At 45.1% G+C, this 72,089-nt stretch overlaps 1 pseudogene; it reads right to left on the bottom strand.

The window, feature by feature from the left end:
• Positions 1 to 30,441: 30,441 nt before the first annotated feature.
• On the bottom strand, positions 30,442 to 30,583 carry LOC125549697 (annotated as a pseudogene).
• Positions 30,584 to 72,089: the final 41,506 nt, after the last annotated feature.

Here is a 72,089-nt window from a genome sequence, read left to right on the forward strand (position 1 = left end):
CTCCGATTCCGGCGTTCTTTATATCGTTTTCAAGCGATTTCATCTCATCTTTCCAGTGGCACCCTTGGAATTCCTTTAAGGCCAGGTTCATGCATTTCCTGTCATATCTTGCATTTTGCATCCCGCATCGCATCCCGCATAGCATATCTTCATTTCATCATATTGCTTGGTCTTGCACGTGGTTGATTGTATCCTTGTTGCTTGTTTGTCTTGTTTGGGTAGAGCCAGGAGACGAGTTCTCTACCGAGGAGCCCGTTGAGTTTGCTTGTGAGGATCCAGTCAACTCTGACAACTGTGCAGGCAAGATGATCACACCCTCGAAATCACTACTATCTTTGCTATGCTAGCTTGCTCGCTCTTTACTATGCCAATGCTACGATGCCTACCTTTTGCTTGACAGCCTCCTAGTTTCCATGTTGAAACTCTAACCCACCATGTCCTAGCAAACCGTTGATTGGCTATGTTACCGCTTTGCTCAACCCCTCTTATAGCGTTGCTAGTTGCAGGTGAAGATTGGAGGCCGTTCCTTGTAGGAACACCTTTTATTTACTTGTTGGGATATCATTATATTGCCATGTTATCTTAATGCATCCATATACTTGGTGAAGGGTGGAAGGCTCGGCCTCTCGCCTAGTGTTTTGTTCCACTCTTGCCGCCCTAGTTTCCGTCATATCGGTGTTATGTTCCCGGATTTTTGCGTTCCTTACGCGGTTGGGTTATAATGGGAACCCCTTGATATTTCGCCTTGATTAAAGCTTGTCCAGCAATGCCCAACATTGGTTTTACCATTCACCACCTAGCCTTTTTCTTTCCCTTGGGTTCTGCAGACTCAAGGGTCATCTTATTTTACCCCCCGGGCGAGTGCTCCTCTTAGTGTTGGTCCGACCGAGTAGACTGCGGGGCCACCTCGGGGCAACTTGAGGGTTGGTTTTACTCATAGGATGTCTCATCTGAGTGTGCCCCGAGAAAGAGATATGTGCAGCTCCTATCGGGATTTGTCGGCACATTCGGGCGGTGTTGCTGGTCTTGTTTTAACCTGTCGAATTGTCTTGTTGTACCGGGTTGGCGAGTCTGATCGGTGTGTCTCGGGTGGAGGTCTATTCCTTCGTTGACCATGAGAGCTTGTCATGGGCTAAGTTGGGACTCCCCTGCAGGGATTGAACTTTCAAAAGCCGTGCCCGCGGTTATGGGCAGATGGGAATTTGTTAATGTCCGGTTGTAGATAACTTGAACCCTAACTAATTAAAATGAATCAACTGAGTGTGTTACCGTGATGGCCTCTTCTCGGCGGAGTCCGGGAAGTGGACACGGTGTTGGAGTTATGCTTGCGCAGGTTGTTCCTCTAGATTCTCGCTCGCGCCTTGCCTCCTCTTCTCGCTCTCTTTTGCGAATAAGTTAGCCACCATATATGCTAGTCGCTTGCTGCAGCTCCACATATAGTTGCCTTACCCTTCCTATAAGCTTAAATAGTCTTGATCGCGAGGGTGCGAGATTGCTGAGTCCCTGTGGCTCACAGATACTATAATTCCAGATGCAGGTCCAGGTGATTTCGCTCCAGGTGACGAGTACGAGCTCAAGTGGGAGTTCGACGAGGAATCTCAGCGTTATTATGTTTCCTTTCCCGATGATCAGTAGTGGTGCCTAGTTGGGGTTTGATTCGGGGCCTTGTCGCATGTTGGGTTTTGCTTCTATTTTGGCGCCGTAGTCGGGCCATGGGTGTTTGTATGATGGATGTTATTTATGTACTTTGATGTGACGTGGCGAGTGTAAGCCAACTATGTATCTTCCCCTTTTATTATATATTACATGGGATGTTGTAATGATTGCCTGACTTGCGACATTGCTTTCAATGCGGTTATGTCTCTAAGTCGTGCCTCGACACGTGGGAGCTATAGCCGCATCGAGGGCGTTACAAGTTGGTAATCAGAGCCTTCCCCGACCTTAGGAGCCCCATTGCTTGATCGTTTTAGCAGCCGAGTTGTGTCTAGAAAAATGTTTTGAGTCTTTAGGAATTATATATCGGAGAGTTTAGGAATTCTTTTTACTTCCCAGTCTCCTCATCGCTCTGGTAAGACATCCTGACGTAGAGTTTTAACTCTTCTCTTCTCAAATTTCACTAATTTTTTTTAGGATCACGCGAGTATCTTGGAATCGTTCCGATGGCTTATGATGAGAACATTGACTTGGTGCCTCCTGTCAGGGGTTTAGTGGAAGTGTCCCGGGGAGTTGAGCTCTAAGGTGTTGTCATCATAATTTTATCGTTGCAATTCTGGAATACTTGAGATATGTTCGCCGACATCGAAAATCTCTTTTATGCAGTTCGTTGGTGAGATAACCTCGACGCCACCCAGTACTGAGGCGGGAGTTCGGGAGTATCGCCATAACTTGTATAACGGATGCTTTCCGAAGGTTGAGGTAGATGGTTTCCGAAGTTTTCTTGGTTATGTGTTGAAGGATGGATACAGCTGGATGTAGGATTTTCTAGTTTGGGTGAGATATTATGCTTCCCCTGTATCCCCAACACCTGATTGCATAACCGGAAAATTTCAGGAGTTTATAAGTGGGAATTCAAGTAGCTCTTAGGATATCTTTCCGACAGATGTATGATATGAAATTGGGGTTCGACGTCTAGTGGTCCGCCTATTCACGATCGGTTTTACAGTGGTCTCGTTGTGTCTTAAAGAGTCCTTGGCTATGCCGACTCGGGGACGCTTCGTATGTCATGTGCACTGCCTTGTACATGATGGTGCTGTACGATCGAGCCCGTGTAGGCCCCACCACGAAAACTTCGGATGGAATCTCTATCATATGTTTGTTCCGGCTTATTCTGCAAGCCAATCTTTGTTTTGCTTTGAGTTGTGGTATTCGAGTTGCTTCGAAGTCAAATGTTGATTCCATACCTTTCCTAAGCGGTGTTCTCATACTCCGTTGTGAATACCAATCCTTCATGATAGTCGAGATTGTCTTGCCAATTTCTTTTCACCGGCGTGTTTCTCTTCAAGTGGATCCGATCATTTCAACAACCGCAAGATCAAGTTTCAGTTCTTCTCAACGGTGTTTTTTTCATCCGTCTCCAAGTTGCCTTTGTTTTCCCTCCCTCCCACCCTTTTCTTCAAGGAACCAGATTTCTTATTCAAGTATCATTTTGATGTTGTGAAGTCTCTCCATTCTTTTACGTCAATGTTCTTATCCGTTGTTTCTCAGGAAGATGCCAACGAAGCTTCAAGTTCGTCACCCTTCACTCATTTTTCTTCTCCGGTGGTTTAAATTCAAGCTTTTGGTGTTGATCATATCCCTTTTTCCTCATTTCAAATACCTTCTCATACTAGTGCACCTCATTATAATTCACTTCTCGCTATTCATTTGTTCGGGAGTGCTGAAGATATCTCAGAAGGCTCGTCTTGTCTTTCAAGATCAGTTCAACCTATTTCGAGGTTCTTATCTCACTCTAGCCATTTAAATCTTACCGGTGCATTCTCTCTTTTAAATCGTTCTACGGTGTTTCTTTTGAGTGGGACCTAACCCACAGGTCTTTTCCCAGGATGTTACCTGACTCTTCTTATTTTCCCGGAGTTATTCTCAAATTCTTTTCGAAGTTTGACGTAAGAATGAATTTTTTTCATCAGTCAGATGTGTTTCTCCAAGATCTTTCAATTTCTTTTCATCGTTGGCTCAACTTTTCCATTCTTCATTCCGGAGTGTCTCAATAATTCATGGTGGTGTCTCTCATCGTCTTTCATAACACTTGAAGACCGAAGAAGAATTTTCCTCCATATCTTGCTCCATTCTCTTCAAGATTCATGATTCTAGCTTGTTGCCATCCTCTCATAGTTGTTTTTGGATTGTGAGAATTCTTTTCAACTATCCGGAGCAAATTCAAGAGCCTTCTCAGTTTGTTATCCGGAGTCCATCAATTCAGGTTTATTCATTCTCAGCTGTTAGTTATCATTCTCCAATCTTACCGGTGCATCATTCAAGTTTTCTCTAACCAGCTCGCGATCTCTTCGTTCTCATGTATCTAAATTCTCTCAAGCATCTTCGTTTATTTACTAATTCTTCCCGGTGTCTTCCTTATCTTTTCTTTGTTCATTTTTAATTCTTACGGTGGTTCGCTCAAGATTCTTCTTCCTTCATTTATCATATCAATTTATTCGTTGTTTCAATTCTTACGGTGGTTCATTGAAGATCTTCCCAAGTTTATGTTATATCTCTCTTAATCTTTCCTACGAGAATAAGTAATATGTCAAATCTGTTCATTGTCATCAATTTAATTGGTGAAGGATAAGCATAATGTAATTCTTATTCTTGTTTCATCCAAGTGATTAATTCCTTATTCCGGAGCCTCATCAAAATTCTTGGTTTCAATTGTTTCATCTTTTCTTTTCCGGAGTTCCAAGCTCTCTCAATTTATTTCATCGCGAAGATCCATCTAATCATTGCAAGGATTCACCTTGTGTTTTCAACTTCTCTTTCTTCTCGTTATCCTTTCGTTAACGGAGTTCTTCATGGAGGCTCTACATGAGGGTTCATAAAGGATTTAATTCCTTCTCGAAGTTTTCATTGAGATTCTTTTCAGAGGACCTCAAGCATTCTCCATCTTGCTATCCAGAGTGCAATTCTTTCTTCCATATTATTGGAGGTGGTATTATGTCATTCTTGATAATTTGAGTTCATGTTTTCATGATTCACATGTTGTCAAGAATGAGATATTTTAAATCCATCAACCTCTTCGTTGGAGTTATCTTGGGTTATTTTCCACCTAAAGTTTTCCCTAAGGATTGTTGCTATAAATGGTGATAATATATGATCCAAGTTCTTCATCTATCCTCCCGGTGAAATAACTTTCTCGTCTCCTTGTTCTTACCAATCCAATTCTTTTTCCAGTGAGTGGCAGGTTGTCACATCATAACTTGAGATGTATTCCATAAGACCATACCAAATTTATTCTTTTCATTGTTGATTTTCCAACAACTCCGTTCTAGCTTTTGTTGTAAGCGTGCTCTCTCAAAGATATTGTTTCCCTTTGTTCATTCCACTCCACTCTTTTATTTCATTCCGAAGGCTTTGTATTGTTGCTATATTCACTCATCATCTCGTTTTGTCAAATATCTTGTTCTTTTCGTGCTTGTCCATTTAACCGGAGTATCGTGCCCTCTTTTCAAGTTCTCTCATCTTATCAAGTTTTGCCTCACTTTTCAACCGGAGTGCCGTTTCAAATCGTTCTTACCCCTAGTACCATTCTTTCAATAGTTCCGGAGCGAGTATATTTGATCTCATCAAGCATCCTCTCATCTTGCCAAGTTCTTATTCAATTCCTTTTCCTTTCAATCGGAGTGCTTCCCGAAGTTGTTCTTCCTTGTTTCTCTTTTCTAACGGAGTTTTTTTTCAACTTCGCTCATCTCCGTTGTATTCTTCTCTCGAAATGGCTTAACCTTTCAAGGCTCTTTGGTCTCACTCGTTTGTCGAAGAAGCAACTTAGTTTTGCCTCTTCTCTTCCTCTTCTTTTTCCCTCCGGTGCCATCCCTAGGATCTCGGGTCGAGATCCTCTCGTAGTGGTGGAGTGTTGTGACGCCCCGAGACCGATGTGCCAGGTGTCTTCTAGTTATTCGCCGTCGTTGCCATGTCATTTGCTTGCGTGTTGCATCTTGTCATGTCATCATGTGCATTGCATCATCATATGTTCAAAACTTGCATCTGTCCGCGTTCCCCAGTTTCGTCCGTTGTTCGTTCTAAGCCCAGACACACTCGCACGCGCCCGCGGCATGTCCAAAATATTATTTTATAAGTGGCCAGGAAATGTTCTCGAAATGGGATGAAAGTTGGCGTGTGGTGTTGTTTTGTTGTCAGTAGACCGCCCGCCAAGTTTCATCGCGTTCGGAGTTCGTTTGATAGCCTAACCGTTAAACTATAGCGGCATTATAGCCGGTCTAACGTCGGACGTTTTCGGTCTCCGAAAACAGTCGCCGGGCCTCCCTCTCTCTTCTCTTCTCTCAGCTCGAGCCCTTCTGCACAGCCCACAAGTTCCAACCGACCCCTCACGCGCGCTTCCGAAAATTGTCCCGGACCCGACCCGAGCAGTCATCACCGTCGTGTCCGGATCATCCCCTAACATCTACAAAACATCTTCGTTTTGTTCATTGAACTCCCTAGCCTCTTTTCTCGACCGCCCGATTACGATCGTACGGATCGAATACCCCTAAACCTAGCCTACTTACTATATAAATAGAGCAACCCTAAAATCTAGGGGAGTTGTCCCATCAGTCCCATCCCGCCGCCGCCACCCGGTCTCGATCCTCCTCGGGATCTCCTTCTCCTATTTTTCCTCCACCCACCAATCCAGCCTCGTCTCGCCTCCCGCGTCTGCTGCACATCGAACCAGAGGAGCCCGAGGCATCCCGCAGCCGCCGCCTCCTGTCCGATGCGTTTTCTTCCTCCCTGCCCCGCTCGAACCCAAAGGAGAGGAGCTCCTCGAGTCCCTCGTCGCCGGCCGGTCTCGTTGGAGACCACCTGCAGCAGGACCTGCGCCCCTGCCTCTTCCTTCCTCGTCCTTCTCTCCTCTCTCTCTCACTGAGGGAGTCCTGGATTAGGGGGTGTTCGGGTAGCCGGACTATACCTTCAGCCGGACTCCTGGACTATGAAGATACAAGATTGAAGACTTCGTCCCATGTCCGGATGGGACTTTCCTTGGCGTGGAAGGCAAGCTTGGCGATGCGGATATTCAAGATCTCCTACCATTGTAACCGACTCTGTGTAACCCTAACCCTATCCGGTCTCTATATAAACCGGAGGGTTGTAGTCCGTAGGCAATCAACTCCATACACAACAATCATACCGTAGGCTAGCTTCTAGGGTTTAGCCTCCTTGATCTCGTGGTAGATCTACTCTTGTACTACCCATATCATCAATATTAATCAAGCAGGAGTAGAGTATTACCTCCATCGAGAGGGCCCGAACCTGGGTAAAACAAAGTGTCCCCTGTCTCCGGTTACCATCCGGCCTAGACGCACAGTTTGGGACCCCCTACCCAAGATCCGCCGGTTTTGACACCGATATTGGTGCTTTCATTGAGAGTTCCTCTGTGTCGTCACCTTTAGGCCCGATGGCTCCTTTGATCATCAACAACGATGCGGTCCAGGGTGAGATTTTTCTCCCCGGACAGATCTTCGTCTTTGGCGGCTTCGCACTGCGGGCCAATTCACCAGGCCACCTGGAGCAGATCGAAAGCTACGCCTATGGCCATCAAGTCAGGTTTGGAAGCCTAAACTACATGGCAGACATCTGCGGAGATTTGATCTTCGACGGATTCGATCCACAGCCAAGCGCGCCGCACTGTCTCGTGGGGCATGATCTAGCTCTGCTGCCGAACAGTACCCTGGAGGCTGCAAACGCACCGGCTCTGACCCTTAATTCGGAGCCAGCTGCGCCAATCGAGGGTGAGCGGTTGGACGTCACCTCGGGGGCTGTAATCTCAAAGGCGATCGAGCCAAACGCCAGCCCCACACTCTGGACGGCCCGTGACTCTGAGGAGCCGGATTCCTCTCCGAGCTCCGAGCCCCCCGCGCCCCTGCCGATCGAATCCGATTGGGCGCCGATCATGGAGTTCACCGCCGCGGACATCTTTCAGCACTCGCCCTTCGGCGACATCCTGAATTCTCTAAAGTCTCTCTCGTTATCAGGAGAGCCCTGGCCGGACTACGGTCAGCAAGGTTGGGATACGAACGATGAAGAAATTCAAAGCCCACCCACCACCCACTTTGTAGCCACTGTCGACGACTTAACCGACACGCTTGACTTCGACTCCAAAGACATCGATGGCATGGACGACGATGCAGGAGACGAACAAGAACCAGCACCTGTAGGGCGCTGGAAGGCCACCTCGTCATATGACATATATATGGTGGATACTCCAAAAGATGGAGATGGCGATGGAACAGTGGGGCATGACGCCCCCAAGAAACAGCAAAAGCGCCGGCGTCAGCGGCGCCGCTCTAAATCCCACCAAAGCAAAAACGGTGATTCCGACACGGGAGATAATACTACCCCGGATAGCGCCGAAGAACACCTACCTCAGCAAAATTCGGCACAGGAAGATGGAGAAACCAGCCCTCATGAGAGAGTGGCAGACCGAGAGGTCGAGGATGACAACTATACGCCTCCCTCCAAAGACGAGGTTAGCCTCGATGATGATGAATTCATCATACCATCAGACCCCGCCGAACAAGAGCGTTTTAAATGCAGGCTTTTAGCCATGGCAAGCAGCCTCAAGAAAAAGCAGCAACAACTTAGAGCTGTCCAAGAATTGCTAGCTGACAGATGGACTGAAGACCTTGCGGCCGAAGAGTATGAACTCGAACGCCCCTCCAAGAGTTACCCGTAGCGCAGGCCTCTACCCCGATCAGAGGAGGAAGCACCTACATCACCAGGGCACGACATGGCAGACCGGCCACCTCGCGGCCGCAACAGAGAGGTCTGTCGGCCCTCGACCCAAGCCATGCCCCGACGCCGCTCAACTAAGGCATAGGAAAATGTGCCCGACCTGCGAGACATACTGGAGGATAAGGCCAGAAAAACAAGATCGATCTACGGATCGCGCAGGCGCCCTACGGCATGTGACAATGATCTTCACTCCGGATACAACAAATCCGGCCGGGCCGAACACAACAGACATAGCTCTTCCGATCTGCGTCGTGATATAGCCCAGTACAGAGGCGCCGCACACCCGCTATGCTTCACGAACAAAGTAATGGATCATAATATCCCAGAGGGTTTCAAACCCGTAAACATCGAATCATACGATGGCACAACAGACCCGGCGGTATGGATCGAGGATTACCTCCTTCACATCCACATGGCACGCGGCGATGATCTACACGCCATCAAATACCTCCCGCTCAAACTTAAAGGACCGGCTCGGCATTGGTTTAACAGCCTGCCAGCAGACTCAATCGGTTCTTGGGAGGACCTGGAAGCCGCATTCCTCGACAACTTCCAGGGCACTTACGTGCGACCACCGGATGCCGATGACTTAAGCCACATACTTCAGCAGCCAGAAGGATCGGCCAGACAATTCTGGACACGGTTCCTAACAAAGAAAAACCAGATAGTCGACTGTCCGGACGCAGAGGCCCAGCCTTCAAGCATAACATCCGCGACGAGTGGCTTGCCCGGCACCTGGGACAGGAGAAGCCGAAATCCATGGAAGCCCTCACGACACTCATGACCCGCTTTTGCGCGGGAGAAGACAGCTGGCTAGCTCGCAGTAACAACTTATCAAAGAACCCTGATAATTCGGATACCAAGGACAAAAGTGGCAGGACACGTCGGAATAAGCAAAAACGCCGCGTTAACAGCGACAGCAATGAAGACACGGCAGTCGATGCCGGATTCAAAGGCTATAAATCCGGTCAGCGGAAAAAGCCATTCAAAAAGAATACCCAGGGCCCGTCCAGTTTGGACTGAATACTCGATCGCTCGTGCCAGATACATGGCACCCCCGAAAGGCCAGCCAATCACACTAATAGGGATTGTTGGGTGTTCAAGCAGGCAGGCAAGTTAAGGGCCGAAAACAGAGACAAGGGGCTGCACAGCGACGACGAGGAACCCAAGCCGCCAAACAACAATGGACAGAAGGGCTTTCCCCCACAAGTGCGGACGGTGAACATGATATACGCAACCCACATTCCCAAACGGGAGCGGAAGCGTGCGCTACGGGACGTATACGCGATGGAGCCAGTCGCCCCAAAGTTCAACCCATGGTCCTCCTGCCCGATCACTTTTGATCGAAGGGACCATCCCACTAGCATCCGTCATGGCGGCTTCGCCGCATTGGTTCTCGACCCAATCATCGACGGATTTCACCTCACAAGAGTCCTCATGGACGGCGACAGTAGCCTGAACCTGCTTTATCAGGATACAGTGCGGAAAATGGGCATAGATCCCTCAAGGATTAAGCCCACAAGAACGACCTTTAAAGGCATCATACCAGGTGTAGAAGCCAACTGTACAGGCTCAGTAACACTTGACGTGGTCTTCGGATCCCCGGACAATTTCCGAAGCGAAGAGTTAATCTTCAATATAGTCCCGTTTCGCAGCGGCTATCACGCCCTGCTTGGATGAACCGCATTCGCAAAGTTCAATGCAGTGCCGCACTACGCATATCTCAAGCTCAAGATGCCAGGCCCTCGAGGAGTAATTACGGTCAACGGAAACACCGAATGCTCCCTCCGTACGGAGGAGCATATGGCGGCTCTCGCAGCGGAGGTACAAAGTAGCCTTCTCAGGCAATTCTCCAGTCCGGCCATTAAAAAGCCAGACACTGCCAAGCGCGCCCGGAGTAACCCACAGCAGGACCGCCTGACACACTCTGAGCAAGCATAGCAATGCGGCCCCAACCCCAGCTCTCGCGACATAGCGAAACCAGTACCTCGCGTACATAACTACGCCCTTGAAATACCATGGGCACAGGGGAAGGGGAACAATAACGGCACGCCCAAAAATACGGCTTAAAACGTACCAGGGGCTGCCAGATTCTTTTTTTGATTTTTTCTTACTTTCAGGACTCCATACTTTGGACGACCTGTTCGGCAATTCGACTGCCGCACAAACGATGCAAGATCCAGGGAGGCAGACAAGCCATGCCGCACTATGGAACTCCCAGGTGGTCTCTGTTACGAGCAGTATACCTGTTTTAATTTTAATTCCGCGGCCTGCCCCTGGTCAGGACATACTAAATAGTCCAATATCTTTTGCTTACCGCACTATTTGTATCGTTCGGCTTTGATAAATAGCCTCTGTATAAACAATGCATAGCTTTTCTCTATTTTCTGCATTACTCTCTTTTATATATGTTCATTAAAAACATGTTGCTCCCGTACGCTGTGGTACGGCAAGTACGCCAGGGGCTTCCGTACCCTTCAATATGGCGTGAGAAGTCCGTACACTTTCACAAGTGCGGCACCCCGAACTTATAGCATTATATGCATCGGCTCCGAATCATGATTTGGGTCAATAGTTGGGTTTGCCCGGCTCCTATGTTTTGGTGCCTTATGTTCCGCTCTATCGGCTAAGGTAGCACTAGGAGAACCACTGCGATTGTGCCCCGGTTGAGCTGGGCTAAGCACCTCACTGGAGAAAGCTAAAACTGACTGTCATGATGTGGCGAGAGACCGGTCGCTGTTCAAGAGGTTTTTCGAGTCCCTAAAGGCTTATGCCGCTTCGAGCGAGGAGCTGGATAACCCCGGCCAAGGCGTGGATAGTGCCCCGAACTCGGTCTTCCGAACTAGGGGCTTTGCTGAAATTTAAAATTATAAAGTTCTATGGCTAAGTGAGAGTGTTCAAGCATTATAGTCCGATTGCCTGGTTCGTCGTGCTGAGCGCCTCCCTCGAAGGTCCCAACCATGGGAAAAAGAGCGCTCAGGTTTATCACCGAACACCCCAGCACTAGTGGCATGGGGGCAGAAGCCGACGACTGGCCATATCTCAATTTTTGATAAACGGCCGCACAGAAAATAATATTTTAAATTCAATAAGCATTGCTTAGCGCATATGAACAAGTTTTCAGCGCACAGGATAAAAACGAGCGAGTTTATTCAAAAATTACATCCTTGGTGCATTCGTCCGCCACAAGGCGGGCACCTGCAAGAACATCCTTATAATAGTTCTCGGGCTTGCGATGCTCCTTCCCCGGCGGCGGCCCATCCCTCACAAGCTTCTCACCGTCCAGCTTACCCCAGTGCACCTTCGCACGGGCAAGGGCCCTACGGGCTCCTTCGATGCAGACGGACTGCTTGAAGACCTCGAGCCTTGGACAGGCCTCCACCAACCGCCGCACCAGCCCGAAGTAGCTCCCTGGCAGGGCCTCTCCGGGCCACAGCCGAACTATGAAGCCCTTCATGGCCTGTTCGGCCGCCTTATGGAGCTCGACCAGCTGTTTCAGCTGGTCGCTCAAGGGCACAGGGTGTCCGGCCTCAGCATACTGAGACCAGAACACCTTCTCCGTCGAGCTGCCCTCTTCAGCTCGGTAGAATGCGGCGGCGTCGGATACGCTGCGGGGAAGATCTGTGAATGCCCCTGGAGAACTCCGGATTTGGGTAAGTAACAAGTAGTTTACTTTTATATTTCTGCTTTGCATAAAGAATGCCTTACCCGCTGCTATCTTCTTCACCTCCTCCAACTCTTGGAGGGCCTTTTGGGCTTCGGCCTTGGCAAACTCGGCAGTCTCAAGGGCTGCCGCGAGCTCGGATGCTTGGGTCTTTGACTCAAGCTCCAAACTCTCATGTTTTTTCATGAGAGCCTGAAGCTCTTGCTGCACCTCGCCGACCTGAGCCCCAAGTTTCTCTCGCTCGGTGCGCTCCGCGGCCGTTTTCTTTTCGGCCTCGGACAACGCCTGCTTGAAGGTCGCCACCTCAGTCGTGGCCCCTACAATAAGCAGTACAATCCTGTTATTTTTTGCAATCACGCCTCTCTATAGGCACTTTTTCTGTAAGGTATTTCTTACCTTCATTCTCCTCGAGCTGCCGCTTGGCAAGGCCGAGCTCTTGCTCGGTCTGCTCGAGGTCCTCCTTCAGGACACCCACCTCCGCAGTCAGTGCGGCGGTGGATAGCAGCGAAGCCTGCATACGCATATTGACTCTTTTTGTTAGACTCCTGCGAAATTTACTAGATCCTCTATTCGGCTTTTCTTTCCGAACGCCAAACAGAGCATCAGGGGCTACTGTCTATGCGGTAATATTTTTACATATTTTTACTTACCTCGAAGCCTGTTAGAAGGCTAGCACAAGCTTTAGTCAGTCCGCTTTTGGCGGACTGAACCTTCTGGATCACCGTACTCATAATAGTACGGTGCTCCTCGTCGATGGAGGCGCCTTCAAGCACCTCCAGTAGATTGTCCGACGCCTCCGGTTCGACGGAGGCGGTCGGCTCAGAAGGCTTGCTCCTCTTGGAAGGAGTTCGCCTTCCGCGGTCCGGAATCATTGAAGACTCCGGCACGGCGTCCGGCTCAAAGCCGGACTTGGAGCCCTGGGGGGTCTTGTCCCCTTTACTCCTGGAGTCCGGGAGGTCGCCTTGTGGCTCCTCCAGGACCACCTCCTCCTGCCCCGGAGCTTGTTGCGACGCCACTTCGGCGTCATCCGCAGTGCGGGGGAGACAACGGGCGGAACTGAGTTCATGTCCGATGAATCCAGGGAGCCGCTCGACGACTCATTGAGTTCGGCCCGGGGCGGGCTGCATGATTATATTCGACATTAGGGAAAGCTGTGCAACAAAAGGAATATCATGAGTTACTCTGATATCCGAACACTTACGATTTCGCCGGACGCCTGGCTCTGTCCGGCCACTCCTCTTCGTCCTCATCGACGTCGGGGGCGTAGTCCGGCGGAGGGGTCCTCCCCTTCTTGGACCCTTCGGCCTTCCCCCTTGGGGCGGCCTTCCTTTTATTTCCTCCCTCCGCCGGGGGGGAGCTTTCTTCTTCCTCCTCCTCGTTTTCATGGGAGGAGGGCGTCTCGGACTCATCAGATGACAAGTCCGACAACACCACGTTGCGGTACTCTTTCGAGTCCCCGTGGTCTTCTTCTTCTTGGCCTTCTTTTCCGGCACCACATAAGGCGCCGGAGCCAGCAACTTCACTAGTAGAGCTGGGGCTGGGTCTTCGGGCAGCGGGGCCGGACAGTTAATCGGTCCGGATATCGCCCGCCACGCCTGTCAAAGGTAAGGGAGCTTAGATCCCGCATAGAGTCAAACTATGAAAAAACTTAACATCCTGTAAAAGGTGAAAATAGCTTACCTCGCTGGCGTGACGCTGCGAGCTGTATCCGCGGTCCTCGGAAGCGGATGTGGGAGCCTCGACGCCTTTGGTTAGCACCTTCCAGACGTCTTCATACGTCGTGTCGAAGAGCCTATTAAGGGTTTGGTGCTGCACCAGGACGAACTCCCATAGATTAAAATCCCGTTGTTGGCACAGGAGGATCCGGCGGACGAGCATAACCTGGATTACATTAACAAGCCAGATTGGCTTGTTCACCAGGGACTGGATGCATGTTTGCAATCCGGCCACCTCTTTTTTGTCACCCCACGATAGGCCCATCTCTTTCGAGGACATAAGCCGCGTGGGGGGTCCGGATCGGAACTCGGGGGCTGCGATCCATTTCGGATCTCGCGGCTCGATGATGTAAAACCACCACGATTGCCACCCCTTCAGGGTCTCCACGAAGGAACCCTCGAGCCATAGGACGTTGGCCATCTTGCCCGCCATGGCGCCTCCACACTCCACCTGGCTGCCGCACACCACCTTGGGCTTGACGTTGAAGGTCTTGAGCCAGAGGCCGAAATGAGGGCGGACGCGGAGGAAAGCCTCGCACACGACGATAAACGCCGAGATGTTGAGGATGAAGTTCGGGGCCAGATCGTGGAAGTCCAGGCCGTAGTAGAACATGAGCCCCCGAACAAATGGGTGGAGTAGAAAACCCAGTCCGCGGAGGAAGTGGGGAAGAAATACTACCCTCTCATGGGGCCTTGGGGTGGGGAGAAGCTGCCCCTCCTCGGGAAGCCGGTGCGCGATGTCTTTGGACAAGTATCCGGCCTTCCTTAGCTTTTTGACATGCCCTCCATGACGGAGGATACCATCCACTTGCCTCCCGCTCCAGACATTGCTGGAGAAGGTTGAGGTGGGAAGTGCGGGCTTGGGCGCTGGAGCTCGAGTGCGCAGGAGATGGATAGGCAAAGGAGGAAGAAGGCGTAGGTAACTAGGTGGATCCCTATCCCCTTATATGGGCGGATGCGGTTGTGCATCCCCACCAGCCTAGTAAAACTCGCTTGCCTCCAAGCGCCGTGATAAATGGCGTGGTTGGGGTTACCCACGTCCGTATTGATGAGAATCCCGTAAAGGGGGTACACGATCTCTGCTTTGACAAGACATACCAAGGAAACCGCCTCGCCAAACATGCTGAGGTGGAAAAGTAAAAATGATTCGAGTAAAGGACTTGGCCGTGGTGTGATAGCGCACTGCGGAATACGTCAGCGGATTTGATTTGTGTTATGTTATTCTCTCTATGGCAATATGTGGAAGCTTATTTTGCAGAACCGGACACTACTCTTGGTGTTTACAATCTTCTACGAAGGACTTGGAGGAGGAACCCGCCTTGCAATGCCGAAGACAATTTGCGCGCCGGACTCGTCGTCATTGAAGCCTGGTTCAGGGGCTACTGAGGGAGTCCTGGATTAGGGGGTGTTCGGGTAGCCGGACTATACCTTCAGCCGGACTCCTGGACTATGAAGATACAAGATTGAAGACTTCGTCCCGTGTCCGGATGGGACTTTCCTTGGCGTGGAAGGCAAGCTTGGCGATGCGGATATTCAAAATCTCCTACCATTGTAACCGACTCTGTGTAACCCTAACCCTATCCGGTGTCTATATAAACCGGAGGGTTGTAGTCCGTAGGCAATCAACTCCATACACAACAATCATACCGTAGGCTAGCTTCTAGGGTTTAGCCTCCTTGATCTCGTGGTAGATCTACTCTTGTACTACCCATGTCATCAATATTAATCAAGCAGGAGTAGGGTATTACCTCCATCGAGAGGGTCCGGACCTGGGTAAAACAAAGTGTCCCCTGTCTCCTGTTACCATCCGGCCTAGACGCACAGTTCGGGACCCCCTACCCGAGATCCGCTAGTTTTGACACCGACACTCACCATGTTCTCCCTCTCTCTCTACAGTGTCACTGCAGGAACCATACAACGCCGCCAGCCATGGATGCTGCCAAGCTCCCCTGCCACTGTTGCCGTTCCCCTGACATGGCGCCTCGGCCCCTCTGCTCCCGCACGTGAGGCTCGAGCTCCTCTTGCTCTCCCTCACAGGAACGATGCCAGGATTTCCTGAAGCTTCGCACCCGCGCCGTTGGAGCTCCACTGCACCGGAGTCGCCTCCCACCGCCGGGAATGGATCTGCCCCGCTCGGATCTGTTCGGATCCGGCCAACCTCGCTGCCTCCCGCCGGCCACCGTCCCAGGTTTCTGCAGCCGCGCCGCCGTCAGCCTTCGACGTCCCTGCTTCACCATGTTCAACCCCGTGATCTCTGCTTCCTTCTGCACCGAGCCCAAGCCAGAGAACGAGCAGTCCGTTCGATCCCCACTCCCCTGCCTCGCGTTGACCGCTCCTACAGCGTGCCAGGCCGCTGCCCAGCAGCGCCCCAAGCCCTCTGGTGAGAAGCCCAGATCCAGCGCCCCACCTTGCACAATGGGCCGGCCAGTTTCAGCCCATGGTCGTTTTTTTTTCAGTTCTGGGGTTTTTCCTATTTATCCAGAGATGTCAGTTTTACAGAAAACCCCTTAGCCAACATGCATATAATAACTCACAAACGATGCATCATATTAAAACAATTTATATATGAAATATGCTTAGTTTTTCATCTAGTTTCATAATATGTCTTTTTCATCCATGTTTAAAATGCTTAAAGTGATGTTTGCTTTAATTTGCTCCTATGCCATGCTAAAATGTTTTAATTCATAACTAAATAACCGTAACTCCGAATTTAATAAACTTTATATGTAAATGGGGTGGGAAAATGCCGAGTTTAACATGGTGGCTTTACTTTGCATGTTTAACAACTCTAAAATATTGTTTAGGGCAGAACAGTACCAAATCTATAATATGCTCATGAGGATTTATCCGGACTTGTTGTTTTGTTGTTCCGGCCTCATTTAAACTTGCCTAGATAGATAGTTTCATCATGCTTCCCCTCTTGCCATTGTTTAACAACATTTAATATTGTTGGGTACATAAACGAGATCGAACTAAATAACTTGAATGTGGTGTTTCATCAATATGCAACGGAGTTGCATATTGAGCTCCACTTAATTTGTAGGGTTGTTTGTGCACTTTGCCATGCCATGCTTCATTAAACCGGACATGCATCATACTTGTTTGTGCATCATGCCATGATTATGTGGTGGTTGTTTACTATGTTGTTTGCTCTTTTTCAGTGTTTGCTTCTTCGGGTTGGTTCCGATAACGTCGCGTTTGTGAGGAACCGTTCGACTACGTCCGTTTGTCTTCTTCATGGACTCGTTCTTCTTCCTTGCGGGATTTCAGCCAAGATGACCATACCCTCGAAATCACTTCTATCTTTGATTGCTAGTTGCTCGCTCTTTTGCTATGCCTATGCTGCGATACCTACCACTTGCTTATCATGCCTCCCATATTGTTGAACCAAGCCTCTAATCCACCTTGTCCTAGCAAACCATTATTTGGCTATGTTACTGCTTTGCTCAGCCCCTCTTATAGCGTTGTTAGTTGCAGGTGAAGATTGAAGTTTGTTCCTTGTTGGAACATGGCAATGTTGTTCCTTGTTGGAACATGTTTACTTGTTGCATCTATATACTTGGTAAAGGGTGGAAGGCTCGGCCTTATGCCTGGTGTTTTGTTCCACTCTTGTCGCCCTAGTTTCCGTCATATCGGTGTTATGTTCCCGGATTTTGCGTTCCTTACGCGGTTGGGCTATTATGGGAACCCCTTGACAGTTCGCCTTGAATAAAAGTCCTCCAGCAATGCCCAACATTGGTTTTACCATTTGCCACCTAGCTTTTTCTTTTCCCTTGGGAGTCGCGCTCCTGAGGGTCATCGTTATTTTACCCCCCCCGGGCCAGTGCTCCTCTGAGTGTTGGTCCAAACTAGAGTCCTGTGCAGCGCCCCCTCGGGGAAACTCGAGGTTTGGTTTTAGTTGTATGGAGAGCTCATCTGAGTGTGCCCTGAGAACGAGATATGTGCAGCTCCTATCGGGATTTGTCGGCACATTCGGGCGGTGTTGCTGGTTTAGTTTTACCATTGCCGAAATGTCTTGTAGAACCGGGATGCCGAGTCTGATCGGAATGTCTCGGGAGAAGGTTTATCCTTCGTTGACCGTGAGAGGTTGTGATGGGCTAAGTTGGGACACCCCTGCAGGGATTTGAACTTTCGAAAGCCATGCCCGCGGTTATGGGCAGATGGGAATTTGTTAATGTCCGATTGTAGAAAACCTGAAGTTGACCTTAATTTAAAATACATCAACCGCATGTGTAACCGTGATGGTCTCGGGAAGTGAACACGGTGTTGGAGTAATGTTTGACGTAGGTTGTTCTAGGATCACTTCTTGATCATAGTTGCTCGTTCGTGCTTTGCCTTCTCTTCTCGCTCTCATTTGCATATGTTAGCCACCATATATGCTAGTCGCTTGCTGCAGCTCCACCTCATACCTTTTACCCTTCCTATAAGCTTAAATAGTCTTGATCGCGAGGGTGCGAGATTGCTAAGTCCCCGTGGCTCACAGATTACTTCCAAAACCAGCTTGCAGGTGCCGATGAGACCGTGCAGATGACGCAGCCAAGCTCAGGAGGAGCTCAATGAAGATCTTGTCCTTTGTGTTGTTTCGTTCTAGTTGATCAGTAGTGGAGCCCAGTTGGGGTCGATCGGGGACCTTGTCGCATTTGGGGTTCTTCTTTTTATTTTGGTTCCGTAGTCGGACCTTGATTGTATTTGGATGTTGTAATGCTTTATTCATGTAATTGTGTGAAGTGGCGATTGTAAGCCAACTATGTATCTCTTTCCCTTATATATTACATGGGTTGTGTGAAGATTGCCTCACTTGCGACATTGCTTTCAATGTGGTTATGCCTCTAAGTCATGTTTCGACACGTGGGAGATATAGCCGCATCGAGGGCGTTCCATCTATCCTTTATGCATCTTATTTTGCTTAGTACGGCGGTAGCATTATAAGATGATCCCTCACTAAATTTCTAGGTATAAGCGTTCTCCCTGAGTATGCACCGTTGCGACAGTTCGTCGTGCCGAAACACCATGTGATGATCGGGTGTGATAAGCTCTACGTTCACATACAACGGGTGCAATCCAGTTTTGCACTCGCAGAATACTCGAGTTAAACTTGACGAGCCTAGCATATGCACATATGGCCTCAGAACACTGAGACCAAAAGGTCGAACGTGAATCATATAGAAGATATGATCAACATAATGATGTTCACCATTGAAAACTACTCCATCTCACGTGATGACCGGACATGGTTTAATTGATATGGATCACGTGATCACTTAGATGATTAGAGGGATGTCTATCTAAGTGGGAGTTCTTAAGTAATATGACTAATTGAACTTAAATTTATCATGGACTTAGTCCTGATAGTATTTGCATATCTATGTTGTAGATCAATTGCTCGCGTATAGCTTTCCCGTTTTATTTATGATATATTCCTAGAGAAAACTATGTTGAAAGATGTTAGTAGAAATGACGCGGATTGGGTCCGTGATCTGAGGATTATCCTCATTGCTGCACAGAAGAATTATGTCCTTGATGCACTGCTAGGTGACGGACCTATTGCAGGAGCAGATGCAGATGTTATGAACATTTGGCAAGTGAGATATGATAACTACTTGATAGTTCAGTGTGACATGCTTTACCGCTTAGAACCGGGACTTCAATGACGTTTTGAACGTCATGGAGCATATGAGATGTTCTAGGAGTTGAAGTTAATATTTCAAGCAAATGCCCGGATTGAGAGATATGAAGTCTCCAATAAGTTCTACAGCTGCAAAATGGAGGAGAATAGTTCTGTCAGTGAACATATACTCAGAATGTCTGGGTACCACAACCACTTGACTCAGTTGGGAGTTAATCTTCCTGATGATAGTGTCATTGACATAGTTCTTCAATCACTGCCACCAAGCTACAAGAGCTTCCTGATGAACTATAATATGCACGGGATGGTTAAGACGATTCTCGAGCTCTTCGCAATGCTAAAGGCTGCAGAGGTAGAAATCAAGAAGGAGCATTAAGTGTTGATGGTCAACAAGACCACCAGTTTCAAGGAAAAGGGTAAATGAAAGAAGGGGAACTTCAATAAGAATGGCAAGCAAGTTGCTGCTCAAGTGAAGAAGCCCAAGTCTGGACCTAAGCCTAAGACTGAGTGCTTCTACTGCAAAGGGACTGGTCACTGGAAGTGGAACTTCCCTAGATACTTGGCGGATAAGAAAGATGGCAAAGTGAACAAAGGTTTATTTGATATACATGTTATTGATGTGTGCTTTACTAGTGTTTATAGCAACCCCTCAGTATTTGATACTGGTTTACTTGCTAAGAGTAGTAACTCGAAACGGGAGTTGCAAAATAAACAGAGACTAGTTAAGCACGAGGTGATGATGTGAGTTGGAAGTGATTCAAAGGTTGATAAGATCACCATCGCACACTCCCTTTACCTTCAGGATTAGTGTTGAACCTAAAATAAATGTTATTTGGTGTTTGCGTTGAGCATAAATATGATTGGATCATGTTTATTGCAATACTGTTATTCATTTAAGTCAAAGAATAATTGTTGTTTTATTTACATGAATAAAACCTTCTATGGTCATACACTCGATATAAATGGTTTATTGAATCTCGATCGTAGTGATACACATATTCATAATATATGATGCCAAAAGATGCATAGTTGATAATGATAGTGCAACATACTTGTGGCACTGCCATTTAGGTCATATTGGTGTAAAGCGCATGAAGAAACTCCATGCGGATGGACTTTTGGAATCACTTGATTATGAATCATTTGATGCTTGCGAACCATGCCTCATGAGCAAGATGACTAAGACTCCATTCTCCAGAACAATGGAGCGAGCAACTAACTTATTGAAAATAATACATACCGATGTATGCGGTCCGATGAGTGTTGAGGCTCACGATGGGTATCATTATTTTCTTACCTTCACCGATGATTTGAGCAGATATGAGTATATCTACTTAATGAAACACAAGTCTGAAAAGTTTGAAAAGTTCAAAGAATTTCAGAGAGAAGTGGAGAATCATCATAACAAGAAAATAATGTTTCTACGATCTAATCACGGAGATGAAATATTTGAATTACGAGTTTGGCCTTCAGTTGAAACAATGTCGAATAGTTTCGCAACTCACGCCACGTGGAACACCACAGCGTAATGGTGTGTCCGGACGTCATAACTGTACTTTATTAGATATGGTGCGACCTATGATGTTTCTTACTGATTTACCACTATTGTTTGGGGTTATGCATTAGAGAAAGTTGCATTCATGTTAAATAGGGCACCGTCTAAAAATCCATTGAGATCACCGTATGAACTGTGGTTTAGCAAGAAACCTAAGTTGTCATTTCTTAAAGTTTGGGGTTGCGATGCTTATGTGAAAAAGTTTCAGCCTGATAAGCTCAAACCCAAATCGGAGAAGTGCGTCTTCATAGGATACCCAAAAGAAACTGTTGGGTACACCTTCTATCACAGATCCGAAGGCAAGATCTTTGTTGCTAAAAATGGATCCTTTGTAGAGAAGGAGTTTCTCTCGAAAGAAGTGAGTGGGAGGAAAGTATAACTTGATGAGGTAATTGTACCTTCTCCCGAATTGGAAAGTAGTTCATCACAGAAATCAGTTCCAGTGATGCCTACACCAATTAGTGAGGAAGTTAATGATGATGATCATGAAACTTCAGATCAAGTTACTACCGAACCTCGTAGGTCAACCAGAGTACGTTCTGCACCAGAGTGGTACGGTAATCCTGGTCTGGAAGTCATGTTACTAGACCATGACGAACCTACGAACTATGAGGAAGCGATGATGAGCCCAGATTCCGACAGATGGCTTGAGGCCATGAAATCTAAGATGGGATCCATGTATGAGAACAAAGTGTGGATTTTGGTTGACTTGCCTGATGATCGGCGAACCATAGAGAATAAATGGATCTTCAAGAGAAAGACAGACGCTGATAGTAGTGTTACTATCTACAAAGCTCGAATTGTCGCAAAAGGTTTTTCAACAAGTTCAAGATGTTGACTATGATGAGATTTTCTCACTCGTATCGATGCTTAAAGTCTGTCCGAATCATGTTAGCTATTGCCACATTTTATGAAATCTGGAAAATGGATGTCAAAAACTACATTCCTTAATGGATTTCTTAAAAGAAGAGTTGTATATGATGCAACAAGAAGGTTTTGTCAATCCTAAAGGTGCTAACAAAGTGTGCAAGCTCCAGTGATCCATCTATGGACTGGTGCAAACATCTTGGAGTTGGAATATATGCTTTGATGAGTTGACCAAAGCATATAGTTTTATACAGACTTCCAGTGAAGCCTGTATTTACAAGAAAGTGAGTGGGAGCACTACAACATTTCTGATAAGTATATGTGAATGGCATATTGTTGATCAGAAATAATGTAGAATTTTCTGGAAAGCATAAAGGAGTGTTTGAATGGATTTTTTCAAAGAAAGACCTCGGTGAAGCTGCTTATATATTGGGCATCAAGATCTATAGAGATAGATCAAGACGCTTGAAAAAATTTTCAATGAGTACATACCTTGACAAGTTTTTGAAGTAGTTCAAAATGGAACAGTCAAAGAAGGAGTTCTTGACTGTGTTGCAAGGTGTGAAGTTGAGTAAAGACTCAAAACCCGACCACGGCATTAAATAGTAAGAGAATGAAAAAGTCATTCCCTATGCCTCAGTCATAGGTTTTATAAAGTATGCTATGCTGTGTACCAGATCTATTGTACACCTTAGCATGATTTTGGCAAGGGAATACAATAGTGATCTAGGAGTAGATCACTGGACATCGGTCAAAATTATCCTTAAAGGACTAAGTAAATATTTCTCAGTTATGGAGGCGATAAAAGAGTTCGTCGTAAAGAGTTACGTCGATGCAAGCTTTTAACATCCATCTACATGACTCTAAGTCTCGATCTAGATACATATTGAAAGTGGGAGCAATTAGCTATAGTGGCTCCGTGCAGAGTATTGTAGAGATAGAAATTTGCAAAATACATACGGATCTGAATGTTGCAGAACCGTAGACTAAACTTCTCTCACAAGCAAAACATGATCAGTCTTTGGGTGTTAATCACATAGCTATGTGAACTAGATTATTGACTCTAGTAAACCCTTTGGGTATTAGTCACATGGAGATGTGAACTAATCACATAAAGATGTGAACTATTGATGTTAAATCACATAACGATGTGAACTAGATTATTGACTCTACTGCAAATGGGAGACTGAAGGAAATATGCCCTAGAGGCAATAATAAAGTTATTATTTATTTCCTTATATCATGATAAATGTTTATTATTCATGCTAGAATTGTATTAGCCGGAAACTTAGTACATGTGTGAATACATAGACAAACTGAGTGTCACTAGTATGCCTCTACTTGACTAGCTCGTTAATCAAAGATGGTTATGTTTCCTATCCATGGACAAGAGTTGTCATTTGATGAACGGGATCCCATCATTAGAGAATGATGTGATTGACTTGACCCATCCGTTAGCTTAGCACTTTGATCGTTTAGTTTACTGCTATTGATTTCTCCATAACTTATACATATTCCTATGACTATGAGATTATGTAGCTCCCGAATACCGAAGGAACACTTAGTGTGCTATCAAACATCACAACATAACTGGGTGACTATAAAGATGCTCTACAGGTGTCTCTGATGGTGTTTCTTGAGTTGTCATAGATCGATATTAGGATTTGTCACTCCGCGTATCGGAGAGGTATCTCTGGGCCCTCTCGATAATGCACATCACTATAAGCCTTGCAAGCAATGCGACTAATGAGTTAGTTACGGGATGTTGCATTACGGAATGAGTAAAGAGACTTGCCGGTAACGAGATTGAACTAGGTATTGAGATACCAACGATCGAATCTTGGGCAAGTAACATACTGATGACAAAGGGAACAACGTATGATGTTATGCAGTTTGACCGATAAAGATCTTCGTAGAATATGTAGGAGCCAATATGAGCATCCAGGTTCTGCTATTGGTTATTGACTGGAGATGAGTCTCGGCCATGTCTACATAGTTCTCGAACCCGTAGGGTCCGCACGCTTAACGTTCGATGATGATTGGTATTATGAGTTTATGTGTTTTGATATACCGAAGGTTGTTCGGAGTCCCGGATGAGATCACGGACATGACGAGGAGTCTCGAAATGGTCGAGACATAAAGATTGATATATTGGAAGGTTATATTCAGACACCGAAAAGGTTTCGGAGGTCATCGGATAAATACCGGAGTACCAGGGAGTTACCGAAACCCCTCCCGGGGGTCAATGGGCTTGGCGGGCAGCAAGGGAGCTGTGGGGCGTGCCCCCCTAGGCCCAAACTGAATTGGTTTAGGGCTTGGTGGGCCGACCCCCTCTTTCCTTTTCCCCTCCTCCTCTTTCCTTCCCCTCCTAGTTTGACTAGGAAAGGGGGAACCTACTCCTAGTAGGAGTACTATGAGGCCGCCGGCCCCCTCCCCTTGCTCCTTTATATACGGGGGCAGGGGCACCCTAGAACACACAACTTGACATTGTTTAGCCGTGTGCGGTGCCCCCCCTCCACCATAATCCAACTCGGTCATATCATTGTAGTGTTTGGCGAAGCCCTGCGTCGGTAACTTCATCATCACCGTCATCACGCTGTCGTGCTGACGAAACTCTACCTCGGCCTCAACTGGATCAAGAGTACGAGGGACGTCACCGAGCTGAACGTGTGCAGATCGCGGAGGTGCCGTGCGTTCGGTACTTGATCGGTTGGATCCTGAAGACGTTTGACTACATCAACCGTGTTACTTAACGCTTCCGCTTTCGGTCTACAAGGGTACGTTGACACACTCTCCCCTCTCGTTGCTATGCATCACCTAGATAGATCTTGCGTGTGCGTAGGAAATTTTTGAAATTACTGCGTTCCCCAACAACAATTCCACAAATAAATCCTCGGTAATCATGTCCTACTAACACTTAGAAGATTTTGATTACCTTAAGCTTGTGACCCCGTAGGTTCGGTAAATCCTAGACATGAACGAAACCCCTTCGTTCAATGACCGATAGCGGAACCATGGATGTCCATATCGATCCCTATGATTACACGAATAACATTCAAGTGAACGTTTGGTTATCATGTGATGTTCCCTTTGCTTCGCGATACATTACAAAACCCGAGGTGAGATGTATTTGTATCCTCTTGAGTCATTGACGTATTCCGGCATTCTCGTGACGTAGTCACCTGTGTCTGGCCAGGCAATGTTGGATGCCATCACACCGAGAGGGCTCTAAGAATATCTTTCCATCGCCGGAGGAACAAATTCCACTCTCGAGCTATCGAATCCCTTGTCAAACTTTCCGACGAACATGTACGTTATCGTTATGATCACCTTGTTACAGATGACGTTTGAGCAACCCCAAAGCTCATTGTGCGGTAAGAAGTGACTACGATACTCCAATGGTCTAACGAACTAAAGCACATGTTAACACTCCGTGTTATAACAATTGATTTATAACCATATCATCTCAAAGTATAACAGTTAAGTTTGGGTTGATTCAATATGATCCTTCTTCTAACGTCATTACCCTCAATATTGTTTTAGGACTACCGTTACACTTAACAATATCCTAAGATCCGTAAAATGTGATCACCAACAACACTTGAGCTAGTCTTAGAGGTGAGACTAGGAATCATATTTTACCGTTTATTATTCCACATGTGCATATGAGTTTTCCGCTAAATCGCATATTCTAGTATCAATAGCAGTTATAGCATGAATTATAAACTCTTAATTATAAATATGAAAATATAATACTACAATATTATAGCCTCTAGGGCATATTTCCAATAGGTACTCGTGAAAATCTCATTGTTTTTTTATCAAATTAGCGGTTAAACTTATATTTGGAATAGGAGCACGTCGTATACATTAGGATGTAGGGCGTACAAAATATGATTCCAATCGGGCGCCAAAATACATAAATTTAGCTCCAAGGTGTGTGCCACTGACATAAAGTGTTTGATTTGCTTAAACTCCATCGGTTGAATAGTTATTAGCTAAATTTAGGAAAGCGATGTGAATTGGCCCACCAACTACATTCTCCGTCGGTTGCCTCGCGCCCGCTCGCTCATAGTCTACTTGCTCAAGCACGTGTCCTAGATGGGGCCCACATTCTGCTCCTCGTCAAGCATTATCTCTTCATAGGCATTCCCATCCACTTGTTTTTCTCCTTGTAGTGACACACCATTACTCTTTCAATTTCTCTCGTGCAACAACACACCACACAACCATGGATCTTGTAGCTCTGAGATCTTAGCCCGTCAAAGGCCATAGCGGCCTCCGCCATAGATGCTATGATGACTAGGGGCATTGGTCCCCCCCCCGACGGTGATGTGCTCAACTACGAGCTGCCTTCGTCGGCGATGAACGATGACGGTGCATAAACCCAACAGCACCCTCAGTAGGGTGGCGAACATTGTCGGAAGTACCAAATTGGAGATTGCACAAGGAAGTTACCTAGGTTTGATCCTCCGGGAAGGAGTAACACCCTACGTCCTGCTTTTGGATTGTATTCTTGGTGGACTACGTCATGCGAGGGTTACAAAGGGGGATGAAGTATGGGATTACGGAGAGTATGGTTCTTCGGATTTAGATGCATGGGAGTGGCTACCATGAGCCCCCACCTTATATAAGTGACGGGGGAAAGAGTTTTACAGAGATCGATCTGATCTAAGCCGTCGCCATCCTGGCTAAGGCACCATGATGGTCCATAGCTGCATGCATGGTCCTCTGGGATTTCCTCCCGTGGTTGGCTCATCACCAAGCCTCGTGGGCCCCGAGACAGGCCTGCTGCTAGTCTCCCTTCAGGTGGCCACCCCCGGTGTATTGTACCGTCAAACGCCAAATGACAATGCTACAGGGGTGCAGGCCCGGTGCTAAGACCAGCTGACCGCCGTGCTGCAACCCTCCGAAGACGGAGCCGAAGGGAGGAGTGGGGACAACCAATGCTAGGAGACCAATGAGGAAGCTGTGATGATGTGTTGCAACCGACTAGGGAGAAAACCGTTGGGTTTCGTAGTAATTTCAAAAAAATTCCTAGGCACACGCAAGATCATGGTGATGCATAGCAACGAGAGGGGGAGTATGATCTACATACCTAGTAGATCGACAACGGAAGCGTTTGGTTGATGTAGTCGTACGTCTCCACGATCCGACAGATCAAGCACCGAAACTACGGCACCTCCGAGTTCTAGCACACGTTCAGCTTGATGACGATCCTCGGACTCCGATCTAGCAAAGTGTCGGGGAAGAGTTCCGTCAGCACGACGGCGTGGTGACGATCTTGACGTATTACTGCTGCAGGGCTTCGCCTAAGCACCGCTACAATATTATCGAGGACTATGGTGGCTGGGGGCGCCGCACACGGCTAAGGAATAGATCACGTGGATCAACTTGTGTGTCTCTGGGGTGCCCCTGCCTCCGTATATAAAGGACTAAAGGGGGGAGGCGGCCGGCCAAGGAGGGCGCGCCAGGAGAGTCCTACTCCCTCTGGGAGTAGGATTCCCCCCCCCAATCCTAGTTGGAATAGGATTCGCGGAGGGGGGGGAAGAGAGAGAGAGAGGGGCCGACCCCCTCTCCTTGTCCTATTCGGACCAAGGGAGGGGAGGGGCGCGCGGCCCATGTAGGGCTGCCTCTTCTCTTTTCCACTAAGGCCCATCATGGCCCATTTAGCTCCCGGGGGGTTCCGATAACCTCCCGGTACTCCGGTAAAATCCCGATTTCACCCGGAACACTTCCGGTATCCAAACATAGGCTTCCAATATATCGATCCTTATGTCTCGACCATTTCGAGACTCCTCGTCATGTCCGTGATCACATCCGGGACTCCGAACAAACTTCGGTACATCAAAATGTATAAACTCATAATATAACTGTCATCGTAACCTTAAGCGTGCGGACCCTACGGGTTCGAGAACAATGTAGACATGACCAAGACATGTCTCCGGTCAATAACCAATAGCGGAACCTGGATGCTCATATTGGCTCCTACATATTCTACGAAGATCTTTATCGGTCAGACCGCATGACAACATACGTTGTTCCCTTTGTCATCGGTATGTTACTTGCCCGAGACTCGATCGTCGGTATTCCAAATACCTAGTTCAATCTCGTTACCGGCAAGTCTCTTTACTCGTTTTGTAATACATCATCCCGCAACTAACTCATTGGTTGCAGTGCTTGCAAGGCTTAAGTGATGTGCATTACCGAGAGGGCCCAGAGATACCTCTCCGACAGTCGGAGTGACAAATCCTAATCTCGAAATACGCCAACCCAACATGTACCTTTGGAGACACCTGTAGAGCTCCTTTATAATCACCCAGTTACCTTGTGACGTTTGGTAGCACACAAAGTGTTCCTCTGGTAAACGGGAGTTGCATAATCTCATAGTCATAGGAACATGTATAAGTCATGAAGAAAGCAATAGCAACATACTAAACGATCGGGTGCTAAGCTAGTGGAATGGGTCATGTCAATCAGATCATTCACTTGATGATGTGATCCCGTTAATCAAATAACAACTACTTGTTTATGGTTAGGAAACATAACCATCTTTGATTAACGAGCTAGTCAAGTAGAGGCATACTAGTGACACTTTGTTTGTCTATGTATTCACACATGTATTATGTTTCCGGTTAATACAGTTCTAGCATGAATAATAAACATTTATCATGATATAAGGAAATAAATAATAACTTTATTATTGCCTCTAGGGCATATTTCCTTCAAAAACTGCTACCAGCGTAGGTGAAAGTTGCGAGAGTGAATCAGAAGCTACAATCGGGGACACTTGGTCACCATGGAATGTTGCCACCGTCAGCGCCATATGCTGGGACCAACAATGGCAGATGTTGTAGCCGACCATGGAGGTTGCTTGAACCGTCATGACTGACACTACGACGATGTCGTGTTTTTTGCTACGACTCTGGTCATTGATGTTGGAACTAGTAGGAGCCGGTGCCATGGCAACGACATCTATTTTGCTACGCCTGTGGTCGTTGATGCTGGAACTAGCAGCGAGGGGTGCGGCAACCCCGACATCGCAATGTTGGAAATGGCGTGGGAACTGCGATGGGTGCATGATGAGTCAAGGATCCTAGACCCGCCATAGCATATGTTATGAGTGGTGACGACGGCGGCTGCGATGGCGCACCGAGAATGCTGGAACCGAGCAGTGGCAGTGCTGCAACCCCAACATGATAATGTTCTTCATGGCGGTCGGTGTTTTGATACGAGTTGGATGGTGGCGCCGATGCTCCACCGAGCTATGACCGTCGCTGACGGGAGCTGCGGTAGGCGTGGCGACCGGGGTGTTGCGGTTGCGAGTATGTGGAGCGGCGATCGAGGCGTGCCACGCTGCAACCAACGACGATGACGCAGGTGAGAAGTGTCGACGGTGAGGCAGTGAGGCAGCGTCACCATTTATCCAAGCGGGCGAGCGAGTCGTGATGCACACAAGCGGGAGGCACTGCTTTTCTCTCTCCCTTTTTCTGTGTTTTTTTGCCAGAGCCGCATAATAATTTTTCTACGTCATCTACCAATTTGCTGTAATCATCAATGAAAGACACATAATAATTTTTTCTATTGATAGAATCACGGGCAGGCCCCCATACATCGGAGAAAATTTTCTCTAAAGGAGCTTTAGACACACTGTTTGAACCAGGATAAGGAAGTTGGTGACTTTTGCCCATTTGGCATGCATCACAAACACCTTCTTTATTGAACTCACTACTAGAAAAAGGAATATCATTCTGGCTAAGAACATGACGCACTATGGTAGATGACGGATGCCCTAGCCGACTGTGCCACCTTTCAATAGGGAGTTTATTTGCACCAAACGCTTGCTTGCTTGAACTAAAAGGAGCCGATGATACGGGGTAGAGGCCTTGTCTACACCTGCCATGCAGAAGGGTTTTCCTCGTTCCCTATTCCTTGACGAGAAAGAAATTTGGGTGAATTTCAAGGAAAGTATGATTATCAGTGGAAAAATGATGAGCAGAGATGAGGTTTTCTGCGGCATCGAGTACATGCAAGATATTATTTAGATGAAGATCACGAGTAGGGGTACGAACGGTAGTGTGACCAATATGACTAATTTCCATACCTTCTCCGTTGGCAGTGTGGACTTGATCGTTGCCGTGATACTTGTTGTGGACGGTCAACTTGTCGAGCTCGCTGGTGATGTGGTCGGTGGCGCTGCTGTCTAGATACCAGTTGGTATCTACTCCATAGGACGAGGTTGTGGCAGATCCGGCGCTCTTCTCGTTTTTGGTGTAGGAGATGTCGAAGCGACGGTAGCATTCAAGGGCGGTGTGGTTCGGCCTCTTGCAGATTTGGCAGACGGTAGGAAGATCATCGCCTCCTCCGTTGTTGTTGCCGTTGCCGTTGCCGCGGCCTCCATTGTCGCGGCCACCGCCTCCATTGCCACGGCCTCTGTTGCCGCGGCCACCTCCTCCATTGCCGCGGCCACCATTGCCACGGTCACCTCCGCTGCGGCCAAAACCACCACGGCCACGAGAGATAGCATTGGCCGAGGACTGGGAGGAGTGGTTGCCACCTTCGAACATAGCAAGACGCTTTCCAAAACCGATCAACTGAGAGTAAAGTTCGGCTACGTTGATTGGTTCAGTCCTCGCGGCGCAGATGGACGAGACAAACGAGATGTAGTCGTTGTCTAGTCGTGCGAGGATGTAGGAGACCATGTCATCATCGTCGAGCGGCTTGCCTGCTGAAGCCATCTCGTCGCCCAGCGCTTTCATGTGCCCGATGTAGTCGGCGATGGTCGCGGTGCCCTTTTTGGTGGTGGAGAAGGCGATCCGCGTGTTGACGATGTTGGCCTGCGTCTGGGAGAGAAACATCTCCCTGATGGCGGTCCATGCCGCAACGACCTTGGTGCAGTGGGCGACTTGGATCATCACAGGTGGCGAGATCGAGTTGAAGATGAAACTCAACACCTGCGAGTCTTGCGCCAGGGTGACAAGATACTCCGGGTTTGGTACATCTGTCGGCTTATCATCTTTGTCGGCAAGCTTGGGCTCCGGGAACTGGTGATCAGGGTTGAGATGATCAATCAGCTGCGCTCCGCGGATGGTGGCTAGGGCTTGCGCGCACCAGAACAGGTAGTTACCCCGGTGCAGCTTATCAACGATGGGAATGAGGGCAAAAGCGGCGGCGGCGGAGCTGGAGCTAGCCATGATTAGGGTTGGATATTGGAGAGGAAGTTGACTCTGAATACCATGAAAGAATGGATGAAGCATATGCCTCTGGCAGGGACGCGTTGCATGTTATATAGGCAAAGAGGTTTACGAGATTTGGTAGTTCAGTTGTGTTGGATTGATCCTCAAGAAAGGCTATACAAAGAGATGAGGATAAATCATAACAACCACAACTACCTGATTACAATGACCACGCAACACGCTATTCTACCGGGCGTATATACGGTTTATAATCATACAGCATATACATGTTACAATATATTCTAACAGGAGAGAGATACACATCAAGAGGTGAAAGAAAGTGGATCATGAGCTATCAGATCTGATGCCTTATAAAAGCCAGAGAGTGCGGTCGGGAAGGCCACCGACGCAGGACCTAGTTGTTCACTCGGCTCCTAGCACCCCCCTTAAAATTTATGACCGATGCCATATTTATCAGTTGTGCAAAGCATAGTAGCCGTCGTCGGTATACTTCACAAACGAGGCACCGGGAAGTCAGGAACGAAATTTCTCTACCCTTCAGTTTTGCGTGAAAATTAATAAATTTGCACCTGTTATGAAACTTTGACATAAAATGAATCTGGTGTAATTTTTTCTTCATAAAATAGCCCTTTTTTCATGACGCCCGGGAATGAGACACTATGATAGACAGCATGGCGCCCAGCCTCAGGCCCAGGTCCGGGCGTCATGCAAATGGGTCATCATGTGAAGAAAAAAAATTGAATTAGGTTCATTTTGTGTCGAAGTTTTGCTACAACACTGATAGACTGATACACATGAACTAGAAGCGTCCACAGCAACATTGCAGTCATTTCACTTGAAGTTTTTGTTGCTGCTGCTGCGTTGAATAGGATTGCCAGTCTCCGGTCCGCGAACACCTGTGACTGCGTAGCGAGCTGAAATGTCAAATGCTGTCAATGAGCAAGGAAGCCCTGTGAATACTATTACTAATCACTGATGCATACACCTGGGTTGCTTAGTTAGTCTGGCCTCAAGCATGAAGCATCGTTGTTAGGTAAATCCCAGCACTAATCAGTCGACTCCACCAGGCGAGGGAGGAAAGTGACTACTGGTTGGTGGCCATCCGCTATCGCGGTGTGATGATGTCGAGACAGGGATACATTGGGCGCGACACACATGAATACGCTTGCACTACTCACACCTTTGGCGTTACTCGCAGAATTCCAGTACAAGGGAGCCATTGCAAATTATGATTCATGGTACGGATCGTGGAAGGACCCAAGAAACCGCCAAACGGATGGATTAGCGACACGTATGGGTAAGTAGCCATTCTCACCCGTTCCGTGCTTTCGTTTGGTGCCGCGTTGCATCGTTGGTTTCGGCCGCTGGCCGCTGGCGCAGCTCTGCCCGCTGTGGTCGGCACATCCGTTAGGGTGTGGCCACCGTCGTTTTCCGACGAGGTACGTGGGGTGCACGCTGAGCGCGTCAAAAGCACCAATCATGCGAAGGCTAGTGCCCCCTGTGCTCCCAGCTACCCGGTGTCATGGCGTCGTCCGTCGGCTTGTGGTTGTGGCTGGGCAGGGCTTTGACGACGCCGACATGCATGCACTGATGCACCCAGGTGGCCCAACGGCGAGGAGCCGAGGACGTGGGTTGCTCCCAATAATACCGTCCCTTTTCCTAACCTGGTTTCATGAGCAAATTGCATCACGATATAACCGTATAAGTAGCCATTCCCACCCATTCCGTACTTTTATTTGGCGCGGCTTGCATGGTTGGTTTCGACTGCCGCTGGCACTGCTCTGCCCATTGTGGTCGGCATCTGCACACCGTTGTTTTCCGGCGATGCATAGGGTCGTACGTCGGGCGCATACTGAGCACGTGAAAGGCACCCATTATGCGGAGGCGTGCATGCAGGAGCTAGTGCGATACTGCTAGATCGAGTACCATCTCACACTAGAGGATTATTAGGATGAACCGGCCCAGCTAATGATCTACCAAGTGGTTTTACAAAGGTTCTAAGCACCGGTTCTTGGAATCTTTCATCGGTTTCAACCAATTTTGAGAGGTTCCACATAATTTGATTTTTCTCTCTCTGTGTTTTTCTTTACGATTTTCATATATTTTCTTATTGTCTTTATTTTCTTGTTTTTCCTTGTTTTCTTTCATTTTTCTTTTTATCGAATACATGCCGACTTTTTCAATACATGTTGTACATATTTGGTATACATGTTGATTTGTTTTTTCATGCAAGTTGAATATTATTCAAATGTATGATGGACATTTTTTTCAAATGTATGGTGAACATTTTTCATACATGTTGAACATTTCTTCTAATACACATTGAATATTTTATGAATAAATTTTTGGGACACACCTTGATCATGTTTTGACACAAGCCACACGGATGAGCCCACACACACGTGTTTTTCACGTCTTCGTTTTGAAACCTGCTTGCGGTGAGTGTTTCTTAGAGCGGTTGGTCTTTCTGGTTTTTTGGTCTTCTGGAACCTATTTTTATTGATCTTTTGCCTTTTCCAAAACGATTTTGGTATTTATATGATTTTTGTTATATTTGTTAATACACGGTGACATTTGTTTAAATACATGATGAACATTTTTCGAAAACCACGCACCGGCCTCATTCACTTGCAGGTCGCAGAGGCTGTAAGTAAACCAGGCCCAATGAGCCGGCTGCTGATGGCTGTTGGTCATGACTACTACAAAAAAGTGAAGATGAATCTTTCTATTTTACATGGAGGAGTGTGTCTTTTGATACCTTATGTTCACTTCTTGTCACGGAAGCCTGTATATTTTCTGATGCATGATAGAAAAATTACGACATACGATGAACATTTTTTAATACACAATAAACATTTTTGTAAATACATTTTTTATTTTTTTTATAAAAGGAGGAAGACCCTGGCCTCTGCATCTGGGCGATGCATGCAGCCACAATTTTTGTAAATACATGGTGAACATTTTAAAAAATATGCAACGGACATATTTGGTACATGATGAAATCTCTACTGCTCGGTTAAAAATACTTAATATTTCCTCTCCCGTCGAACATGTGTTTCGCTCGTCCCTTCGTCCTCCCTCAAACATCTTTGGTAACCCAATAAATATCACTAAATTTATGGTTTGTAAGCAAATAAAAATCAATCAATCTCTTATCTTTAGTAACCCAATAAAGCAGAGCAATCATGAGCACATATCTATTTGGTCAGTTTATGAAATAGCAGAAAATGAATACTTTATAACCAAACCAAATCCTATTTTGTCTATTTGTTTTGTATTAAAAAGATTCACATGGTCCTCTTATTGTGCTCAAAAAATGGTTTCCGTGACAATATACAGGCACATACCTAATCTCTATATCTCTATACTACTTAAAAAGAATGTAAGATTTCATCTTTCACTTTTCTTACCACCACCCTAATCTGTCACCGTAATTTACGTACATTTTAAACCAATTCCACTTTCATTTACTTAGGAAACATGTCATAATCAGGGTCAAAATTTGGTAAACATTTATTTGCACAAATTGCATTAGTATGGGCAGGTAAACTACAAAGTAAGGTACTAAAATATTTATATCCCGCTGCAACGCATGGGCATTGTCCTAGTTTTCTAAAAAGCACAATGAAAATTTGTGAGAAATATGATGAATTTCTTTAGAACACGATAAAAAAATTAGTACATGGTGAACACGCGGTGAACATTTTTGTCAATGTGTATGTAAATGTCCAGAATGTGTAAAAAAATTCACCATGTATTAAAAAATCACCATGGTTCCTGAAATTGAAAAGATAAACAAAAGGAGCAAAAAACGGGGGAAAGGAAAAATAAATAAAAAGAAAGGAAAAATGTAGCAAAACCAGAAAGAACCAAAAGAATACGGCAAACTAAACGAAATCCAGAATAGATACACTAAAGCTGAGAGAAACCAGGAATAAATGCACTAAAACCGAAAGTGACTAGGGGAAAAACAGTACAGGAAAACCAAACTTGAAAACCAGCTTCTCAAAAAACAAAAGAAGGAAGCCAGCTGGCCGTAGCTCACATCGGTCACACCGGAGCTGAGTACTTGCTCTACCCCACGGTTGACGAGGTGAGAACTCCTATTCGACGCATTTGACGCCAGTTAGTGAGCTGGCTCTCGCCCCTCCTCATGCATGGTTGACCCATCAAGCCAGCGCTCGCACACTCCTCGCGCATGGTTTTTTCTTGGGCGCGATGATGACCCACAAATATAGGGGATTTATCGGAATCCTTTCGATAAGTAAGAGTGTCGAACCCAACAAGGAGCAGAAGAAAATGATAAACGGTTTTTAGCAAGGTATTATCTGTAAGCACTGAAATTATCGGTAACAGATAATTGTGTGATAAGATAATTCGTAACAAGTAACAAGCAAGAGTAACTAAGGTGAAGTAAGGTGGCCCAATCTTTTTTGTAGCAAAGGACAAGCCTAGATGAGCTCTTATATAAAGCAAAGCGCTCCCGAGAACACATGAGAATTACTGTCAAGCTAGTTTTCGTCATGCTCATATGATTCGCGTTCGTTATTTTGATAATTTGATATGTGGGTGGACCGGTCTTTGGGTGTTGTCCTTCCTTGGACAAGTTTCCCACTTATGATTAACCCCTTTTGCAAGCATCCGCAACTACGAAAGAATAATTAAGATAAATCTAACCATATCATGAAATATATGGATCCAAATCAACCCCTTACGAAGCAACGCATAAATTAGGGTTTAAACTTCTGTCACTCTAGCAACCCATCATCTACCCATTACTTCCCAATGCCTTCCTCTAGGCCCAAATAATGGTGAATTGTCACGTAGTCGACGTTCACATAACACCACTAGAGGAGAGACAACATACATCTCATCAAAATATCGAACGAATACCAAATTCACGTGATTATTTATAACAAGACTTCTCTCATGTCCTCAGGAATAAACGTAACTACTCACAAAGCATATTCATGTTCATAATCAGAGGAGTATTAATTATCATTAAGGATCTTAACATATGATCTTCCACTAAATAAACCAACTAGCATCAACTACAAGGAGTAATCAACACTACTAGCAACCCACAGGTACCAATCTGAGGTTTTGAGACAAAGATCGGATACAAGAGATGAACTAGGATTTGAGAGGAGATGGTACTGGTGAAGATGTTGATGGAACCCCCTCTCGATGAGAGGATCGTTGGTGATGACGATGATTTCCTCCTCCGGGAGCGAAGTTTCCCTGGCAGAACAGCTCCGCGAGAGCTCTAGATTGGTTCTGCCCAAGTTCCGCCTCGAGATGGCGGTGCTTTGTCCCGAAAAGTTTTCTCTTGATTTTTCCTGGTCAAAACACACCATATAGCAGAAGATGGGCACCGGAGGCCTGCCAGGGGGCCCACAAGGCAGTGGCGCGCCCCCACCCTTATGGATGGCTTGTGGCCCCCTTTGATGCTTTCTTCGCCCAATATTTTTTATATTATTCAAAATAATTCTCCGTGAAGTTTCAGGAATTTTAGAGTTGTGCAGAATAAGTCTCTCGGATTTGCTCCTTTTCCAGTCTAGAATTCCAGCTGCCGGCATTCTCCCTCTTCATGTAAACCTTGTAAAATAAGAGAGAAAAGGCATAAGTATTGTACCATAATGTGTAATAACATCCCATAATGCAATACATATCAATATAAAAGCATGATGCAAAATGGACGTATCAACTCCCCAAGCTTAGACCTCGCTTGTCCTCAAGCAAAAGCCGAAATCGATAAATATGTCCACATGTTTAGAGATAGAGGTGTCGATAAAATAAAATACGTACATGAGGGCATCATGATCATATTTAGAACAACAACATAGATTGTCATATACTTTCTTATGCTAAAGTAACAATTCATTCACAAGGTAAAGTATGAATCAGAAACTTTATTGAATACTAACAAACTATGATCTCAGTCATTGAAGCAATTACAATTTATCATAACATCGGAAAGAGTCAATATAAGAGCTTTTCAGCAAGTCCACATACTCAACTATCATTTAGTCTTCACAATTGCTAACACTCACGTGATACTTATGGGTTCAAAGCCTCAATCAGACACAGAGAAAGATAGAGGCTTATAGTTTCGCCTCCCAACCTTTTACCTCAAGGGTAATGTCAAAAATAGTACTTTATGAAAACCTACATCCAAGTGAATATATATGTAGATCTTTCTCCAACACATAATGCTTGCCAAAAATAAAAAGTGTAAAAAGGAAAGGTGCAGATCACCACGACTCTTGTATAAGGGTATAAGGTAAAAGTAAAAGATATATAGGCCCTTCGCAGAGGGAAACATATGTTGTCATGTGCTTTTATGGTTGGATGCACAAGAACGTCACTTTATATTGCCGCTTGTGATAAAGAACTTTATTATGTAGTCTGTCACTTTTATTTCTTTCATATCACAAGTTTGTATAAAACTTATTTTCTTCACACTAATAGATCATACATATTTTAAGAGAGCAATTTTTATTTCTTGCACCGATGACGACTTACTAGAAGTATCTTACTCAATCCATAGGTAGGTATGATGGACACTCATGGCAAAACTGGTTTAAGAGATGTTTGGAAGCTTGAGTGGTATATCTACTTGGTGCAAAGGATTTGGCTAGCATAAGAGGGAAAAGCAAGCTCAACATGTTAGAGGATCCATGGCAATATAACTTCTATTCGGATATAAGAAAGCATAACTGCTACCTCTCGAGCATTGCATTGGATTTCCCTTGAAGAGGAAAGGGTGATGCAGTAAAGCAGCGTAAGTATTTCCCTCAGTTTTTGAGAACCAAGGTATCAGTCCATTAGGAGACCACGCGCGAGTCACCTCATACCTACACAAACAAATAAGAACCTCACAACCAACGCGATAAAGGGGTTGTCAATCCCTTCACGGCCACTTGCAAGAGTGAGATCTGATAGAGATGATAATAATAAGATAAATATTTTTGGTATTTTATGATATAGATTGAAAGTAAAGATTGCAAAATAAAATAGATTGGAAACTTGTATGATGGAAAATAGACCCGGGGGCCATAGGTTTCACTAGTGGCTTCTCTCAAGATAGCATAAGTATTATGATGGGTGAACAAATTACTGTTGAGCAATTGATAGAAAAGCGAATAATTATGAGAATATCTAGGCATGATCATGTATATAGGCATCACATCCGTGACAAGTAGACAGAGACGATTCTGCATCTACTACTACTACTCCACACATCGACCGCTATCCAGCATGCATCTAGAGTATTAAGTTCATAAGAACAGAGTAACTCCTTAAGCAAGATGACATGATGTAGAGGGATAAACTTATGCAATATGATGTAAACGCCATCTTTTTATCCTCGATGGCAACAATACAATACCATACATGTCATTTCCCTTTCTGTCACTAGGATCGAGCACCGCAAGATTGAACCCAAAGCTAAGCACTTCTCCCATTGCAAGAAAGATCAATCTAGTAGGCCAAACCAAACTGATAATTCAAAGAGACTTGCAAAGATAAACCAATCATACATAAAAGAATTCAGAGAAGATTCAAATATTGTTCATAGATAAACTTGATCATAAACCCACAATTCTTCGGATCTCGACAAACACACCGCAAAAAGAAGAGTTACATCGAATAGATCTCCATGAGAATCGAGGAGAACTTTTTATTGAGATCCAAAGAGAGAGAGAAGAAGCCATCTAGCTACTAGCTATGGACCCGAAGGTCCAAAGTAAACTACTCACACATCATCAGAGGGGCCATGGAGTTGATGTAGAGGCCCTCCATGATCAATGCCCCCTCCGACGGAGCTCCAGAAAGGCCCCAAGATGGGATCTCTTGGGTACAGAAGGTTGCGACGGTGGAATTAGGTTTTCGTGGCGCTCCTGGATGTTTGTGGGGTACGTGGATATATATAGGCGGAAGAAGTAGGTCGGTGGAGCAACGAGGGGCCCACGAGGGTGGAGGGCGCGCCCAGGGGGGTAGGCGCCCCCCTGCCACATGGCCTCCTCGTTGATTTCTTGACGTCCACTCCAAGTCCTCTGGATCACGTTTGTTCCAAAAATCACGTTCCCGAAGGTTTCATTCCGTCTGGTTAATAGGTTAGTCCCAAAAATATTATAAAAGTGTAAAAGAAAGCCTGTTATCATCCAAAACAGATAATATTATAGCGTGGAAAAATCAAAAATTATAGATACGTTTGAGACGTATCAATAACCCAGTATGTTGTCTTCCTTGTCCAACGACATTGATACGTCTCCAACATATATATAATTTTTTATTGCTCCATGTTGTTATATTATCATTCTTGGATGTTTTACAATCAATTTATAGTCATTTTATATCATTTTTTGGTACTAACCTATTGACATAGTGCCAAGTGCCAGTTGCTGTTTTTTTGCATGTTTTTTATATCACAGGAAATCAATACCAAACGAAGTCCAAACGCAGCGAAACTTTTTCTGGATTTTTTTGGACTAGAAGACATCCAATGGGCCAGAGAAGCACCTAGGGGGTGCTCCGAGAGGAGCACAACTTACCAGGGAGCGCCTGGAGGCCCAGGCACGCCCTGGTGGGTTGTGCCCACCTCGGGTGCCTCCCGAACTTCTTTACTCTATACATAGCCCAATATTCCAGAAACCCTAGGGGAGTCGACGAAAATCAATTCTAGCCACCGCAAGTTCCAAAAACTCCAAATCCAATCTAGACACCATCACGGAGGGGTTCATCATGTCCATTGTTGCCCCTCCGATGATGCGTGAGTAGTTCTTTGTAGACCTTCGGGATCCATTGTTAGTAGCTAGATGGCTTCGTCTCTCTCGTTTGATTCTCAATACAATGGTTTCTTGGAGATCCATATGATGTAATTCTTTTTGCGGTGTGTTTTTTGGGATCCGATGAACTTTGAGTTTATGATCAGATCTATCTTTTTATCAATGAAAGTTATTTGAGTCTTCTTTGATCTCTTATATGCATGATTGCTTATAGCCTCGTATTTCTTCTCCAATATTTGGGTTTTGTTTGGCACACTTGATCTATTTATCTTGCAATGGGAAGAGGTGCTTTGTGATGGGTTCGATCTTACGATGCTTGATCCCAGTGACAGAAGGGGAACTGACACGTATGTATCATTTCCATTAAGGATAACAAGATGGGGTCTATTTCTACATAAATAGATCTTCTCTACATCATTTCATCGTTCTTATTGCATTACTCCGTTTCTCCATGAAGTTAATATACTAGATGCATGCTGGATAGCGGTTGATGTGTGGAGTAATAGTAGTAGATGCAGGCAGGAGTCGGTCTACTAGTCTTGGACATGATGCCTATATAATAATCATTGCCTAGATATCTTCATGATTATTTGAAGTTCTATCAATTTCCCAACAGTAATTCGTTTACCCACCGTTTGCTATTTTTCTCGAGAGAAGCCACTAGTGAAAACAACGGCCCCCGGGTCTCTTCTTTAATATATTTGCCTTTGCGATCTATTTTCCATTGCTTTTATTTTCAGATGTATTAAACCAAAAATAAAAAAATACCTTGCTGTAATTTATTTTATTTGGCGTTTGATCTATCAACTTATTACAACTCTCTCACATCCGTTTGCCAATTTCTGGCGCCGTTACCCGAAAGGGATTGACAACCCCTTTAACATGCAGGGATGCGAGTATTTATTATTTGTGTGCATGTGCTGTTTACGTAGTGTTGCTTGGTTCTCCTACTGGTTCGATAACCTTGATCTCATCATTGAGGGAAATACCTACCGTCGATGTGCTGCGTCATCCCTTCCTCTTTCGGTAAATACCGACATAGTTCTAGCAGACATCAGACATCAACTTTTTAGCATGGCATATTTTAACGAGTGCTCACAATGACAAAAGATTTCCAAGATAGTATATTTATATGTGAAGCCTCTCTTTCTTTATTACTTCCTATTAATTGCAACAATGACCAAAACTATGTTTGTCAACTTCCAACAAATTTTATTCATCATACCCTTTATATGTGAAGTCATCACTCTCCATAAGATCATTATATGATCTTTTTATTTATTTTTGTTCTTTATCTTATTTAATTCCCTCAAGATCATAGCAAGAAAGCGAAGCCCTCAACTCAAAACTACTATTTATTATATAACTCACAGACTCGATTACATAGATACGGATCAAGACAAAACTCAAAGCTAGATCATACTAAAAACTTTTACTCTACTAGATCAAGATATAACCAAAAGGATCGAGCTAAGAAAAGCGATGAAGGTAAAGATGTGATGGTGATACGATATCGGGGCACCTCCCCCAAGCTTGGCACAAGCCAAGGGGAGTGCCCACACCCATGTATTTAGATCTCTTTCTTCGGAGGTGGTGATGGTGAAGTTGTTGATGATGAATTTTTACCCCTTTTCCTCAGCTTGCGCTTGAGGATGAGATTTTCCTCCCTCAAATCATCAACCTCCCGTTCCAGTGTTAATATCTTTTTGCATAATTATTGCTTGTTCTCTTGCAAAATACGGAAAGGGATAAACTCGATCTTAGGTTTGTTTGTCTTTTTAGGGAGACTTGACTTTTTGAACTCCATGTGTATGTCCCCAGGTTGGGGTAATGGGGCTTCATCTTCATTTGAGCTTTTCTCCTCCTTTCCGTTTGGATCGTAGTCTTCTTCTTCCATGGTCCAACCATTATGATCCACGTCCCCACAGGCCTTTGGGTTTGTGATATAATCACCTACATAGCTCTCTCCCTCTGAATCTTGGGGCGACATATTTTCAGATCTGCCAGGAAAAACAACACGAAACAAGAACATGGTTTTTTCCATGGTACGGTGGTCAAAACCTTCGGGAGATTATATAATGAATTTTTACCGACCAAAAGAAGTATTGTGCAAGAAAATGGAGTCCGAAGGGTACACGAGGTGGCCACAAGGGTGGGAGGCGCGCCCAGGGGGTAGGTGCGCCCTCCTGCCTTTTCGCCTCCTCGTCCGCTCTTCGGACTACTTTTAATTTTCCTAATTTTTTAATTATTCCAAAACAGAGAAAAATTGCTGTTGGAAACATTTTGGAGTCGGTTTACTTACCGTACCACATACCTATTCCTTTTTGGAGTCTGAAACGTTCTGGAAATTATCCCTTATGTACTCCTCCGGTGTTATGGTATTAATTATATTTGTCTCAACATTAATGGGAGTACCTGAAATATAATGTTTGATTCTTTGACCGTTTACCACCTTCGGATTAGTGCCTTCGGGGTTGTTGATCTTGATGGCACCGGAACGATAAACCTCCTCGATAATGTAAGGACCTTCCCAATTAGGGAGAAGCTTTCCTGCAAAAAATCTTAAATGCGAGTTGTATAGAAAAACATGATCACCTACTTTAAACTCATGATTTTGTATTCTTTTGTCATGCCATCTTTTAACCTTTTATTTAAACAACTTGGCATTCTCATAGGCTTGGGTTATCCATTCATCAAGCAAGCTTATGTCAAATAACCTCTTCTCACTGGCAAGTTTGAAATCATAGTTGAGCTCTTTGATTGCCCAATAAGCCTTATGTTATAGTTCAAGAGGTAAGTGACATGCTTTTCCAAAAACCATTTTATAAGGAGACACACCCATAGGATTCTTATAAGCAGTTCTATAAGCCCATAATGCATCATCAAGTTTCTTAGACCAACACTAGTAGAAAAAGGCCCATTTGTCCCAGTTCGTAAGGCCCATTTGTCCCGGTTTGGGAACCGGGACTAAAGGGTCGGTACTAAAGCCCAATACCTTTAGTCCTGGTTCCTATACAAACTGGGACAGATGGGGCTCCATGTGGCCGCTGCAGCTTGCCCAAGCAAGGGGGGCCTTTTGCCCCGGTTGGTAGCACCAACCGGGACCAAAAGGCATCCACGCGTCAGCAATTCAGGGGCTGGGGTTTTTGTTTTTTTAAGGGGGGGGGGGGGGGGTTGGAGGTTTTGTAGGGTTAATGTAGGGGTTTCATGTATTAATTATGTTTGCTAGCTAATAGAGATAAGTGTCCTCTCTTATCTCCATTCTTGGTCTATGCTACATACTATATGTATAGAGAGGACTCGACACGCTAGCTAGTAAGCAAATGAAGGAAACCATTAAGTACAGAAGATCGTCATGAACATATACAGAGAGAAGTGATCGACCTCTCCTTCTCCGAGAGATTGGTCGAACAACAAGTTTTCTTATATCTATCCGACGCTACTGGCTACATATATACAATATTAAGATCTCTTACAATCCCCTAACTTCTGAACTCAAGTTCCATAAGGTATTCTCCGGCTTTACTGATGATGTGGTCAAGAAAGAATCCTGCCAATTCCTCTTGAATTGCTCGTATGCGATCTTGTGGTAGGAGTTCTTCCCGCGTCTGCCACGTCTAATTTGAAGAAGGGGGTCAATACATATATATGAATGAAACTCAACACAAATGGTGGTATAATAAAATGAAATTTTGAATATTATTGCTTACACACTTCAAATTGTCTTTTAGAGTAGCCACGCTTATTTTTGCAAGTCTCGTTGTAGATGAACTCGCAAAGGTAGTATCCACAGTAATTATTCCTAGGTTCCTGCCACAAGCACTTTACGAGAAATAGAGGTCAATCAAACAGATAATGAAGCATTATAAATGGTATTGATGAAAGTAGCTCGAATCAACGGGAGATGCGCAGAACTAGCTAGCTAGTAGTACTTACTTTCGGGTGTGTAAATCGCAGCTCCCCCGGCAGTCCCGGAGCTTGTGCGGTGAATACTTTCCAAACCCTGCGGGAAAAAGAAAACAATTACTTGATATCAGGAAATGAACAAAGTTGCGGATATGGTGCGATAATGATCGATTGAACTTACTTCTCGAGCATTTTAGTCATGTCCGCATAGTCCTCTGGATTTTTTCGTCTCGAGTCTAAGACGGTTACTAGTCCCTTCTCAAGCTTAATCTCTAGGAGAATAAAGTGGAAGCTGCGCACACATGCATAACTCATCAATTACATTACTATAACCTCGAGTAATACTGGAAACCGAATATGCACAAGACAGTAACACTCACTTGAAGTTGTAAGGAAAGAGTATTTTATCTTTGTTTTGATTTTGAAGCAACGATTTTAGCAAGTTGGCCTCGGCTTCTTTGGCATCATGTTTAACCGTCCATTCATCTACGATATTTGTGTTAATGAACCGAATATCATAGATTTCTGCCTTTCTGCATTCAACGATCTTCAATCTGCATAATATAGTGAGGATAATTATATATACATGCAATGAAAGAGCTGAGCTATATATAGAGACTTAATTACAGAAGTAGTACTTACAGACAGTAGCAAGTGATGATTATTTTATCAAGGGCCTTTTGATTGAAAAAATGGAAGAACTCCTCAAAAGGAACAAACAAGAGATCAATTCCAACAAGGTCGTGCTCCTCTTTAACTCTCAAGTCAAAGTATCCTGCCCAGACTCGCTGTAGGTTTTCATGTACCAGTCATGGAATCTTTGCATCATTGTTGTTAGAGGAGGATGACCAGGTTTGACGAGAGGCTTTCTATTCCGGTATTTGAAATCGTCCACCTCCATTGTGTTAAAATGTGCATCGTCGGGCAGGTAATCTCCAGGATTGGTACCGGGCAGCATGCTCGGATGATTAGCGATGATAGCGCTAGACACCTTGAGCGGGGGGCACGATTGGTTAGCTTGTTCGCCGAGCAGGGGAATTGTTTTCCCACTTCTTCGTTCCGCTAACCTTTGATCACTGCAAGTACTTCCCAACCGCTCCGCTTCAATATATGACCTTTCAATAATGCGCTCATAGTTGTTTTTCGGCAGAGACCGTGGTGGTCGCTTCAGGGCATCGAAAGTGCGCCGAACTTTCACCTTATCTATCTTCTCCTCCGGAGGTGGATGTTTCTTAGCTCTTTGCATTTCAAAGAAGTCCTTCACTTGGGCAGCACAGTTCTTCGTGTTTTCCTCCTCGGTCATCTCGTATGGTAACCTCTCTAGAGGCTTGAGAGATGGACTGAATCTGTATTGCCTCCCGCCTCTGGCTATATTGCTAGACGCCGGAGCAGCTGGAGCGGCTGTGCCTGTCTTCTTTCGTTGCTTATGAGGTAGAGAAGAAGGAGGCGGAGTGCTACGATGCGCCAGAGCAGCCGGAGCGGCGGCGACTATCTTCCGCTTTTGCAGGCGGAGAAGGAGGCAGAGTGCCGCCACGCACTGGAGAAGGAGGCGGAGTGCCCTGATCACCCGTCGGAGGAGGAGGCGGAATGCCCTGACTCGCCGGAGGATGAGGAGGAGGCGGAGGCGTCCAGTTCGGAAGGTTGATGAGCTCCATCCGCCATAGACATGGAGTCTTCAGAGCAAGACCCAGCCGAGTCTCCCCTTCATCGGTAGGGTGGTCAAGCTCGAGGTCCTCAAATCCCTCCGTTATTTCATCCACCATCACAGCAGCATATCCTTATGGAATTGAACGACAGTGAAAAGTTGCACCGGGTTCAAGAGGTGCAATAGAGCCGACAGCAGCCTTGACTTTGAAGTTCTGCCATTGCGTCATAAGGTGGCAAGGTTGAGCGTCCGTGATAACATCCACGGGGTAGCTAGCATGAGCCGTGAAGTCGGGCTACTGAAGGAGCTCGGTGGAAGCCACGCTACTTCTCTGCTGAGATGGCGGGGTAGCTTCTGGGGTAGCTTCGACATGTCACTGCTGTCCTTTCCCTCTAGCGCTTGTACCCTTGCAAGCAGCTTCTGTAGTTCGGTCTGCACCACTTTTCTCTTCCTCTCCCGGGTTTTGTAACCGCCTACCTCGGGAAACCCAGCCTTCCATGAAACGGAGCCTGGCGTGCCTCGTGTCCATCCAGGGTGCTCAGGATTCCCGAGGGCAAGTGTGATATCGCCGTTCTCTCTATCGGGAACGAACGTCCCTTGCTGCGCTGCGGCGATATACTCCTGAAGCTTCGTGACGGGTATATTCAGTTGCTGGTTCGTCCAACGGCACTTCCCCCATTTCAGGGTCCAAGGTTCCCCCAATCCCGAAGAACCAAGTCCTTGAACAGTCTGGCCAGTGCAATGTCTCTGGTTTGACCCCTTTATCAAGCAGGTCATTCTCATCCTTGTCCCACAACGACCGGGCTTTGAGGTAGCCACCTGACCCCGTGCGATGGTGAAGCTCCTTCTTTGCAGCACTTTTCTTGGTTGTCGCTGACATCTTCTTGCTCTTCTCCGATGTCTTGTGGGCCACAAATGCGTCCCAGTGATATCTTATCTTCTCAATTCGGTCGGTGAATTCTAGAGTCTTTTCTTTATCGACAAACGTTGTTTTCAACTCATTCTTCCACCTCCTCAACAGATCTGCCATCTTCTTAAGAGCATGAGCCTTGACCAATGGCTCCACGATAACCCACAAGTATAGGGGATCACAACAGTTTTCGATAAGTAAGAGTGTCGAACCCAACAAGGAGCTAAAGGTAGAACAAATATTCCCCTCAAGTTCTATCGACCACCAATACAACTCTACGCACGCTTGACGTTTGCTTTACCTAGAACAAGTATGAAACTAGAAGTACTTTGTAGGTGTTTTCGGAAAGGCTTGCAAGAAAGTAAAGAGCACGAAAATAAAACTAGGGGCTGTTAAGGTAAAGAAGCAACTACAGTAAATATAGCGAGTGTGGAAAAGTGGTGGTAGGAGTTGCGAAATTGTCCCTTAGGCAATTGACTACTTTACTAGACCGATAGCAAGTATTATGTGGGAGAGGCCACTGCTAGCATGTCATCCTTGACTTGGAATTCTATGCACTTATGATTGGAACTATTAGCAAGCATCCGCAACTACTAACATTCATTAAGGTAAAACCCAACCATAGCATTAAGATAAATTGGTCCCCCTTCAATCCTGTATGCATCAATTTCTATGCTAGGTTGAAGCTTCTGTCACTCTTGCCCTCCAATACATAGTCCTATCAACATACAACTAACCCTATGGTGTGATCCACGCGCGCACTCATATGATGGGCACCAAAGGACAACAACATGACCACAAGCAAATTAAATCAATCATAGCAATTCATCAACCACCGATAGGACAACAAAAATCTACTCAGACATCATAGGATGGCAACACATCATTGGATAATAATATGAAGCATAAAGCACCATGTTCAAGTAGAGGGTACAGCGGGTTGCGGGAGATTGGACCGCTGTAGATAGAGGGGGGAAGGTGATGGAGATGTTGGTGAAGATGGTGGAGGTGTTGGTGAAGATCGCGGTGATGATGATGATGGCCACGGCGGCGTTCCGGCGCCACCGGAGGAGAAGGGGAGAGGGACCCCCTTCTTCCTCTTCTTCCTTGACCTCCTCCCTAGATGGGAGAAGGGTTTCCCCTCTGGTCCTTGGCCTCCATGGTATGGGAGGGGCGAGAGCCCCTCCGAGAATGGATCTATCTCTCTATTTCTCTCTGGTTCTGTGTTCTATCTGGCTCTGTTTCACCATTTCGTATATATATGGAGATCCGTAACTCCGATTGGCCTGAAACCTTCGCCGTGATTTTTTTCTTCTGAATATTAGCTTTCTTGCAGCAAAATAAGAGCGTCAACCGCCTTACGGTGGGCTCACGAGGGTAGGGGCGCGCCCTGGGGGGGCCCTGCCTCGTGACCACCTCGGGCACTGGTTCGCGTTGATTTTCCTTCCAAATTTTCCATATTTTACAAAAATAAGCTCCGTCCATTTTTATCCCGTTTGGACTCCGTTTGATATGGATATTCTGCGAAACCAAAAACATGCAACAGACAGGAACTGGCACTGGGCACTGGATCAATATGTTAGTCCCAAAAATAATATAAAAAGTTGCCAAAAGTATATGAAAGTTGAATAACATTGGCATGGAACAATCAAAAATTATAGATACGACGGAGACGTATCAACATCCCCAAGCTTAATTCCTGCTCGTCCTCGAGTATGTAAATGATAAAAAAGATAATTTTTGATGTGGAATGCTACCTAGTATAATCTTGATCATATGTCTAATCATGGCATGAATATTAATACACGAGTGATTCAAAGCAATAATCTATCCTTTGACATAAAGACAATAATATTTCAAGCATACCAACCAAGCAATTATGTCTTATTGAAATAACATAGCCAAAGAAAGCTCATCCCTACAAAATCATATAGTATGGCTATGCTCCATCTTCACCACACAAAGCATTCACATCATGCACAACCCCGATGACAAGCCAAGCAATTGTTTCATACTTTGACGTTTCTCAAACCTTTTCAACTTTCACGCAATACATGAGCGTGAGCCATGGACATATCACTATAGGTGGAACAGAATATGATGGTGGGGGTTATGTGGAGAAGACAAAAAAGGAGAAAGTCTCACATCAACTAGGTGTATCAACGGGCTATGGAGATGCCCATTAATAGATATCAATGTGAGGAGTATGGATTGCCATGCAACGGATGCACTAGAGCTATAAGTATATGAAAGATCAAACTGAAACTATGTGGGTGTGCATCCAACTTGCTTGCTCATGAAGACCTAGGGCATTTGAGGAAGCCCATCGTTGGAATATACAAGCCAAGTTCTATAATGAAAATTCCCACTAGTATATGAAAGTGATAACTCAAGAGACTCTCTATATGAAGAACATGGTGCTAGTTTGAAGCACAAGTGTGGAAGAAAGGAATAGTAGCATTGCCCCTTTTTTTTTATTTTTTTGCAAGCTTCTTTGCCCCCCCTTTTTTATTTAGGCTTCTTTGGCCTCTTTTTTTTGGGCAATGCTCTAATAATGACGATCATCACACTTTTATTTACTTACAACTCAATATTACAACTCGATACTATAACAAAGATATGACTCTATATGAATGCCTCCGGCGGTGTACCGGGATGTGCAATGATCTAGCGTAGCAATGAAATCAAAAAATGGACAAGCCATGAAAACATCATTCTAGCTATCTTACGATCATGCAAAGCAATATGACAATGATGCTCAAGTCATGTATATGATGATGATGGAAGTTGCATGGCAATATATCTCGGAATGGCTATGGAAATGCCATGATAGGTAGGTATGGTGGCTGTTTTGAGGAAGGTATTTGGTGGGTTTATGGTACCGGCAAAAGTTGCGCGATACTAGAGAGGCTAGCAATGGTGGAAGGGTGAGAGTGCGTATAATCCATGGACTCAACATTAGTCATAAAGAACTCACATACTTATTGCAAAAATCTATTAGTCATCAAAACAAAGTACTACACGCATGCTCCTAGGGGGATAGATTGGTAGGAAAAGAGCATCGCTCGTCCCCGACCGCCACTCATAAGGAAGACAATCAATAAATAAATCATGCTCCGACTTCGTTACATAACGGTTCACCATACGTGCATGCTACGGGACTTGCAAACCTCAACACAAGTATTTGTCAATTTCACAATTACTCGACTATCATGACTCTAATATCACCATCTTTATATCGCAAAACTATTGCAAGGAATCAAACATATCATATTCAGTGATCTACAAGTTTTATGTAGGATTTTATGACTAACCATGTGAATGACCAGTTTCTGTCATCTCTCTAAATAGATATAAGTGAAGCAAGAGAGTTTAATTCTTTCAACAAAAGTTATGCCCACGCTCTAACAAATCTAAGTGAATCAAAAGAGCATTCTACAAATGGCGGTTTTCTATGTAAAGAGAAACAGGCAATCCAAACTTCAAATGATATAAGTGAAGCACATGAAGCATTCTATAAAGCCATACTCAAAAGATATAAGTGAAGTGTAAAGAACATTCTATAAATCAACCAAGGACTATATCATACCAGCATGGTGCATAAAAAGAAAAATAAAAACCTAAATGCAAAATACGCTCCAAGACTTGCACATATCGCATGAACGAAACGAATCCGAAAACATACCGATATTTGTTGAAGAAAGAGGGGATGCCTCCCCAGCATCCCCAAGCTTAGATGCTTGAGTCTCCTTGAATATTTAATTGGGGTGCCTCAGGCATCCCCAAGCTTGAGCTCTTCCCTCTCTTCCTTCTTCTCACATCGAGACCTTCTCAATCATCGAACACTTCATCCACACAAAACTTCAACAGAAAACTCGGTAAGATCCGTTAGTATAATAAAGCAAATCACCACTATAAGTACTGTTTAAAACCAATTCATATTTTGTTTTTGCATTGTGTCTACTGTAGTATAACTTTTTCATGGCTTAATCCACTGATATAAATTGATAGTTTCATCAAAACAAGCAAACTATGCATCAAAAACAGAATCTGTCTAAAATAGAACAGTCTGTAGAAATCTGAACATTCACCATACTTCTGATACTTGAAAAATTCTGCCAAAATTAGGGACAATAAAAAATTTGTATAGGAAGACAGTGCAAAAAGAATCAGAACCATTTGACGTCCAGCTAAAAATGTAAAATCGCGCACTACAGCCAAAGTTTCTCTCCTGCACCGCACAAACCAACAAGCATCGTAAACATCCTAAAGGCAAACCTTGGCACATTATTTTTATAGTACAATGGAATTGTACAAGGGGATAATTATTTTTGTTGAAAAGTTTCTGTAATCAAGATTCACAAATTTGTCGTGAGCATGAACAAAGTTCAATGAGCTCTCCCACTTCAACAGTGCTTGTCTTTCTCACTTTCACTTTCCTTTTTGAAAAAGTTTTGGGTTCCCCTCTTTATTTTTGTTGTTTTTAAACTATATGAAAGCACTCAACAGAAATAAATGACTCTCTAAAACTTCCGGGTTGTCTCCATGGCAGCGCTTTCTTTAAAGCCATTAAGCTAGGCATATAGTGCTCAAGTAGTGAATCCACCCGGATCCCAAGGTATATCAAAGCCAATTTTAATTAACAATGATTTGTAATTTAGTAGTGAGCACAAAGCAACATATATCAAGCAATGACGAAGTCTAACTCTCTTCCTATGCATCGCCATGTCATAAAAGAACAATTCATGCACACCTAGTAAAGGCCAATGCATGGTATAAACAGTTTCTTGCAATTTTATCATGTTGGAAACATAGAGAGGTGGAGATATAGTTCCTCTCTCATAATAATTGCAAGTAGGAGCAGCAAGCGCATCATATTATATTTATCGAAATCATCATGTGCAACGGTAAAAGGCAACCCATCAATATAATCCTTAATAAGTGCAAACTTCTCCGATATAGTATAATCGGGAGAATTCAAAAAGATAATAGGACTATCATGCGTGGGTGCAATAGCAACAATTTCATGTTTAACATAAGGAACTATAGCAAGTTCATCTCCATAGGCATAATTCATATTGGCATCTTGGCCATAAGCATAGCAAGCATCATCAAAAAGGGATATTTCAAGAGAATCATAGGGATCATAACAGTCATCATAGCAATCATCCTTCGGTAAGCACGAAGGGGAATTAAATAATGTATGACTTGAAGAGTTACTCTCATTAGAAGGTGGGAGGGTGATCAATCCGCTCTTCCTCCTTTTGTTCTTCACTCTCCTCCTCATCTTTTTCATCCAATGAGCTCACAGTTTCATCAATTTCTTCTTCCATAGACTCCTGCAAAATATTAGTCTCTTCTTGGACAACGGAGTAGTCCTCAATATATAGTTTAACATAAGCATTAGAAGCATAATTGTCATAACAATATTCAAGTATGGCAAAATTTTCAGATTTGTGAAGAGTATCATCATACTTTTCAATCAAAGAAGCAATTTCAGAAGCACCCTTAAAAGCAACAAATTCTTCAATTTGTTGAACATCATAGTAATTATAAACACCCTTAGCATACGAAGATACAATTCCATTATTACTAAACTCACATTGATAGGGAAGGTGTTTCTTAGGGTTTTCAAACCAACAAGTAAAATCATATATTTCACATAGATTCCAAGCCTAGCATTGCAAACATTGAATTTGACTCCATAATAGTTTCCCTTTTTCAGATATACGGTGTCGCACATAACAAGCAGGCTCATCTAAAGATTTGCCCTCAACTAAGCTAGTTGGGGTTTCGGCACGAGCACATAGGGATCAAAGATGATCCAAGTAATAAGCTTCAGCAGTGTGATAGATTTTGATTGGTTCTTCAACCATTGGTTCAGTAGGTACAACTAATTTTTTTGGTATTTTGCGTTTCCTACCCATAACTAAAGATAGAAAACAACTAAGAACAGCAAATAAAAATTACTTAGTGATAAAGCAAACAAGCACACACGAGAATATTCACCCCACGCTATTGCTCCCCGGCAACGGCGCCAGAAAAAGGTCTTGATAACCCACAAGTATAGGGGATCGCAACAGTTTTCGATAAGTAAGAGTATCGAACCCAACGAGGAGCTAAAGGTAGAACAAATATTCCCTCAAGTTCTATCGACCACCGATACAACTCTACGCACGCTTGACGTTCGCTTTACCTAGAACAAGTATGAAACTAGAAGTACTTTGTAGGTGTTTTCAGAAAGGCTTGCAATAATGTAAAGAGCACGAAAATAAAACTAGGGGCTGTTAAGGTAAAGAAGCAACTAAAGTAAATATAGCGAGTGTGGAAAAGTGGTGGTAGGAGTTGCGAAATTGTCCCTTAAGCAGTTGACTACTTTACTAGACCGATAGCAAGTATTATGTGGGAGAGGCCACTTCTAGCATGTCATCCCTGACTTGGAATTCTATGCACTTATGATTGGAACTATTAGCAAGCATCCGCAACTACTAACGTTCATTAAGGTAAAACCCAATCATAGCATTAAGATAAATTGGTCCCCCTTCAATCCCATATGCATCAATTTCTATGCTAGGCTAAAGCTTCTGTCACTCTTGCCCTCCAATACATAGTCCTATCAACATACAACTAACCCTATGGTGTGATCCACGCGCGCGCTCATATGATGGGCACCAAAGGACAACAACATAACCACAAGAAAATTAAATCAATCATAGCAATTCATCAACCACCGATAGGACAACAAAAATCTATTCAGACATCATAGGATGGCAGCACATGATTGGATAATAATATGAAGCATAAAGCACCATGTTCAAGTAGTGGGTACAGCGGGTTGCGGGAGAGTGGACCGCTGTAGATAGAGGGGGGAAGGTGATGGAGATGTTGGTGAAGATGGCGGAGGTGTTGGTGAAGATCACGGTGATGATGATGATGGCCACGGCGGCGTTCCGGCGCCACCGGAGGAGAAGGGGAGATGAGCCCCCTTCTTCCTCTTCTTACTTAACCTCCTCCCTAGATGGGAGAAGGGTTTCCCCTCTGGTCCTTGGCCTCCATGGCATGGGAGGGGCGAGAGCTCCTCCGAGATTGGATCTATCTCTTTGTTTCTCTCTGGTTCTGCGTTCTATCTGGCTCTGTTTCACCGTTTCGTATATATATGGAGATCCGTAACTCCGATTGGCCTGAAACCTTCGCCGTGATTTTTTTTCCGAATATTAGCTTTCTTGCGGCAAAAGAAGAGCGTCAACCGCCTTACGGTGGGCTCACGAGGGGAGGGGCGCGCCCTAGGGGGGGCGCCCCCTGCCTCGTGACCACCTCGGGCACTGGTTCGCGTTGATTTTTCTTCCGAATTTTCCATATTTTCCAAAAATAAGATCCTTCCGTTTTTATCCCGTTTGGACTCCGTTTAATATGGATATTCTGCGAAACCAAAAACATGCAACAGACAGGAACTGGCACTGGGCACTGGATCAATATGCTTGTCCCAAAAATAATATAAAAAGTTGCCAAAAAGTATATGAAAGTTGAATAACATTGGCATGGAACAATCAAAAATTATAGATACAACGGAGACGTATCACTCCATAGCTGGCTTCTCCGGATCCTCCTCTGGCAGTAGGGTGAAATTTGCCTTCGATGCGGTCCAAAGATCATCTTTCTGCCTATCGTTGACAGAAGACACCTGAGGGTATTTGTTCTTAGGCTTATACCATTGGTGGATGTTGATCGGGATCATGTCCCTAACAAGAACCCTGCACTAAGCAGAAAATGCTTCCTTGGTCCAGATGGGTTCAATCGGTTGGCCATCGCACGTGATTGCTGTGATCGTGAACCTTTCATCGTGCTGCAACTTTTTCTTCGGGCCTCATCTCATTACCGAAGTTTTGCTCGATACGGAGGGCTGGAAAAGAAGAAAGAAGAGAGTTAATATGTGTACATACCAAAAAAATTAATGCATCAATTAGCTATAGTCAGGATAGGCTTAATTAATATATATACCTGTCCAGACTCCGTTCGGTGACCGGAGCCGTCATCACGGTCTCCTTCTTCCACCGGCATTCGGTCACCGGAACCATCATAATCATGTCCTTCCTCCTCCATTGTTCGATCACCGTAGCCTGCTTCACCCTCTCCTTCTAGACCATCGGAGTCATTGAGATAGTATGAGACATCACCTCTGGCCGCGAATATGTCCCCCAACACCTATTCTGCTTCCAAGTCTCGGTGCTCCATAGTTTCTGCAAATATTACCACATGGCAATTATTATAGAAAACATGACAGATGGATATATTAGTGGCAAATGTAGACCTAGCTAGCTAATCACAACAAGGAATCATATTAGTGGCCTCGACGCTTCTCTAGGGTTTGGGGTGGCCTCGGCAACGCTTCTAGGGTTCAGGGTGGCCTCGACGACAACGCTCTTTTAACTTGGTAAATTTGGGTGGCCTAAGCAGCGCTTCTTGGGTTTGGGACGGACCGCCTCTCTCATGATTGTCCGACATCCGGACCGACAAGGGATTTAACAAAATGGCGCCATTTTGGATGTGCAGAAAATGGTCCATATTTTTCCTGATCTCATCTACCCTTCTATGTGACATGTTTGACTAGTGTCAAAGGATTCAACAAAGCCATGTTTTCATCATTAGGCGAAAGTAACAAAAAGGCGTATTATCCTATCCGGGACTCCGTTCCAGAACAACTTTGGAGATCTTCGTACCATCATGCCCCGGTTAGTTCCGGCTAATGATGAAGCAATGGATTTCTTCAATACTTAGACACAAGGCAACCTGTCGACCCCTCGACGATCCTCGACCCTCGACCCCTTGACGACCCTCGACCGCTCGACGATCCACGACCCTCTACCCTAGTTCCCGACCCTCGACCCCCTCATGTCATGTTTTTATAGTGTCAAAGGATTCAACAAAACCATGTCTTCATCATTAGGTGAAAGTAACAGGCGCATGATGGTACGAAGCTCTCCAAAGTTATTTTGGAACGGAGTCCTAGATAGGATAATTCGCTTTTTGGTACAAAGTTCAGCAAGAGCCTTCCGAATATCGCTATTTGGAAGGATTTTGCTGAAATTCGTACCAAAAGATGAATTATCCTATCCAGGACTCCGTTCCAGAATAACTTTGGAGAACTTTGTACCATCATGCCTTGGTTACTTCCGACGAATGATGAAGCCATGGATTTCTTCAATACTTTGACACTAGGCAACCTCTTGACCCCTCGTTGATCCTCGACCCCTCGACGACCCTCGACCCTCGAACCCTCAACCCTCGACCCCTCAACCCTGGAACCCTCGGCGACCCTCGACCCTCTACCCTAGTTCCCGACCCTCGCCCCTCGAACCCTCGGCGACCCACCCCTCATGTCGAAGTTATCGGGGAGGGGGTATATCGACCTCCCCTCATGTCGAAGTTATCGGGGAGGGGGTATATCGACAACGACATACCCGATAAAAAATAAGAAGATGAAGAAGAAGAAAAAAAGAGGAGAAGAAGAAAGGAATAGAGGAGAAGATCGAAGAAAAAAAGAAACAAAAGAGGAGAAGAAGAAAGGAATAGTGGAGAAGAAGAAAAAATAGAATATATATGAACACATAAATTCCTTTCTTCTTCTCCTCTTCTTATTTATTCCCCAATTCCTTTCTTCTTCTCCTCTTTTTCTTCTTCTTTTTTCCTCTTCTTATTTATTTCTCCTCTTCTTCCTCTCCTCTTCTTCTCCTTCTTCCTCTTCTTATTTTCCTTTTTCCTCTCCTTTTTCTTGTAAATATGAACACATAAATTGACAAAAAATACGCACAAAAACATATACATAAATTTTCCTATACATACACAATTTTTTTACAAATATGTACATATATATGAACATATACATAAATTGATAAAAACTACATTTATGAAAAAATGCTATGAACATGTACACACATATATACACATACACACACATATACACAAAAAAATACATTTACGAAAAAATGCAGGGCAGGGGCGGCGGGGCGGCGCGCGGCGCCAGCGCAGGGCAGGGGCGGCGGCACGACGGCCGCGCAGAGTAGGGCGGCGCGCGGTGGCAGATAAGGGCAGGGGCGGTGGTAGCGTGCGGCGGAGACGTCGGCCAGTACAAGGAGGAGGAGGAGGGGATCGGGGCGGCGCTCACAGCGAGGAGGCGTCAGCGACGAGGAGCGGGCTCGGGGGCGGTGGACGGCGACAGCGTGCTCGGGGGCGGGGGCAGGGGCGTGCGGGCTCTGGGACGATGTCGGCGATGGCGACGAAGACGGTGACGACGAGGCACGTGCGACAGCGGACGGCGACGGTGCGCTCGGGGGCGACGGTAGGGGTGTTGGACGGTGTCGTGGATCTAAGACTGACAGTAGAATGGGGGGACCACGAACTGAGCAGGAAAGCGCCTGAGGTTCAGGTTCCTCAGTCGACACTGATGCCTGGGACGGCGGTGGAGCGATCCGTAGATCCGTCTCGCACCAACGTCTCTTTTGCTATCCCGCTGTCGAGTGACTATCCATCAGGGTCAGCTGCTCAGACCCCTGTTGCTCCAGTACAACTCCACGCATCAGACCCAGCGGGTGCTTCGACTGTTCTACCATCATCTCTTTTCACTTCGTACCAAACTCCAGATGACCCACCGAGTGCTTGATGTCTACTACACAACCTTCTTCTTGTAGACGTTGTTGGGCCTCCAAGTGCAGAGGTTTGTAGGACAGTAGCAAATTTCCCTCAAGTGGATGACCTAAGGTTTATCAATCCGTAGGAGGCGTAGGATGAAGATGGTCTCTATCAAGCAACCCTGCAACCAAATAACAAAGAGTCTCTTGTGTCCCAAACACACCAAATACAATGGTAAATTGTATAGGTGCACTAGTTCGGCGAAGAGATGGTGATACAAGTGCAATATGGATAGTAGATAAAGGTATTTGTAAACTAAAAATATAAAAACAGCAAGGTAACTAATGATAAAAGTGAGCGTAAACGGTATTGAATTGCGTTGAAACAAGGCCTAGGGTTCATACTTTCACTAGTGCAAGTTCTCTCAACAATAATAACATAATTGGATCACATAACTATCCCTCAACATGCACCAAAGAGTCACTCCAAAGTCACTAATAGCGCAGAACAAACGAAGAGATTATGGTAGGGTACGAAACCACCTCAAAGTTATTCTTTCCAATCAATCCGTTGGGCTATTCCTATAAGTGTCACAAACAGCCCTAGAGTTCGTACTAGAATAACACCTTAAGACACAAATCAACCAAAACCCTAGTGTCACCTAGATACTCCAATGCCACCTCAAGTATCCGTGGGTATGATTATACGATATGCATCACACAATCTCAGGTTCATCTATTCAACCAATACATAGAACCTCAAAGAGTGCCCCAAAGTTTCTACCGGAGAATCACAACGAAAACGTATGCCAACCCCTATGCATAGGTTCATGGGCGGAACCCGCAAGTTGATCACCAAAACATACATCAAGTGAATCACGTGGTATCCCATTGTCACCATAGATACGCACGGCAAGACATACATCAAGTGTTCTGAAATCTTTAAAGACTCAATCCGATAAGATAACTTCAAAGGGGAAACTCAATCCATTACAAGAGAGTAGAGGGGGGAGAAAACATCATAGGATCTAACTCTAATAGCAAAGCTCGCGATACATCAAGATCGTATCACCTCAAGAACACGAGAGAGAGAGAGAGATCAAACACATAGCTACTGGTACATACCCTCAGCCCCGAGGGAGAACTACTCCCTCCTTGTCATGGAGAGAACCAGGATGATGAAGATGGCCACCGGAGAGGGATTGCCCTCTCCGGCAGGGTGCCGGAACGGGTCTAGATTGGTTTTTGGTGGCTACGGAGGCTTCTGGCGGCGGAACTCCTGATCTATTGTGCTCCCCGATTGTTTTAGGGTATATGGATATATATAGGCGGAAGAAATACATCAGGGGAGCCACGAGGGGCCCGCGAGGGTGGAGGGCGCGCCCAGGGGGGTGGGTGCGCCCCCTGCCTCGTGGCTTCCTCGTTGCTTTCTTGACGTGGACTCCAAGTCTCCCGGGTTGCTTTCCTTCCAAAAATAAGTTCCGTGAAGTTTCAGGTCAATTGTACTCCGTTTGATTTTCCTTTTCCGTGATACTCTAAAACAAGGTAAAAACATAAACTGGCACTGGGCTCTAGGTTAATAGGTTAGTCCCAAAAATCATATAAAATAGCATATAAAGGCATATAAAACATCCAAGGTTGATAATATAATAGCACGGAACAATCGAAAATTATAGATACGTTGGAGACGTATCAGCATCCCGAAGCTTAATTCCTGCTCGTCCTCGAGTAGGTAAATGATAAAAACAGAATTTTTGATGTGGAATGCTACCTAACATATTTCTCTAAGTAATTCTTCTTTATTTTGGCATAAATGTTCAGATCCATAAGATTCAAGACAAAAGTTTAATATTGACATAGAAACAATAATACTTCAAGCATACTAACTAAGCAATCATGTCTTCTCAAAATAACATGGCCAAAGAAAGTTCATCCCTACAAAATCATATAGTTTGGTCATGCTCCATTTTTGTTACACAAGAATGCTCTCATCATGCAGAACCCCGATGACAAGCCAAGCAATTGTTTCATACTTTAGTAATCTCAAACCTATAAACTTTCACGCAATATATGAGCGCAAGCCATGGACATAGCACTATGGGTGGAATAGAATATAATGAGGGGGTTATGTGGAGAAGACAAAAAGGAGAAAGTCTCACATCGACGCGGCTAATCAATGGGCTAGGGAGATTCCCATCAATTGATGTCAGTGCAAGGAGTAGGGATTGCCATGAAACGGATGCACTAGAGCTATAAATGTATGAAAGCTCAACAAAAGAAACTAAGTGGGTGTGCATCCAACTTGCTTGCTCACGAAGACCTAGGGCACTTGAGGAGGCCCATTGTTGGAATATACAAGACAATTTCTATAATGAAAAATTCCCACTAGTATATGAAAGTGACAAAACAAGAGATTCTCTATCATGAGGATTATGGGGCTACTTTGAGGCACAAGTGTGGCAAAGGATAGTAGCATTGTCCCTTCTCTCTTTTCTCTCATCTTTTTGGGCCTTCTTTTTTATGGCCTTTCTCTTTTTTTGGGCCTTCTCCTTTTTTATGGCCTTTCTCTTTTTCTTATTCCTCACTTGGGACAATGCTCTACAAAATTATGATCGTCACACTTCTATTTATTTACAACTCAATGATTACAACTCGATACTAGAACAAGATGTGACTCTATATGAATGCCTCCGGCGGTGTACCGGGATTGCGATGAACCAAGAGTGAAATGTATGAAATAATTATGAACGGTGGCTTTGCCACGAATACTGTGTCAACTACATGATCATGCAAAGCAATATGACAATGATGAATGTGTCATGATAAACGAAATGGTGGAAAAGTTGCATGGCAATATATCTCGGAATGGCTATGGAAATGCCATAATAGGTAGGTATGGTGGATGTTTTGAGGAATATATAAGGAGGTTTATGTGTTAAAGAGCGTATCATATCACGGGGTTTGGATGCACCGGCGAAGTTTGCACCAACTCTCAATGTGAGAAAGGGCAATGCACGGTACCGAAGAGGCTAGCAATGATGGAAGGGTGAGAGTGTGTATAATCCATGGACTCAACATTAGTCATAAAGAACTCACATACTTATTGCAAAAATCTACAAGTCATCAAAAACCTCGGCACTATGCGCATGCTCCTAGGGGGATAGATTGGTAGGAAAAGACCATCGCTCGTCCCCGACCGCCACTCATAAGGAAGACAATCAAATAACACCTCATGTTTCAAATTTGTTACACAATGTTTACCATACGTGCACGCTACGGGACTTGCAACCTTCAACATAAGCACTTCTCAAATTCACAACTACTCAGCTAGCACGACTTTGATATTATTACCTCCATATCTCAAAACAATCATCAAGCATCAAACGTCTCTTAGTATTCAATGCACTTATATGAAAGTTTTTATTATACCCATCTTGGATGCCTATCATATTAGGACTAGATTCATAATCAAAGCAAACTACCATGCTGTTATAAAGACCCTCAAAATAATATAAGTGAAGCATGAGAGTTCATCTATTTCTTCAAAATAAAACTACCACCATGCTCTAAAAGATATAAGTGAAGCACTAGAGCAAACAACAAACTACTCCGAAAGATATAAGTGAAGATCAATGAGTAGTCAAATAATTATGCAACTATATGAAGACTCTCTAACATTTAATAATTTCAGATCTTGTTACTTTATTCAAACATCAAGCAAAACTAAATAAAATAAAATGACGCTCCAAGCAAAACACATATCATGTGGTAAATAAAAATATAGCTCCAAGTAAAGTTACCGATGAACAAAGACGAAAGAGGGGATGCCTTCCTGTGCATCCCCAAGCTTAGGCTTTTGGTTGTCCTTTAATATTACCTTGGGGTGCCTTGGGAATACCCAATCTTAGGCTCTTTCCACTCCTTATTCCATAGTCCATCGAATCTTTACCCAAAACTTGAAAACTTCACAACACAAAACTTAACACAAAACTCGCAAGCTCCGTTAGTATAAGAAAATAAATCACCACTTCAAGGTACTGTAATGAACTCATTATTTATTTATATTGGTGTTAAACCTACTGTATTCCAACTTCTCTATGGTTTATAAACTCTTTACTAGCCATAGATTCATCAAAATAAGCAAACAACGCACGAAAAACAGAATATGTCAAAAACAGAACAGTCTGTAGTAATCTGGATCAAACGTATACTTCTGGAACTCATAAAATTCTCAAATAAATTTATGGACGTGAGTAATTTATATATTAATCATCTGAAAAAAGAATTAACTAAATATCACTCTCCAATAAAAAATGGCAGAAATTCTCGTGAGCGTTAAAGTTTCTGTTTTTACAGCAAGATCAACAAGACTTTCCCCAAGTCTTCCCAAAGGTTCTACTTGGCACAAACACTAATTAAAAGCATAAAACCACATATAAACAGAGGCTAGATAAATTATTTTATTTCTAAACAGGAACAAAAATAAAATTGGGTTGCCTCCCAACAAGCGCTATCGTTTAACGCCCCTAGCTAGGCATGATGATTTCAATGATGCTCACATAAGACATACGAATTGAAACATAAAGAGAGCATCATGAACAATATGACTAACACATTTAATTCTAACCCACTTCCTATTCATAGGGATTTTGTGAGCAAACAACTTGTGGGAACAAGAATCAACTTGCATAGGAAGGTAAAACAAGCATAACTTGAAAATTTTAAGCATATAGAGAGGAAACTTGATATTATTGCAATTCCTACAAGCATATGTTCCTCCCTCATAATAATTTTCAGTAGAATCATGAATGAATTCAACAATATAACCAGCACCTAAAGCATTCTTTTCATGATCTACAAGCATAGAAATTTTATTACTCTCCACACAAACAAAATTCTTCTCATGAATAATAGTGGGAGCAAACTCAGCAAAATAATTATCATGTGAGGCATAATCCAATTGAAAACTAAAATCATGATGACAAGTTTCATGGATATCATTATTATTTACAGCATACAAGTCATCAAAATAATCATCGTAGATAGCGACTTTGTTCTCACAATCAATTGAAACCTCTTCCGGAATAGTGGAATCATTACTAAATAAAGTCATGACCTCTCCAAATCCACTTTCATCAATATAACCATCATAAAGAGGAGGCATGCTTTCATTATAATAAATTTGCTTATCAAAACTTGGGGGACAAAAAATATCATCTTCATCAAACATAGCTTCCCCAAGCTTTTGGCTTTGCATATCATTAGCATCATGGATATTCAAGGAATTTATACTAATAACATTGCAGTCATGCTCATTATTCAAATATTTAGTGCCAAACATTCTAATGCATTCTTCTTCTAGCACTTGAGCACCATTATCGGAATCCTTATTATTACGATAGATATTAAAAAGATAAAGCGTATGAGGCAAACTTAATTCCATTTTTAATTTTCTTTTATAAACTAAAGTAGTGATAAAACAAGAAACTAAAAGACTCGATTGCAAGATCTAAATATATACCTTCAAGCACTCACCTCCCCAGCAACGGCGCTAGAAAAGAGCTTGATGTCTACTACACAACCTTCTTCTTGTAGACGTTGTTGGGCCTCCAAGTGCAGAGGTTTGTAGGACAGTAGCAAATTTCCCTCAAGTGGATGACCTAAGGTTTATCAATCCGTAGGAGGCGTAGGATGAAGATGGTCTCTCTCAAGCAACCCTGCAACCAAATAACAAAGAGTCTCTTGTGTCCCCAACACACCCAATACAATGGTAAATTGTATAGGTGCACTAGTTCGGCAAAGAGATGGTGATACAAGTGCAATATTGATAGTAGATAAAGGTATTTGTAAACTGAAAATATAAAAACAGCAAGGTAACTAATGATAAAAGTGAGCGTAAACGGTATTGCAATGCGTTGAAACAAGGCCTAGGGTTCATACTTTCACTAGTGCAAGTTCTCTCAACAATAATAACATAATTGGATCACATAACTATCCCTCAACATGCAACAAAAAGTCACTCCAAAGTCACTAATAGCGGAGAACAAACGAAGAGATTATGGTAGGGTACGAAACCACCTCAAAGTTATTCTTTCCAATCAATCCGTTGGGCTATTCCTATAAGTGTCACAAACAGCCGTAGAGTTCGTACTAGAATAACACCTTAAGACACAAATCAACCAAAACCTTAATGTCACCTAGATACTCCAGTGTCACCTCAAGTATCCGTGGGTATGATTATACGATATGCATCACACAATCTCAGACTCATCTATTCAACCAACACATAGAACCTCGAAGAGTGCCCCAAATTTTCTACCGGAGAATCACGACGAAAACGTGTGCCAACCCCTATGCATAGGTTCATGGGCGGAACCCGCAAGTTGATCACCAAAACATACATCAAGTGAATCACGTGGTATCCCATTGTCACCACAGATACGCATGGCAAGACATACATCAAGTGTTCTCAAATCCTTAAAGACTCAATCACGTGGTATCCCATTGTCACCACAGATACGCATGGCAAGACATACATCAAGTGTTCTCAAATCCTTAAAGACTCAATCCGATAAGATAACTTCAAAGGGGAAACTCAATCCATTACAAGAGAGTAGAGGGGGACAAAACATCATAGGATCCAACTGTAATAGCAAAGCTCGCGATACATCAAGATCGTATCACCTCAAGAACACGAGAGAGAGAGAGAGATCAAACACATAGCTACTGGTACATACCCTCAGCCCCGAGGGAGAACTACTCCCTCCTTGTCATGGAGAGCACCGGGATGATGAAGATGGCCACCGGAGAGGGATTGCCCCCTCCGGCAGGGTGCCGAAACGGGTCTAGATTGGTTTTCAGTGGCTACGGAGGCTTCTAGCGGCGGAACTCCCGATCTATTGTGCTCCCCGATTGTTTTAGGGTATATATATATAGGCGGAAGAAATACAAATGGGAGCCACGAGGGGCCCATGAGGGTGGAGGGCGTGCCCAGGGGGGTGGGCGCGCCCCCTGCCTCATGGCTTCCTCGTTGCTTTCTTGACATGGACTCCAAGTCTCCCGGGTTTCTTTCCTTCCAAAAATAAGTTCCATGAAGTTTCAGGTCAATTGGACTCCGTTTGATTTTCCTTTTCTGTGATACTCTTAAACAAGGTAAAAACAGAAACTGGCACTGGGCTCTAGGTTAATAGGTTAGTCCCAAAAATCATATAAAATAGCATATAAAGGCATATAAAACATCCAAGGTTGATAATATAATAGCATGGAACAATCAAAAATTATAGATAAGTTGGAGACGTATCAGTGCCGCCAAGGAAACTCTTCTTCACTTGAATCTTGTGATGGGACAGATGAAAGTGGTGCGCGAGGCCAGTCAGGTGGCCTTCAATGCCGGCGCTGCTCTGCAGACCAATGTCCACGTTAGTTGGTTTTCCGACTGATCTTACTTCTCATCCACCCACTAGGGTTTGTCCGCTCTAAAGTCGTATAGGTCTTCCACTTCACTCGACTTGGATTTTTGAACTAGTGGGGGAACACTGAGTGCACCCATTGGGTGTAGTCCCAGAGACCATACTTGACTGCTGGCAGTCGACTATGGTCTGAAACTCTGGATTTTCTCACTTGATCTGGGCGGGTCATGTCGAGTGACAATCTAAACCAGTGGGGGCACATTAAGTGCACCCACTGGGTGTAGTCCCCGATATTGTGGTGGACTACGGGCAGTCGACTATGGTCTAAGAACAACTGTCTTCGCTTTTTTTTGACTCGAGTTGGGCAGACCATGCCAAGTGTTGAATCCAACCAGTGGGGGCACGCTAAGTGCACCCACTGGGTGTAGTCCCCGAGACTGCCGTTGAATGTTTGATTCGGCGGTAGTCTTAGAGTAACTTTCACTGTGATGCTTTTTTGTTTCTGTCGGCTGATATGTCTTATATATTGACTGTAGAAATCTTGTGATCTTGCGGCTCAACTTTCTACACTGAACAAGCAGCAAATCATCCTCAACCTTGATCTAGAATTGGCCAATTAGAATCTCAAGACTGCTCGTGACGAAGTAGCTGCCATGGGAGGTAACCAATCGACAACTGTCCATCTTATGACTGGCAGTTTTCCTTTCCATTTTTTTTGAACCGAGTGATTTCACTCAAGCAGATGTACGTAGTGAAAATCATCAACTCCAAGCTTGTCTAAAGGATGTTATTTCTTTAGCGAAAATGAAGCAGGCTCTGGAGAAGAAGGATCTGGATCTTGCTGCCGCACAGAAAGGAGGCGCGAGAGAAAACAACACTTGCTGACAAGAAGCTTGCTTCAGTCGGCAAGTTAGAAGAAGAGAACTCCAAACTGAAGACTGCTGTCCCTGACGCCAATCAGGAGGTCGAGCGACTAAAGAAGGACAAGGGCAAGCTGTCTGACGAGATTGGGAGCCTCAAAGCCAAGAAGGTCGAGTTGGAGTCTTATCTAGGCCAGATTGCTGCTCATCTAGTCTTAAAACTTGAAGGTACTGAAGTTCGACTGACTTGTTATGGTCGATTGACAGGTCTTATTATATTGTCGACTCACCATTCATCCGACTGTGCAGAGCTTTGCCAGGACTTTGAAGTGGAAACTGGGCGGGTCAAGACGGGTCTCGACCCCATAAATTGCCTAGTCAAAGATGACATCACAATGAATGTGCTGCGATTGGAATCTCGCATGGACATCCCAGTTGCTTATCTTGCCTGCCTGAAGGCGGCGATGACTCGGTTGATGTTGAACTCTGGCCTCAAGCCGAACTTTCTCAAGACCTCGAGTCTCTGATGGCCCGACTGAATCAAATACCAGAGCGAGTGCAAGAATGAAAGAAGTCATCTGCTCGCTGTGGCGCTGATGTCGCTCTGTCCCTGGTCCGAGTGCAATGGAAGGACGTTAAAGAGGACAAGCTGGCGGAGCTCAAGGTTGCTAACACAAAATGGCACACTTTCCAGTCCTTTATGGACACTTTCCTTGATGCTGCCACTCACATCGCAGACAGCATAGACCTTGACAGTTTCTGCGATCCAGCCAGCCCTCCTCCTGACGAGTGCCAAAAACATTATGCTTCACCTTTATTTGCCTTGGAATGCCGAGTGATTGTGTAATTTTTATACTTCTTCGGGCTTGATGCTCGAGTATTTTGGATCCGTAGTTCGGAACTTTGGGGTTTATCTGAACTTGGTTTATCTCCGAATATGCTTGCGTTTGTCTTCGAGTGGAACTTGTTCTTCACTCAGAATAATCTTTGTACTTGTGACGCAGCTCCGAAGAAAAGGTTGCAGTTGACCTACACCTCGTCGTCCTTGCGGATAGGGATGGAGCGCACGTTGTACTTGTGGCGCAGCTCCGAGGAGAGGATTATAGTCAACCTGCACCTCGTCGTCCTTGTGGATATGGATGGAGCGCACGTTGTACTTGTGGCGCAACACTGAGGAGAGGGTTACAGTCGACCTGCACCTCATCGTCCTTGCAGATAGGGATGGAGCGCACGTTCTACTTGTGGCGCAGCTCCGAGGAGAGGATTGCAGTCGACCAGCACCTCTTCGTCCTTCTGGATAGGGATGGAGCACACGTTGTACTTGTGGCGCAACTCCGAGGAGAGGATTACAGTCGACCTGCACCTCGTCATCCTTGCGGATAGGGACGGAGCGCACGTTGTACTTGTGGCGCAGCTTTGAGGAGAGGATTACAGTCGACCTGCACCTCGTCGTCCTTGCGGATAGGGATGGAGCGCACGTTGTACTTGTGGCGCAGCTCCAAGGAGAGGGTTACAGTCGACCTGTACCTCGCCGTCCTTGCGGACAGGGATGGAGCGCATGTTGTACTTGTGGCGTAGCTTCGAGGAGAGGATTGTAGTCGACCTGCACCTCGTCGTCCTTGCGAATAGGGGTGTTTTTCAAACTTAGGCGAGTACTGGACTACAGCTAAGCCCCCGAGTGTGAGGTTTGCTCATCACTCGGTAGGATTTTTTAAACTTAGGCGAGTACTGGACTGCAGCTAAGCCCCCGAGTGTGAGGTTTGCTCATCACTCGGTAGGATTTTTTAAACTTAGGCGAGTACTGGACTGCAGCTAAGCCTTCGGGTGAGAGGCTTGCTCACCACTCAGTAGGATTTTTCAAACTTAGGCGAGTACTGGACTGCAGCTAAGCCTCCGAGTGAGAGGCTTGCTCACCACTCGGTAGGATTTTTCAAACTTAGGCGACTACTGGACTGCAGCTAATCCTCCGAGTGAGAGGCTTGCTCACCACTCGGTAGGATTTTTCAAACTTAGGCGACTACTGGACTGCAGCTAATCCTCTGAGTGAGAGGCTTGCTCACCACTCGGTAGGATTTTTCAAACTTAGGAGAGTACTGGACTGCAGCTAAGCACCCGAGCGAGAGGCTTGCTCACCACTCGGTAGGATTTTTCAAACTTAGGCGAGTACTGGACTGCAGCTAAGCCTCCGAGTGAGAGGCTTGCTCACCACTCGGTAGGATTTTTCAAACTTAGGCGACTACTGGACTGCAGCTAATCCTCTGAGTGAGAGGCTTGCTCACCACTCGGTAGGATTTTTCAAACTTAGGAGAGTACTGGACTGCAGCTAAGCACCCGAGCGAGAGGCTTGCTCACCACTCGGTAGGATTTTTCAAACTTAGGCGAGTACTGGACTGCAGCTAAGCCTCCGAGTGAGAGGCTTGCTCACCACTCGGTAGGATTTTTCGAACTTAGGCGAGTACTGGACTGCAGCTAAGCCTCCGAGTGAGAGGCTTGCTCACCACTCGGTAGGATTTTTCAAACTTAGGCGAGTACTGGACTGCAGCTAAGCCTTCGAGTGAGAGGCTTACTCACCACTCGGTAGGATTTTTCAAACTTAGGCGAAACGGATTCGCAGCTAAGGCACCCACTTGGGGATTTGTTAAACTTAGGCGAAACGGATCACATCTAAGGCACTCACTGGGGCATTTAGAACATAAAAAAACAACAATCTTTTATGAGACTATAAAACCATGTCTTTGATAATCAAACTAAGGAATATTTCTTATTACATCTCAACAGTCTGAATGCTTAAGTGTAAAAGGGGCGGAGCAACTCCGCATTCCAAGCGTGTGGCTCGTCTTTCTTATGCTCGATGTTGTAGAGGTGGTACACTCCATTGTGGAGCACTCTGGTGATGATGAAAGGACCTTCCCAAGTAGGGGCGAGCTTGTGTGGTTTCTGCTGACCCACTCGAAGAACCAAGTCTCCTTCCTAAAATTCTCGACCCCTCACGTTTCTGGCGTGGAATCGACGCAGGTCTTGCTGATAAATGGTCGATCGGATCAGAGCCATCTCTCTTTCCTCATCCAGAAGATCAACTGCATCTTGCCGAGCCTGTTCTGCTTCATCTTTTGAGAAAATCTCGACTCTGGGTGCATTGTGAAGCAAGTCACTCGGAAGCACAGCTTCAGCTCCATAGACCAAGAAGAATGGAGTTCGACTAGTTGGCCGATTCAGAGTCGTCCTCAGACACCAAAGTACTGACGAAAGTTCATCGACCCAGGCGCCTGCCACATGCTTGAGATCACGCATCAGTCGGGGTTTCAGTCCTTTGAGGATCAACCCATTTGCTCTTTTAGCTTGTCCATTCGACTGGGGATGGGCGACTGAAGGATAGTTGACACGAGTTCCTTGGGAAGCACGGAAGGCTCTGAACTCATCCGAATTGAAGTTCGAGCCGTTGTCAGTGATGATGCTGTGCGGAACACCATATCTGAATGTTAACTCTCTAATGAAACTGACCGCAGTACTGGCTTCAAGACTTTTGATAAGTTTGGCTTCAATCCATTTGGTGAATTTGTCGACTGCCACGAGTACATGAGTGAAACCGCTCCTACCCGTGCTCAGACGTCCAACCATGTCCAAACCCCAAACAACAAAGGGCCAGATGAGTGGAATGGTCTTCAGGGCTGACGCAGGCTTATGAGACATGTTGGAGTAAAACTGGCAACCTACACATTTGTTGACTAGTTCTTGTGCCATGTCATTTGCCCGTGGCCAATAATATCCTGCTCGGTATGCTTTGGCCACAATGGTCCGAGAGGATGCATGGTGACCACCGGTCCCCGAGTGGATGTCGTTGAGGATCACTCGACCTTCCTCTGGTGTTATGCATTTTAGGCTGACTCCAACTAAACTTTCTCTGAACAGCTACCCTCTTATCATAGTAAAAGCTTTGGATCGGCGGACGATCTGTCGGGCCTCTTCTTCGTCCTCTGGGAGTTCCTTCCTGAGGATGTACGCAATGTACATCACTTTCTAGTCGGGAGTGATGACTAAAACCTCCATGATCAAGTCGACCACGGCCGGGACTTCGACTTCAGTCGGATCAGCGGTGCTCTTTGGCTGCAGGGGCTCTTCAATGAAAGGATCTTCCTGGACTGAAGGTGTATGAATATGCTCCAAAAACACATTACTGGGAATGGCTTCTCTCTGGGAACCTATCTTCGCCAAATCATCCGCTGCTTGATTTTTCAGTTGGGGTATATGGTGGAGTTATAAACCCTCAAACTTCTTTTCTAACTTTCTCAGCGCATTGCAGTAGCCAGTCATAACTGGGCTTCTAATGTCCCACTCCTTCATTACTTGCTTCACCACCAAATCTAAGTCACCGTAGACCATGAGGCGACGGGCGCCGAGAGAAATGGCCATACGCAACCCATACAAAAGTGCTTCATATTTAGCTACGTTGTTGGAGGAATCGAAATGAATTTGGAGAACATAGCGGAGCTTGTCACCTCGGGGGGATACCAATACCACCCCAGCACTAGAACCATTCAGCATCTTGGATCGATCAAAGAACATGGTCCAGTGGTCCGAGTAAATCTGAGCGGCAGTTTCTGTTCGATCCACTCGGCAAGGAAATCCGCTATTTCCTGGGACTTGATAACTTTCTTTGCCTCAAACTTGATATCCAAGGGAAGGAGTTCAATCGCCCATTTTGCCACTCGAGCAGTTGCATCTCTGTTGTTCAGAATTTCTGATAATGGTGCGTCGCTGACGACTGTAACGGAGTGATCAAAGAAATAATGTGCAACCTTCTTCTTGGTCATGTAAATCCCATAAACAAGCTTATGATAATGTGGATATCTTTGCTTGGATGGAGTTAAAACTTCAGAAACATAGTATACCGGGTGCTGAACTTTATAGGCTTTTCCTTCTTCTTCCCGCTCGACCGTGAGTACGGTACTCACAACTTGTCCAGTGGCTGCAATATAAAGCAGTAAAGGCTCTTTGCTGATTGGGGCAACGAGCACCGGCTAGGTGGAAAGCAGGGCTTTGAGATCTGCAAACGCTGTATCAGCTTCAGGAGTCCACTCGAACTTGTCAGATTTCTTCATCAGTCGGTAAAGAGGCAATGCCTTTTCACCGAGGTGAGAAATGAATCGACTCAAGGTGGCCAAACAACCATTAAGCTTCTGGACATCATGCACGCGCACAGGGCGCTTCACCCGGAGTATGGCACCAACTTTCTCTTGGTTCGTGTCGATCCCTCATTCGGAAACGAGGAAGCCGAGTAACTTTCTGCCAGGAACTCCAAAAGTACACTTTGATGGGTTAAGCTTTACATCATATCTTCTCAGGTTGGCAAAGGTTTCAGCAAGGCCAGTCAGCACGTCGGAACCTTTGCGTGACTTGACCACAATGTCATCCATGTATGCTTCCACATTCCGGCTGATTTGGGTGAGCAGACACTTCTGAATCATCCTCATGAATGTGGCCCCATCGTTCTTGAGACCGAATGGCATGGTGACATAACAAAAGCACCCGAATGGAGTGATGAAAGTTGTGTTTATCTCATCGGGTCCATACAGTCGGATCTGATGGTACCCGAAAACGGCATCTAGGAAATACAAACGCTCACACCCTACAGTAGAATCAACAATTTGGTCGATGCGAGGGAGAGGAAAATGATCTTTCGGGTAGGCCCAATTGATATGCTTGAAGTCAATGAACATGTGAACTGAGTCGTCTTTCTTGGGGACCATAACAACATTGGCGAGCCACTCGGAGTGGTAAATCTCGTGGATGAACTCAGCTGCCAGGAGCCGAGCCACTTCCTCACTAATTGCTTTTCTCTTCTGTACGGCGGACCGTTGAAGATGTTCTTTGACTGGTTTCACTTTCGGGTTGACTCACAAACGATGCTCAGCCAGTCCCCTAGGTACACCCAGCATGTCAGAAGGTTTCCATGCAAAGATGTCCCAGTTCTCACGGAGGAACTGGATGAGTGCTTCTTCCTATTTGCTGTCAAGTGAAGTTGAAATATGAGTAGGAGCACCATTAGGATCAGTCAGGTGAATGTGAATCGGCTTGGTTTCACCGGACGACTGAAATGCAGAATCAATGGCAGGCTTCTTGGAGCGCAGCAAATCACTCGGATCTGCATTTTTCCGGTATTCTTGCATTTCAACTGCCGCCATTTGTGCATTGGCAATTTTTTAGCCCTTCTGGAAGCACTCTTCTGCTTTCTGCCAATTGCGAGTGATAGTGATCACTCCTCTGGGACCAGGCATTTTCAATTTGAGGTATACGTAACACGGTCGAGCCATGAAATGTGCATAGGCAGGCCTACCCAGAATGGCATGATAAGCACTCTTGAAATCCACTACTTCAAAACTTCTCTTTGCGGTAATTCTTGGAATCACCGAAAACCACATCAAGGGCGATCTGGCCGAGTGATTCAGCCTTCTTGCCGGGTATAATGCCATGGAAACTCATATTACTTTCGCTGATCTTGGACATCGGAATCCCCATTCCTTTCAAGGTTTCAGCATAAAGGATATTTAGGCCGCTACCACCATCCATCAGCACTTTAGTCAGTCGGGTGCCTTCAACAACTGGGTCGACCACCAACGCTTGCCTCCCAAGGGTGGCTATACGTGCTGGATGGTCAGACTGGTTAAATGTGATGGCAGTCTGGGACCACTTCAAATAACTTGGTGTTGCCGGAGGAACCATGTTCACTTCTCTGTTGATAACTTTCAATCGACTTTTGCTCTCAACATCAGCAAAAATCATCAGAGTGGAGTTGACGTTCGGAAAACCGTCATCATCCTCTTCCTTGTCCTCATCCATGTCTGACTCCTTTTCCTTCTCCTTGGGTTGCTTCTCTCGAAATTGCTG

Source organism: Triticum urartu, chromosome 3 (assembly GCF_003073215.2).
Source record: "Triticum urartu cultivar G1812 chromosome 3, Tu2.1, whole genome shotgun sequence".
Classification (NCBI taxonomy): domain Eukaryota; kingdom Viridiplantae; phylum Streptophyta; class Magnoliopsida; order Poales; family Poaceae; genus Triticum; species Triticum urartu.